The sequence below is a fragment of the Artibeus jamaicensis genome, unplaced genomic scaffold (genome assembly GCF_021234435.1).
Source record: "Artibeus jamaicensis isolate MK-2021 breed Jamaican fruit bat unplaced genomic scaffold, CSHL_Jam_final contig_723, whole genome shotgun sequence".
Classification (NCBI taxonomy): domain Eukaryota; kingdom Metazoa; phylum Chordata; class Mammalia; order Chiroptera; family Phyllostomidae; genus Artibeus; species Artibeus jamaicensis.
This window is the reverse complement of record NW_026521938.1, coordinates 1,461,908-1,532,948: the sequence shown is the minus strand read 5'-3', so window position 1 is coordinate 1,532,948 and position 71,041 is coordinate 1,461,908. Positions and strand designations below refer to the sequence as shown.

Below are 71,041 nucleotides of genomic sequence, written 5' to 3'. Positions count from 1 at the left end.
GCTGCTCATGGACGGAGAGTGTGGTACACATACCTCAGCCCAATAACCACAGCACCTTCCCTGGGAACTAGGGAAGCAGAGCCCATGGTCCTGCTGTGTAGATAGGCCTGCCTGTTCCTGGGGGAAAAGGGAAGGATAGAGACTACTAGCTCACAGCACAGGGGTGAGTTTAAAAACCTTACCCAAGGAGGTTATAAGTGCCAAGTTCTCCAGCATCACATCGTGGTACAGATGTCTCTGAGCCTCATTAAGGAGATCCCATTCCTCCAAGGAGAAGTACACGGCCACATCCTCAAAGGTCACCCTGCCCTGGCATGATGGGGACAGATGAAACCACAAAAAGTTCCTCTACTGAGAACCCACAATCCCTTCCCCCAAACATCAACCCTGTGCCCATCCTCCTCCCAATCTCCCCAACTCAGGACAAGCCAAGACCTGGTACCATTGGTGCTGCTGTCTCCTCACAGACTCACTGATGACAAGGTCCAGCCATCAGCAAGAGGAAGGAGGTGGATAAGCAGACATTCAAGTTTTGGACCTGCATAGAGGGGTCCACCCACTCATGCCAGGCTATTCCACTGGTGTGGCTAAGTTCACATAAGTCTTGATCCCAGGCCCCTGGAGTCATCAGGCATACTCCCTCTCCAAGAACATGTAATTCTTGAGACTGGATCCCACAGCCCCGTATCTATGATCACCGCCACTTCACTGGTCCACACCAAAGGCATCTTCCTGGCCTCCCTACATTACTTGTGTTTTAATCACCTCCTCTTCACCCCACTGGTGAGGGTGAGATTCCCATCTTAGAGTTACAGTGATGGCCAAACACCCAACACCTGACTGTACAAAGTTAATAGCACAGCCTGGGAGCGGAGGACACCACACAGCACACAGGGCCACCTGGGGGATGCATTTGGAAAAAGAGTGAATAGCAGTAGCTCAGGGCCCACTGAAGTCCCCATAAATCCTCGTGGAATTCACAGAGTGGTGGGTGAATAAACTCTAGCTCAGGCCTGAGGGTCATCTCCCCTTCATTGCTCCTAAGCTGCTGTATCCACTTCATGTCTATTCCTTCCACTGGAAACCTAGGCCACCTGCCAGACTGTCCCGTTCCTGACACATTCTCCTTCTGAGGCCACTTACCTCCCTCAAATGTATTTCAATACTATCACCCAGGTATCCAAGCAAGAAAGCCAGACTTGAGCCACTAATCTTCCCATTTCCTGGCACAGTTTTTAGCACCATAACCATAAAAAACACTTGTCCTAAAAGTGACCGAAACCATTCACCTTAGCCCACACAGCAGCCATTACATTTTTGATGTCTCCATCTTCAAACCTTCCCCAGATTTCCAGACCTGCGTGTTTAGCTGCTCACTTAATGCCTCCACATAGTACTCCCCCCCAAAATCTCAGAACATCCTGATACCTCCCATGACTATTACTTCTACCAGCTTCCTCATTTTTAAGTGGAGCTTCTGTTCTAAGAGCTGCTGAGAAAAACCCTAGTTTTATCTGAGTCCCATTTCACACCCTCACAGTCCATGTTAGAAAACAAAGTTGGCGCCAGGCACAGGTTGATTCCCAGTTTAGCACACATACCTATGTTAAAATTTCGATCCCTAGACACGGCTCATACGGGAGTTAACCTTTCAATGTTTCTCCCTCTAAAATCAATAAGCATGTCCTCAGGTGAGGACATGTAAAAGAGTTGTCTGTAAAAAGGCAACTCTTTTTTTAAAAGTACACATCACAGTGCAATCACATCTCCTAAGCCAAGACTCTGCTCCATTAACCCTCAGCTGAATTATGGCAACAGCCCTGACCCCACTCCCCTTCTTCCTTTTTCCTCCTTCAACCCCAGTCTATAATGATACAAGAACCAGAAAGAACCAAGTAAGACTTCGGTAATATCTCCTCTCCCTTCAGATGCAAACCCTGCATTACCGCCAGAACAGACTCCCAATCTCTCAGGTGGCCATTCCAGTCCTGACTCCTGTCCTCTTGACCTTTGTTACAAAAAAAGAGACCACCCTTGGAGTGGCCTTAGAACCCCGTGTTTAGGGTTCCTCCAGATTCTCCAAACCCCAAACCGAGGAAATGTCACTTTACTGCCGGAAACACATTACAGAGAGTATGTGGTTGGTGGTCAGGGCCAGTACGGGTGGGGACATGCTTCCACTTCCCTGTGGTTCCATGACCGCGTCTGCAGCCACGGGACAGGTGGATAGAGGTAGTAGGCCTTAGCAAAGTGAGTTCGTGGCGGGTTTCATGGGCTCAGGCAAGCCGGTACTGCTCCCATCCTAAAGACTGGGACTCGAGCCCGCTATTTAACCTCGGTGCCTCAGTGCTCAGTTCATCTTTTACCAGGTACTCCTCAGCCCATCACCCTCTCTCCCCATCGCGTGACAGTGTCACCGTCGATTGCCTCTCAGCCCCGGCTGCAGGACGTGACAGGAGTTCCGTGAGGGGACTGCAGGGCTCAGTGGAGTTGGGGGGAGGGCCTGGGGGACAAGCACTCACCTCAGCCAGGCGCCTCCTTGAGGGCGCCGCCATCAAACCCTGTGGGCGGGGCCGGGCGGGAGTGGCGGAGGCGGTCCGGGGCACTGGCACGGGGGTTCTTGTTTTGGCCTTACCACGAGACATATAGGCAGCGACACCAAGTCGCACAGCCGCAATTATGCAGCAGGACCACGACTGTCAAGCTTTCTGGACCCGGCACCTCAACCCTAACTCCTCGCCCTGGAGTCTTAGAGTGAACAAAACCCAGAGCACCTAACATGGCCGCCAAGACAGAACCAGACGTCCCGCCCCCAGAAGAAAAATGAGCCAGGAAAGCGCCTCTTTTCTGAGTTCTCACTGGATAGCGATGCTGCCACTCGGCCCTGAGCATTCTGGGTAATGTAGTCCCCAGTCACAAAATTCATGGGATGACAGGCATATTGCCTAAAATGTTATGTGCTCGCCTGGGAGGAACATTGGGAAACGGCACATCTAAGTAGGCTTCACCTCCCCTTTAAAGGGATCTTCATCATATTTCTGCGACATGCTCTCTGCAAATGATCACCCAAATTATGGAGACATATTGAGACTCTGAAGCTCAGCATACTCCTGGAGGCTAAAGATCTTTTTTTTTTAAATTATATTTTATTGATCATGCTATTATCATTGTCCTTGTTGTTCCCCCTCTGTCCCCCTTCACCAGGCAGCCCCCACTCCCTCAGGCCATCCCAACACCTTTTTCATGTGCATGGGTCATGCATATAAGTTCTTCAGCTTCTTCATAACCTATACTGCACTTTACATCCCCATGACTATTCTATAACTACTAATTTGTGCTTCTTAATCCCTTCACCTTTTCATCTACTCCACCAATCCCCTCTTCCATCTGGCAGCCATGAAACTCCATATCTATGATTCTGTTTTTTCTTCTTGTTTGCTTAGTTTGTTTGGGTGGTTCGAGTTTTGATAGATATGTATTTATTGCCATTTTATTGTTCATACTTTCAGCTTCTTTTTCTTAAATAAGTACCTTTAGCCCTGGCTGGTGTGGCTCAGTGGATTGAGTGCTGGCCTGTGAACCAAAGGGTCGCCGGTTCAATTCCCAGTCAGGGCACATACTTGGGTTGTGTGGGCCAACTCCCCAGTAAGGGGTGCACAAGAGACAACCACACATTGATGTTTCTCTTGCTCTTTCTCTCTCCCTTTTACTCTGTATAAAAATAAAAGAAAATCTTTATTAAAAAGTCCCTTTAAATTTTCAAATAAAAGTGACTTGGTGGTGATGAACACTTTTAGCATTTTCTTACCTGGGAAGGTCTTTATCTGCCCTTTGGTTCTAAATGATAGCTTTGCTGGATAGAGTAGTCTAGGTAGTAGGTTCTTGCTTTACATTACTTTGAATATTTATTGCCAATCTCTTCTAGCCTGTAAAGTTTCCTTTGAGAAATCAGCTGACAATTTTATGGGAACTCCTTTGTAGATAGCAACCTGCTTTTCTCTTGCTACTTTTAAAGATTCTCTCTTTGTCTTTACACTTTGGCATTTTCATCATGATATATCTTGGTGTGGGCCTCTCTGAATGTATCTTGTTTGGACTCTCTATGCTTACCGGACTTGTGTGTCTACTTCCTTCATAAAATTAAGGAAGTTTTCTTTATTTTTCCTTTAAAAAAATAATTTTATTTATTTTTAGAGAGAAGGTAAGGAAGGGAGAAAGATAGAAGAGAAACATCAGTGTTATGGTTGCCTCTTGTGTGCCCTCCACTAGAGAATCAGCCCGCAACCCAAGCATGCGCCCTGACTGGGATTTGAACTAGCGACCCTTTGGTTTTCAGGCCAGCACTCAATCCACTAAGCCACACTAGCTGGGGCTCTTTTATTATTTTTTTCAAACAGATTTCCGATTTCTTGCTCTTTCTCTTCTCCTTCTGGCATCCCTACAATGGGAATGTCGGTATGCTTGAAATTGTCCCAGAGGCTTATTATACTATCCTCATTTTTTGGATTCTTTTTTCTTGTTATTCTGATTTGTTGTTTTTTGCTTCCTTATGTTCCAAATCATTGATCTGATTCTCAGTTTCATGCACTCTACTGTTGTTTCCCTGTAAATTGTTTTTCATTTCAATTAGTGTACCCTTCATTTCTGACTGGAAGTTCAGAAGAATGTGCCAAAATAAGTCATTCATATGGAAAGGTGACCTTTAATCGCCTGGGTGAGCCCATAAGTTGGGTGGGGCAGAATCTCAGGGAATCACCAAAGCAGGATAAACAGTGTGAGCCAGGTTGATGGAGTCTCAGATATGGTGTCCAACACAGTCTGTGGCTCTGTGAGGGGAGGGCTCAGAAGAGGATCAGTGGCCTCTGCTAGCAGTTTTGTCTAGGAGAAGGCTGTCCTTCAGCTCTTGACCTGATGCCAGATACTTCAGGTCCTCCCTGGATGCCACTGGTGTCTTTCAAGCTGCTGCTCTGGTGCTGGAGCTTAGCGAGAGTGAGTTTGAGTATGTCTGCATACAGGCCCTTTAAGAGGAACTGCCTGGTAATCCAGAAGTTTCTTCCACCAACCCAATCTCCACTGGTTTTTACATCCAGAAGCCATGGGGATGTATCTTCCCCGCATGGAAACCCTGGGCTAAAGGTCCTGATACAGGGCTGGGACCCCTCACTTCCAAGATATCCCTCCCAACTTTTATCTGTCACGCAGGGGTGTGGGACCAGGCCATTCTGTGTCTCCACCCCTCCCACCGGTCTGTATAGATGTGGTTTTTTAATGCCAGGGTTGCCGGACCTCCATTCAAGTTGATTTCTGTGGGCTTGAGTGATGGTTGTTCCATACTTTAGTTGTAATTTGATGTGGTTGTGCAAGGAGGTGAACCATGTTTACCTAAGCTGCCATCTTGGAGTGAAAAACCAAGATCTTATTTATTTTTGAGGCTCCCAGAGTCTAAAAATCCAAATAAACATATGGCATGGAGTCATTCAGACAAAAAAAATATATGTCCACTGTCAGCAGAAGCTAATAAACATTACCTTATTTCAAGTTTGGTCAGGGACAAGAGAGAAAATACTTCTAACTGTGCCATGTCAGGGGAGATACAGGAAGGATGCGACGCCACCCTGAAGCAGGACACAGGAGAATGTGACAGCATTTCTTCTTGACCAACTTCAGTCAGGTTCCTCTAAGCTCTTTTTGACTAGGTCTTGGGACTTGTTGTGCTAAGTCGGTTTGGCAAGAACTTTTCACCCTCAATATCTGATCATTAATGATGTCTGATCAAATTTCTTCATCCCTCACCATCACATGGGTCATATCTGACCACACTTGAACTGCCTTCAGCAAGATCTTTTAGGTCAGTTTAGGAAGGATTTCCCTACTCTTTACATAATTTTTTTTTATGCACTAACCCCACCCTTGCTCCTTGGCTATAAATCTCAGCTTTCTCTTTAAAATTGGTTCTTGAGCACTGGCTGTGTAGTACAGTTGGTTAGAGCATCAGTTGTTCCCATACGCCAAGGTTGTGGGTTAGATCTCCCATCAGAGACATAAAAGAAGCAACCAATGAATGCATAAATACATGTAACAACAAGTTGACTCCTTTCTTGCTCATGTGCTCACTCTCTCCCTATAAAATTGATAAATTAAAAAATGTATTTTAATAAATAAAATTTGTAGTTGAATCCAATCTCTCTCCCTTACTGCAAAACCCATTGTCCCTACACATATCTCAATGATCTTGAGTAAAGCCTGCTTTACAGTTTTAACAAGGGTCTTCATAGACCCTTGTTGGTTCTCAGCAAAAACATTTCTCCTGCTTGTCCAATTCAGTAAGCAACACTTTTATCCATTTCATATCTTGAATCTTTTTTTTTTAAGATTTTATTTATTTATCTTTAGAGGGGAAGGGAAGGAGAGAGAGGGAGAGAAACATCATTGTATGGTTGCCTTTTGTGCGTCCCCTGCTGGGAATTGGCCTGCAGGGAACCAGCTTGCAACCCAGGTATGTGCCCTGACTGGGAATCGAACCACGATTGTCTGGCTTGCAGGCCTGTGCTCAATCCACTGAGCTACACCAGCCAGGTTGAATCTTTAAGTGACATAGCTGGTACAAAAAAAAAACAAACAAACAAACACTAAACACTAAGGCACAAAGGTTAAACAATCCGTAAGGTCACCTAACTCCAAGGACACAGACAAGGACAGGGAAGCATGAGCCCACTGAATCCCACATGAACACATTCCTCAATTACCAGTCACTTTATAATTTCCCCTGGTGCAGAAGTGCTTATGGAACCCACATAGGTCAGTTCCTCCCTTGCCCCGACTCCCACCAACATATTTCCTGGACTGTGGTGACTTTGGGCTCTTATCTTATTCCCCCCTATCTTGGGTCTGAGAACCTCAGAGAATACCCAAGCTGCATGGCCACATCCATGCAGGTTTATATACTGGTGTTCCTGTTTCTGGCAACCAATATAAACAGGTTAGAGGGTTCCTCCAGCAAGTGGTACCAAGATATGGAGGTGCTCAGAGATATAACTGAGCTAGGAGGGTTCAGGAAAACACAGGTCTTCTTTAGCTCAGGTGGGAACAAAGAGCGGAAAGGCAGGAGTCAGGACTGAAATGACTGAGAAGTTGTGGGTCTGTTCTGGAGGTAATTGGGGAGGTTTGGAACAGAAGAGGACGGTGGTCTTAAAAAAGATCTTACCAGATTCTGACTGGCTGCATGAGACAAAACGTATTATTTCAAACCCAAATTTACATATATTCCCATTGAAACTCCAAATGCACCTACTCTTAGCTAAAATGCGTTAACTATTTTCTGCCATTCAAATGCATGGAATCAGAAGCATTAGTGCATTTTATAACCTGAATGTTCAGTCTGAGCCATGACTTGAAAGATAAGGAGAATTTAGGCTGTCCTAGTTAACCCTTCCTCTGGTTCCCACGGAAAACACCTTTTCTGATTCTATCTTCAGTGATGGTGCCAATCTATAGAACAACATTGTTCATGCATTTAGTATTTCCTACTCAATAGTCTAAGCTATATATACCTTTAGGAATCTGACATATTTCTCCAATAGAGAACAACTTATCAAATTCTGCTTGGATGTGGGAGAGTGACTACAGTGTTCTCAGGCACATCACATGTGCAAAGGAACACCTGGAAACCATCATCTCATCTCATTTTTCAGGGAAGGGATTATCTTTTCTATGGTGATTGCTTGGACTCTTGTTCATGACTATTGATATACTGGAAAAAAAGTTGTGAAAAGCAATTTACAGAAAGCTCTTGATAACGATTATGGAGTTATTAAAAACCAGTAGTAGAAAAAGTTTTGAGGAAATATCAACAGGGGAGGAATGAGACTTAAGATGCCAGATAATTTTCTCAAGAGACACTGAAATTTGAGTCAAGCTGATCCCAATCCTGGTATTGTGATTTTTTAAAAATATATTTTATTGATGATGCTGTTACATTTGTCCCGAATTCCTCCCTTTGCCCTCCTCCACCCAGCAAACCCCACCCCCTCAAGCAATCCCCAAACCTTTGTTCATGTTCATGGGTCATGCATATGTTTTTTGACTATTCCATTTCCTATACTTGCACTAGCAGCAGCCAGACTAGATTCACAGCTTGGCTTTGCCTGGGAATCTCCAATCCTAGCACAAGTAGCAGACACCTCAGATCGCCTTATAGCTCACACAGGTGAACCCAGGCAGAACGCAGTTGGGGGCTGAATTAGGCACGCACAACCTGGGAAACCTCAGAGCCTGCACACCTAGTGAACAACGACAGACCGTGACGGAGCACCACCACCCTGCCCCTACACAGCTGATCCTCCAGGGAGGGTGGAGGCTGGTGGTAAGTGGTCATTGCCAATCCTTGTAGCTGACTGGACTGGGCACATCCCTCCCACTGATTGGCCAACAGTAACCAAGGCTCACCTACAAGAGGAGGGTGTACTCACCTCGGACAAAGGGCGCACCTCCAGTACCCAGATTGGGAAGCTGTCCCTATAGAGGAAGATGTGCCACTGGACCCTACAGGACACCTGCTATACTAGGCCACACTACCAAGACATGGAGTCGAAACAGCTCTACTTAATACGTAGAAACAAATGCAGGGAGGCTGCCAAAACAAGGAGGCAAAGGAACAGGCCTCCGGATGAGGCATGCCTCTCCATATGAAAGAACAGATGTAAACTCCAGAAAAAGAGCTAAATGAAATGGAGATAGGCAATCTATCAGATGTAGAGTTCAAAACATGGGATATAAGGATGCTCAAGGAACTTAGTGATGACCTCAACAGCATAAAGAAATCCAGTCAGAAATCAAGTATAGGACTTCTGGCCAAGATGGAGGCATAGGTAGACACACTGTGCCTCCTCGCACAACCAAAATAAGGACAACAAAAATTTAAACACAGAAAAACAACCAGTACTGACAGAAAATTGAACTGTACAGAAGTCCAACAACCAAGGAGTTAAAGGAGAAACATTCATCCAGACCAGTAGGAGGGGCGGAGTTGGGCAACCAGGCAGAAAGGGTGAAGGCAAAAAAGTGGTGGCTGGCAGACGCAGGGTGCAAGGCAGCAGCTGGCAGACCTAGCAAGACGGTGGATTGTGGAGGGGCACAGTGCAAGGCAGCTGGTTGACCAGGAGGTCCCCCATTCACATGCAGATAAACCAGGCGAAGCTGGGGAGCAAGACAGACCTTGCAACCCAGGGTTTCAGCGCAGAAACATAAAGCCTCAAAACACCAACTGAAAACAACTGTGGGGGGACTTCCAGTCAAGATGGAGGTGTAGGTGGAAACACTGTGCCTCCTCGCACAACCAAGTTTAAAGACAACAAAGTTTTAGTAATGAAAATGCAGCCAAAACACAAAAAATTGAACTGTATGGAAGTTTGACAACAAACCATTCAGCCAGACTGGTAAGAGGGGCAGAGTCAGTGGCTGGCAGAGGGGGTTGGGCAGGAAAAAGCGGCCGGACCATCCCAGGCGCACAGGCAGGGGTTGGCATATCCCAGATATGGGGTGGCAACAGGGGAACCTAGTAGAGGCTCAAGACGGCTGGCTGACTGCGGTCACACATTCATGCACAGATAAACCAGGTGAAGAAGTGAGCAGTGAGACAGACCGCTCAGGCTAGGGCCCCAGCGACGGGAATTAGAGCCTGAAAGCACCAACTGGAAAGACTTTCAGAGTCGAGATCCCAGAAGAAGCTCCCAAGCTCACAGAGAGATTGTTGGAGAGACCCACAGGGTCCTGGAGAGTGCACAGGTTCACACACCCAGAAGCCAGCACCAGGGGGGCCTGGTGTGCTTGCGGGAAGCAGCAGAGGGGACTGAAATCTGAGAGAGAGCAGAACAAATGCCATTGCCCCCTCTGACCCCACCCCCACATACAGCAACAGGGTAGCCCCACCCTGGTGAACAACAAAGGCTCCACCCCTCATACGTCACAGGTGTGAAAAGACCAAAACATTATGGCTCAAGAAGAACAGCTCAAAGCCCCAGAGCCAATAATTCTAAGCAACCAAGAGATAGCCAACCTATCAGATGCACAGTTCAAAAACACTGGTGATCAGGATGCTCGCAGAACTGGTTGATTTTAGTCACAAATTAGAGGAACATATGAAGGCTAAACTAATTGAAATGAAGGGAAATGCACAGGAAACCAATAGTGATGGAAAGGAAACTGGGACTCAAATCAAGGGAGTGGACCAGAAGGAAGGAAGAAACAACCAAACAGAAAACGATGGAGAAACAAGAAATCAAAAAAATGAGGAGAGGCTTAGGAACCTCCAGGACATCTTTAAACATTCCAACTTCCAAATTATAAGGGTACCAGAGGGGAAGAGGAACAGCAACATGTGGAAAACTTATTTGAACAAATAATAAAGGAGAACTTCCCTAATCTGGCAAAGCAAATAGACTTCCAGGAAATCCAGGAAGCTCAGAGAGTCCCAAAGAAGTTGGACCCAAGAAGGAACACACCAAGGCACATCATCATTACATTAGCCAAGATTAAAATGGAGAGAATCCTAGAAGCAGCAAGAGCTAAGGGGACAGTTACCTACAAAGGAGTCCCCATCAGACTGTCAGCTGATTTCTCAAAAGAGACCTTACAGGCAAGAAGGGGCTGGAAAGAGGTATTCCAAGTCATGAAAACCAAAGACCTACAACCAAGATTACTCTATCCAGCAAAACTTTCATTTAGAATGGAAGGGCAGATAAAGTGCTTCTCAGATAAGGTCAAGTTCAAGGAGTTCATCATCACCAAGCCCTTATTATATAAAATGTTAAAGGGACTTATCTAAGAAAAAGAAGATAAAAAATATGAACAGTGAAAGGACAGCAAACTCACAGTTATTAACAACCACACCTAAAAGAAAAGCAAACTAAAAGGACAGCTAGATCAGGAGCAGAAACATAGAAATGAAGATTTCATGGAGGGTTAGCAATAGGGGAGTGGGAAGAGGAGAAGGTACAGAAAATAAGTAGCATAGACAGTAGGTAGAAAAATAGATAGGGGGGTAGTATGGGTAAGATTAGCTTGGTGGGCTGGGGGGTCGTGGGGGGGGGGTGCAGGGTGGAGGGGAATGAAGGGGGGAATAGAACAACTATAATGGCATAATCAATAAAATTTTTTAAAAAAGGAAAAAACCCTCAGTGAAGAACATGCAAATATGCATGGTACTCAACATAATAAACAAATACAGTCACACAATATGGTGATCACAGTCAGAAATCATAAAAATATAAAAGTGAAAATCTGGAGTTGAGAAATATGATGAATAAAATAAAAACTGCAGAGAGTTCCAAAGTAGGCATGCTCAAGATGTGAAAGGGATACATCATCTCAGCGGCAGCTTATATGAAATTTGACTCCAGTTCTTGTTTTTAAGATTTATTTTATTTTATTTTTAAAGATGGAAAGGGAAAAAGAGAGGGAGAGAAACATCAACAGGTGGTTGCCTCTTGTACGCTGCCTACTGGGGACCTGCCCTGCAAACCAGGTATCTGCCTTAGACTGGGCATCGAACTGGTTCCACTTTCATTCACAGGGCAGCACTCAATCCAGTGAGCCACACCAGCCAAGGCTGACTACACTTCAAAGAAAACAGAAATAATAAATATATACAAAATATTTTATTTGGCTTGGCTAGGTGGATTAGATGGCTGGGTAGTTTTCCAGAGCAGCACCAAAAGCTTGCCAGCTCTATCCCTCCATGGGGACACAAAGGAGGCAACTGATTGATGCTTGTCTCTCACACTGATGTTTTTCTCTCTCTATCTTCCTCTCTCAGTCTCTCTATGCCTTCCTTTCTAACAGTCAATAAGGACATCTCAGATGAAAATTAAAAATAAAGAATTATATGAAGATGCTATCAACAGGATTATAAAAACTAATGTTGTATATGAATCCATGTCAAATCCATTAGGTTTCTCGTAACACTATTGACGTAAAATCCTTCTGCCTATGAGGACTGAGAACAGCAGGTATTGGAGCAGCTGGGATAGAAGAAGGCACTGCCAACACACCACCCTGCCAACCCCAAGACCTACCCAGAAACCTGGGAAAGCAAACTATGTACCTATACTCCACACGTTAGGACAGAGCAACCCCTAAGCAATGAAGGGTGCAGGACATACAAAGCCTAGACCAAGTTCATGGTGACTGTAAAAGTAATTATTTTTTAAAGAGAAAGTTAACTTATTAATGTTTCTGGCAATGAGGGACAAAAACGGAACCCTGGAGACAGAATCAAAGGTGAACCCAAGGCAAACTGCTGCTGTCCATGGCTTGCTGGGTGCCAGTCTGGTCAGGACCCTTAGAGGTTATAACAGAACCAAACTCAACCCTGAAGAAAGGTGGGTGCAGGCATGCCCCAGTTGAGCGCAAAGGGACAGTCAGTGTCTTACCCAGCGAGGATACATGAGCAAAGTTCTCCAGCATCACATCCAGGTACAGGCGTCTCTGAGCCTCATCAAGGAGGCGCCATTCTGTCCTGGACAGATACACAGCCACATCCTCAAAGGTCACAACAACCTGTCAGAATTAATAGAAATGAATCCAGAATAGTCTGTCTGAGACCAGCCCTGTCAATGCTATTCTAGACTAATCTTACCCACTCCTAAAACCACCCAGGATACCCCCTTCAGAGAGGAAAACAGCCCTGCTGCCTGCTGTCTCATCAGTCTCATTAATCACTCACACTGCCCTCAGCAACCACAGAAAAGATTGGTGGTACAGCAGGTAAGTAGGCATGTGTTCTCAGGCCAAACTTTCATGACTCCATCCTTCCTGTCCAGCAATTCTAGGGAGTCTCACAGATCACGCGTCTACAGCAGGGGCAAACTTGGGCTTATGTTTCACCCTTCAATCCCCACACCATGGACCCAAGCCCATGAGTTCACATTTCCTCCAGCTGGGCACAGTATGATGTCTTCTTCCTTCACTTCATACCCCAGGTTCAATTCCTCAGCTCTGCCACGTCCTGCTCCACACCACAGGCATCCATCCCTCTGGAAGTACCAGTGAACTTAGCATATGGCTTCCAGACAGTGCTCAGGTATTTCAGAATGACCTAGTTCAACCGAGGCAGGGCAGAAAGAATTTAGAGAAAAATCCTGACAGGTGGAAGGAAGATGTAGGAGGCCACAACACTTAACCACAGCCCTCCCTTGGGGCCCCAACAAGGAAAACAGTGAATGGCAGAAAGCCCCTTGGGCAACCACAGGACTACTCAACACAAGGAACCCTCCCAACCAGGAGTCCCACTCACAACTTATGCCAAGGAGCTTGAAGATGTAGCCCCCACCCTGCAAAACGAGTAAAAATCCCAACAACTATTTCGCTCCTGTCTCTTCACATGGCCTGACGTGTTCAGAAGCACACGTTTGGCTTCCTGAACTGAATCGCCCGCACTGGCGTTTTTCTTTTTTCTGCCTGCATAAAACTTGCTTTAGTCTCAACCTGATTTATTACACGAATTGCCCCTAGCCCACAGGGTGTTAGAGGTTCAATAAGAACACTGCCCTGACCTCTCATCCGGTCACCCTCCAGTCACACCATGTGTCACCCACGACCGTCTCACTGAACCAGTCACTGGGTCCTGGGCTCCAGCAAGTGAGGGACTCACCAAGCCCACCCTGCAGGGATCCCTGAGGTGATGGGAGAGCCCGGGGCCTCGCACTCACCTCCACCCTGTGCCTGCCGCCACCTAACTCTGTGGGCGGAGCCGGGTCAGACCAAAGACCAAATAGGTTGTCCCTGGTATGGGGTCGGCTACCTCAAGTGCCAGTCATCTGAGCAGCTTTGCTGGGTCTCACAGCTACTGTGGGGAATACAACTCTGGCGCCTGCTCTACTTGTTATTCAAAATTCACGTGCTTAACATCTAATAAGGAAGCTGAGAGAACAGGAAATGCCAGCCAATGGAAGGCACAAGTCCTGCCCTACAGTAGTACCCGACCGGAAATGCTTTGCAATGGGTTTATTGGCTCGTGGTCCTGCTATTCCACGCCTGCCTTGTAGGTAATGGAGATCTTACACTCCAGGGTGGCATCCTGTAATACGCCAGCGATTTTCAGGAGTGGATTTGCAAATTTACACACCAAGATGACCCTGAGAATAGGAAGTGCGCCGCATTGCCTTGCAGTGAAAATCATTTCTCAGGCGAGGGCCTGTGGTATGCCTGCAACTCCATTTTTGATTCGCGGCATGACACGTGGCTCCTTCAGGCTGGATGTGGTTGGGGAAGGTTGTTCAGGTCCCTAACGCTATTTACCCAGACGCATTGGACTGGCTTTGCTAAGTTAATGTATTAAAACATGCACTAATACTTAAGTGCATCTTTTCCTGCATGCAGCGAGTCTTCCTGTTGCCTGTGCAGTAGTGTGATTGCAGTCCACACTAATTTGATTTGATCCCTCTGATTTAAATTATAACTTTTTCCCTAACAATGGAGTACATGTTGAAGACCTCAAAGACATGCAGTTACTGGCATTCAACCCACAAATTGCATGTAAAGTATCAGACCCACCCAGAATATAGTAATTCAGCTAATCTTGCTGATTCATTTTTTCGTCAGGGCATGTTCTAGGGCATGAAATGTTCAGTAGCACTACATCGAAAATGAAAATGTACATACCATAATTTAAAAATTACTTAAGATTCACAAAATGCAAACGATTATCTGAGACTTTGTTGAATTGCATACAACCTTTTTGCCATCTCAGGGATTTATATACCTGTTGATGTGAACACATTATCTCTGAATCTCAGTAAAGCACATCTCATTAAAGGGGTGGGGATATGACCCATGGGAAGAATCTGAAATTTTACCAGATTAAAAACCTGGTTACTGTACTGAAGATATAACATAGAATGAGTCACAAGAATATAAGGCCAACCTTAGAAAGTAAAATGAGATGCAAGATATAGAAATAAATGGGAGTCCATTATTTGTAATTTAATTATCAATAAAGAAAAATTAATTGTAAAAAAAACTGGCAGAAATAAATTGTGGGAAAGTTATTGCCATTTTCCTTAGCGTAAAAATGGTTTTCTACTTATGGTAATGAAAGAGAACTTACGTGTTCCACAGTTAAGGGTGTATAGGTGAGATGAGGATAACTACAGCACTGTCAAAAGAATAAGATTACGAACAATTCATGAATAATATTTCATGAGACACCAAGACACACTTATAAAACCTGTCAAGAAAAGGTTCTAAAATACAACTAGCTATTCAGGCAAGTAAAGTAACTTAAATCTAAAGGATGGGGATGATGTTACAATTCAATGACAATTGTTGGAACTGAGTCTAAAAATGAACTGACTCACCTCTGCTTACTGGACCGACACTTTTTCTCATATAGGCTGATTACTAAAATTGGTACTTGTATCTCTTCAATAACTGTGGAAGTGTCTGACTTACAAATAAGTGATAGAATGCAATGCAAAGGCAGACACATGAAAATATAATGCCCAAAACACACAGGTCACATAAAGGGCTGCTCACTGCTGCTTGCTCACTCTGTTGAAAATGGAACATCAGTAACACTTAGAAGGGCTTGGAGATTGAGCACTAATCCTAGACATTCTATTGACAGCAGTTATTAGGCAACAAGGGGCAAGGGGTCCATTTTCAGAGGGTCCACCCAGGCCACCTGGTGCTTTTAAGAGGATGGTATCACTTAGGAAAATGTTGTGGAAGCAGACAGCAAATATCACCAAGAATGATCAGTACTCATCCTCTTCTCTGAAGAAGCCCCTGAGACATAACAATGCTAATTGGCTCATGGAGACACAGACCAAACCTCATTTGGCCAATTGGCTGCTGTCTGGAACAATCAGGAGTAAGATTCTCAGTTGTGGCCAAAGTGTCTTGGGCAGTAGAAGGAGGGCTTGTGTTCCAAAGGACTATGGTTACTACCCAGAGGTCTCTGGTGCTGACACAGGGAGACTGGAAAGGAAGATGTGGCTGCTGAACATGGTCATGGCCACAGGGAATACATGGTGAACAACACGGTCTCCTGTAGCCATCCCGACAGAGTACAGGGTCATGTGGGCACTGAGTTTCCTCTATGAAGAAGAGGTGAACATTCCAGCAGGTGGGTAATGATACTATAGGTCTCCACTGTCAGTTCTAAATATGTTCCAGGTATCACGTCCCACTGTCCTCACTAATGCAGAGTGAATATCTGTGACATGTAGGAAAAACACTGGAAAGTCAAACTGATGCACCATATTTATTAGTGAATAAATCTGAGCCTGCGATACAAATGAAAACTGAAGTTGCACAAAGGCCTGGCCCTAAATCACAGGGGTCTCCTTCATGTCCACCTGTATGCTAAGCTTAAAAAGGTGGTAGACAAAATACAGTTAAATCTCAATGCAGTTTCCCCTGGGGAAACCATGGAAATGACAGGTACTCTTCCCATGAAGCCTGTGAGCCAGATGTTAAAGCACTTTAACATATCAGAACGAAGTTGAAATTCATGATACAACGAAAACAGTATTAGTTGTTTTCCATTTCACTGGTCTTGCTGTGTCTCTGCCCTGCACTGATGCCCTAATATGCCACAATGAAAAACATCCCCATCTTTCCCAACACACTTTTAAAAAAGATTTTTAAATGCATTTATTTATATTGAATTTTTAAAAAGATTTTATTTACTTTTAGAAAGGAGAAGGGAAGGAGAAAGAGGGAGAGAAATATCAGCGAGGTTGTATCCCACATGGTCCCCTACTGGTGATCTGGCCCACCACCCGGGCATGTGTCCTGACTGGGATGTAACTGGCAATGCTTTGGTACACAGCTCACACTCAATCCACTGAGGTACGCCAGCCAGGGCTAACTGATTTATTTTTACACAGAGGGAATGAGACAAACTAAGAGAGAGAAACATCAATGTAAGCTTTCTCGTCCCAGGGCCCCTTCTGGGAAACTGGCAGTAAACTCAGTCATGTTTTCTCACTGCGAATCGAATCAGCAACCTTTTGGTTTGCAGGAGTGCTCTAAAAAAAACTCAGACACAGTGACTAGGGCACAAGGCTTTTTACTGTATTATTAAATATAGGAACTTACAAAAATGATGAAGTGTGTTAATTAATGAAGATTATTCTTTAAAGTGCATGATATGTATCATTGTACTTTGTACAGTAAACTCCCAAACAATTTGGAAATATTTCACAGTGTTGAAATAGTTATCACATAGCTCAAAAAAAGAAACAATTGCTCCATAACATAAAAATGACTTGTTATTCAAAAAGTGAAAGTGGGTGTCATTTGATTATCCACCTTTGCTGCTTTACACTATTTCTTAAAGGAGAGTAGCCCAAATTAATAAAGGAACAGGTAAATTATGTGCCCACAGATTTGACTGAAAACATATCAGTAGTACATACAAAAATGCTCATACTAAATCCTCAAAGAAACGGAACTAAAATGACAGAGAGATCACACACGATTAACATTTAGAAAGTGGTTAAATTCAGAAAAATTGAAGAAAGAAGACTTTGTTACAGTTAGGAACTGCACTTTGTAAACACTTTTGGTGAGAATGCATAAAAGAAAAATTAGTCAATGTCGTACTTTGTATGGCTTTTCAAAATTTTAACATTCTACTTCTGAGATATATCCAGAGTAGGAACATATGAAATTAAACTCCGTTTCTCCAGAAAGTTTCAGCGCCATTACATTGAAAAAGAAAACCCATTTTGAAGGCCCTGGTTGGTGAGGCTCAGTGGCTTCGGTTGGGGCCTGCAAACCAAAGTGTTGGTGGTTGGATTCCCAGTCAGTGCACATCCCTGGGTTGCCAGGGTGGGGACTGCAGGAGGGGGCATTCAATAGGAAATCACACACTGATGTTACTCTCCCTCACTTTCTCTTTCCCGACCCCCTCTTTAAAAATTATTAAAATTTCACCCTGGCTGGCGTAGCTCAGTGGATTGAGCACGGGCCTGCTAACCAAAAAATCGCAGTTCGATTCCCCATCAGGTCACACGCCTGGGTTGCAGGCCAGTTCCCAGCAGGGGATTCACCAGAAGCAACCATACATTGATTTAAAAAAATTAATAAAATTAAAAAAAATAAATTACGTTTTGCATAATCTAACCATTTATACAATGTAAAAATGGTATCAACTTATGGCTATAGATTTCCCATGTTCACCTTATACATTCAGACTCTAAAGCGTGAACAGTGAAAATGGTGGCCATGAGCACGAGGGAAAAATCTCCAACATTTGAAGTCTTCATAAAGCTTAGGTCCTGTGTAAACTGGTGATAGAAAGGGCAGAGGAGGGAACACGAATCTCCCACTCTGACTGCACTCCTAAGGCCTTTACGTAGACTGAAGTCTCTCTATATAATATAGGTTAGTGCCACAAGGAGAATGATTTCAAATGGCATGTATATAAAAAAAAAACTATCAATGTGACCTCAGAGAAGAAAAAAACATGTCTAGAACTAAAAGATTTCCCAAATAATCCTGTAAGAACTGAGTGATTGTGAATTTTCTGATGAGATCAGAGGCCATGACTGCTGGTAAGATATTACACAAAATCTCAGCAACCAAAAGGCATCACTGGAGTGTAAACTCTGTCATAACAACTGAAATTATGGACATAAAAAAAAAAAATTAACCAGTCCTGGCTGGGGTAGCTCAGTGGATTGAGTGCAGTCCTGTATTCTCAGTCAGGGCACATGCCTTAAAAAAAAAAAAAAAAACTTAAAAATTTAACCAAATTCACTTCATTTATAAGGACATTTCCCAGTGACAACTCTGATGACAATGTAGGTGACTGATTATAATAAAGGATTTCCCACATTCACTGCACTCAAAAGGCCTTTATCCAGTGTAAACAGCTCAATAATGACAAAAGGTGGAGCTACTAATGAAAGTATTTGCACATAAATTTACCGTCAAAAGGTTATTCTCCAAGGTGAACTCTCTGATGACAACACAGGGTAAAGCTCCTGGCAAAGGATTCCCCACATTTCTTGCACTCTTAAGGCCTTTCTCCAGTGTGAACTCTGTGATGTTTATAGAGGTCAGACCTAGTAGTACAACACTTCCCACATTCACTGCACTCATAAGGCCTTTCTCCAGTATGAACTCTCTGATGCTCCAAAACATAGGACCTGCTACGAAAAAATTTCCCACATTCACCACACTCATAAGGCCTTTCTCCAGTGTGAACTCTGTGATGTTTATAGAGGTCAGATCTAGTGGTACAACACTTCCCACATTCACTGCACTCATAAGGCCTCTCTCCAGTGTGAACTCTCTGATGTCGTCTGAGTTCAGAAGTGGTGATATAAGCTTTCCCACATTCGCTGCAAACATGAGGCCTTTCTCCAGAGTGAATTCTCTGATGATTCAGAAAACCAGAGCTCCACCTAAATGATTTTCCACAATCACTGCACGTATAAGGCTTTTCTCCAGTGTGAACTCTCTGATGAGTAAGAAGATCATATCTATGGATGAAACATCTCCCACACTCATTGCACTGATAAGGCCTTACTCCACTGTGAACTCTCTGATGGTGGTAAAGGGCAGAACCAGTGGTATAAGATTTCCCACATTCGCTGCACATATAAGGCTTTTCTCCAGTGTGAACTCTCTGATGAATACGGAGGGCAGAAATTCTGGTAAACGACTTCTCACATTCAAAACACACAAAACACAGTCTCCCAGTAAGGAACCTCTGATCATCAGAAAGTATATCCTTACAAGCCATGGCTTTCTTATTTTCTGTTTGAACAGACTGATATTTTGCACTGTGCAAAATTATTCCAAACTGAGAGACTTTGTTTGCCCTGTGCATGGTGTCAGTATCCTGTTGCTCAAGATGTCCTGAGGTCATGGTGAAGTCTTTTCCAACCTGCCTGGATGTACAAGGCTTCCATGACATAGGGGAATTGCAGCTCTTTCCAAATGAGACACTGCCCACACTGCTTAGGAGGTAATTCTGTGTTGTGTCCTGTTCCTGATGCTGGTTGCTCCATGCATTGAAATAAAATGGTTTTGCACACGCCCCACACCTCAGCAGTGTTGTGCTGTGTTGAGTTCCCTGCTGATAAACCAAGAGGAAAATGTCTCTTAAGACCGGCTCACATCTCTCACAGGGGTGGCCCTTCTGGGTAGACAAGGCTGCCTTAGGATACTTTTCTTGTGATGCTTGTTCAGAGAGTTCCTGTTCAGTGGGTGCCTCCACATCCTCTGCTTCACAGCAGCAACCTGAACAAAAGCAAACACGACTGAAGTACATACTGAAGTAGGGAGGGGGTGTTCTCATCACAAATTTCCGTCTGTCATATGTAAGGATGATTCCCTGTGACAACTTTCCAGGCAAGTGGGACAGACTTTGAGAGAGTAGTAGTGTATTATTATGCATTAAGAGAGAAAATAATGGTCCCTTCCTTAAAGGCAATACATTATGGTAAGAAGAGGAACAAGGAGAGACAGAGTTTAAAAGTTGTTCTTCTGCTGATGGCAGCCTGCAAAGTCTTTCCAGCTAGTGATGGCAGGTCGTGTAGAGGAATGTGAATATGCAGAAAACCACGATAATCAATCCCAGCAGAGCAGACACTGAACAAGGTTCCTATTAAAAATTTGCAGATTCATTGCCCAGTGATCATTGACCGAACTTGAAGAGCACACCAAAGAGAGCATTAGACTGCACTCTTCACACACAGGGTAGCCAGTGCTCTATAGGTGCCCTAAATACAGATGTGCCCTAGATGTCACAGAGGTGAAGATGAGCCCTGGCTACAAATAACAGTAGAAAAGATAACTATGAGAACTAACAAAGAGGCAAAGTGCCAACACTTGGAAAGGACACAAAGATTAAGGTGCGGACACTGGTAATGGTGAGAAAATGTAGTTAAACATAAAAGGTTTCTCATTACGTTTTAACAGAGCCATGGCACCAAACCCTCCCCAAGTGACTTTCACTATCACCAGAGCCTCCCTGAGCCCATCCCGTCAAGGCTGGACTCATGTTCCTGTTGTGCCACACAAAGGACCCTTTTCATTCCCTACCAGTTGAGCAGGGTGCAGGGGAATGAAGGGAGGGAAATGAGACAGCTGTAACACTGTCAAATAGATTGGACAATATAATCAAAAATATATTTTAAAAAATTAAAAAATAGAAATAAAAATTAAAAAAATAGAACTTCCGCCAGGATGGAGGCATAGGTAGAAACATCCTTCGTCCACACACAACCAAATCTAAAACAACAAAGTTTTAACAACAATAAATGCAACCAAACCACACAGAAAATCGACAATACTGAGTCTGAAAAACAACGAAATGCTCAGCTAAACTGGTAAGAGGGGCGAAGCCAGCAGCGGAGTGGGTTAGTCAAAAAGATCCCCGACTGGGGGTGGTGCGCAAGCAGCCGAAGGCGCAGATCCCAGGTGCGGGCCAGCTACAGGCGGACCCAGGGAAGAGGTGTGCCTGGCTGTGTGCGGTGGTCGAGCATTTGTGTGCAGGTAAACCAGTGAAGAGGAGAGCATTAGACTGCACGGCGCAGGGCGGAGGGCTTGCACATTTCCGCTCAGATAAACAGGTGGGGGCCAGTGGTGAAATGGACTGAGCAAGTGGAGAGGACCGCCATTGCTCCCTCTTTGGCCCCGCCCCCACATACAGCATCACAAACCAGGGACCTGGGTGGCCCCGCCCTGGTAAACAACTAAGGCTCCACTCCTCATACGTAACAGGTACAAACAGATAAAAACATGGCTCAACAAAACTCAGAGCCCCAGAACCAATAAATCTATCGATGAAGAAATAGCAAACATTCAGATGCACAGTTCAAAACACTGGTGATCAGGATCCTCACAGAATTGGTTGATTTTAGTCACAAATTAGAGGAACATATGAAGGCAAAACTAATTGAAATGAATGGTAATGCACAGGAAACCAATAGTAACAGAAAGGAGACTGGGACTCAAATCAAGGAAGTAAACCAGAAGGAAGGAAAAAATGACTAAACAGAAAAGAATGAAGAAACAAGAATTCAAAAAAATAAGGAGATGCTTAGGAACCTCCAGGACATCTTTAAACGTTCCAATATTCGAATTATAGGGGTACCAGAAGGGGAAGAGGAACAGTCACAAGTGGAAACCTTATTTGAACAAATAATAAAAGAGAACTTCCCTGTTCTGGCAAAGGAAATAGACTTCCAGGAAATCCAGGAAGCTCAGAGTCCCAAAGAAGTTGGACCCAAGAAGAAACACACCAAGGCACATCATCATTACATTAGCCAAGATTAAAATGAAGGAGAGAACCCTAAGAGCAGCAAGAGCTAAGGGGACAGTCACCTACAAAGGAGTTCCCATCAGACTGTCAGGTGATTTCTCAGAAGAGACCTTATAGGCAAGAAGGGGCTGGGAAAGAGGTATTCCAAGTCATGAAATCCAAAGACCTACAACCAAGATTGCTCTACCCAGCAAAGTGTTCATTTAGAATGGAAGGGCAGATAAAGTGCTTCTCAGATAAGATCAAGTTCAAGGAGTTCATCATCACCAAGTCCTTATTATATGAAATGTTAAAGGGACTTATCTAAGAAAAAGATAAAAAATATGAACAGTGAAAGGACAGCAAACTCACAGTTATCAACAACCACACCTAAAACAAAAGCAAATTAAGAGGACAGCTAGATCAGGAGTGAACCATAGAAATGAAGATCACGTGGAGGATTAGCAACAGGGGAGTGGGAGAAGGAGAAGGGGGGAGAAGGTTCAGAAAATAAGTAGCGTAGATGGTAGGTAGAAAATAGATAGGGGGAGGGTAAGAATAGTATGGGAAATATAGAATCTAAAGAACTTGAGACAAGTGTTCATGAACTAAAGAAGGGGAATGGTGTGGGAGGGGTGTGCAGGGTGAAGGGGAACGGAGGGGGGGGAATAGAACAAATGTAATGGCATAATCAATAAAAAAATCTTAAAAATAAATAAATAAAATCCTCAGTGAGGAACAAGCAAATGTACATGGAAGTCAACATAAAGAACAAACAAGTGTAGTCACAGTATATGGGGACCAGAGTCAGAAACCATAAAAATTAGAAGAGAAATTCAGGAACTGAGAAGAATATGTTGAATAAAGTGAAAACTGAGAAAAGAGTTTCAAAGCAGGCAAGACCAAGACCTAAATTGGATACATCATCTCAGGGGAAGATTATATAAAGTTTGAATACACTTTTAAAAAAAGTTTTACTTATTTTATTTTTACAGACAGAAAGGGAGGAGAGGGAGAGAAACATCAGTGTGTGGTTGCCTTTCCTGTGCCACCTACTGAAGCCCTGACCTGCAATCCAGGCATGTGGCCCAGAGTAGAACTCAAACTGATCACCCTTTGACTCACTGTCCTGCACTCAACAGAACTAATAAATATACACAAAATATTTTACTCAGATGGGCCAGGTGGATTAGTTGGTTGGATGGTTTTCCAGAGCAGCACCAAAACCTTGAAAGTTCGATCCTTACATGAGGACACAAAGGAGGCAACAGATTGATGCTTTTCTTTCAACTGCTGCGTGTGTCTCTTTCTCTATGTCCCTGTCTCTTTCTATATGACTTCCTCTCTAATAGTTACTAAACAAATTCTCAGATGAAGATTAAAAGTAAATATATATATGAAGATACTATCAACAGGAGTGTAAAAAACAACTTTCCACACTACTCAATGTGAAATCAGTTAGATTTCTGGCAACAACACTGACCTCAAATCCTTCCCCCCTATGGAGTTTCAGAATAGCAGGTATTGGGGCCCCTGGGAGAAAAGGGGGCCGTGCCAACACACCCCCCCTGCCAACCCCAAGATCTACCCAGAAACCTGGGAAAGCAAACTGTGCACCTACAGTCAACATGGGAGGACACAGCAACTCCTCAAGAATGAGGGGCATGGGACAGAGAAAGCCTAGTGCATGTGCATGGTGAGTGTAAACATCATTATCTTTTTGAAGAGAGAGTTCACTTATTAACATTTGTGGCAATGAGGGGTCAAAAAAGGACCACTGGAGACAGAATCTGGTCTGTCTGGTCAGGACAGACCTGCCAGTCTGGTCAGGACCCTTAGAGGTTATAACGGAACCAAACTCAACCCTGAAGAAAGGTGGGTGCAGGCAGGCCAAAGTTGAGCACAAAGGGGCAGTCAGTGTCTTACCCAGCGAGGATACATGAGCAAAGTTCTCCAGCATCACATCCAGGTACAGGCGTCTCTGAGCCTCATTAAGGAGGCGCCATTCTGTCCTGGACAGATACACAGCCACATCCTCAAAGGTCACAACAACCTGTCAGAATTAATACAAATGAAACCACAATCATCTGTCTGACACCAGCCTTGCCCAATGCTATTCCAACCTTTCCCACTCTGAAAACCATCCAGGATGCCCAGCCTACAGAGGAAAACAGCCCCGCTGCCTGCTGTCTCATCAGACTCATTAACCACTCACATTGCCCTCAGCAACAACAGCAGTGATTGGTCCTGCAGCAGATAAGCAGACATCTAGTCTCAAGCCAAACCTTCTGGGCTCCATCCCTCCTGGCCAACAATTCTACTCAGTCTCCCAGATCACGTCCCTACAGCAGAGCCAAACTTGGGCTTATGTTTCACCCATCAGTCCCCACACTAAGCACAGGAGATCATGAGTTCACACTTTCTCTAGCTGGGTACAGTGTGATGTCTTCCTCCTTCACAGCTTCACACCCCACTTTCAGTTCCTCAGCTTTGCCACCTCCTGCTGAGCACAACAGGCATCACTCTGAGAGCATCCAGTACTTAACATATGGCTTCCAACAGTGCTCAGGTATTTCAGAATGACCTAGTACAACTGAGGCAGGGCAGAAAGAATTTAGAGAAATATCCTGACAGGTGGAAGGAATATGTAGGAGGCCGCAACATCTCACATGAGCTACTCCCTCTGGGCACCAACAAAGAAAAACAGTTAATGGCAGAAAGCCTCTCGGGCAACCCCAGGACTTCAAACTACAAGGAACCTTTCCAAAAGGAGTCACATTCAGAATTTGTCGCCAAAAAGCCTGGACGAATTGCCCCCCTGCCTTGAAAAGAGTAAACCCCAAGTACTATTTTGCTCCCGTCTCTCCGGATGGCCCGCCTCCACTCAGGCACACCTTTGGGTTCCTGCACTGTGTCGCCCACAATGGACTCTTTCTTTTTGCTACATGAATGAAACTTGCTTTAGTCTTACCCTGATTTGTTATTCGAATCCACCCTAGCCCAGTCAAGGTCACGAAGGTTATCTAACATGCCAAACTTTTCTGAACGTAACAGGGCAAGAGCAGCCCCCGGGGTGTTAGAGGTTCAGAAAGAAAACTACTGTCGGCCCATTCAGCCCGTCACCCTCTCCCTGCTGCGGTCACACCATATCTCACCCACAACCATCTCAGCAGATTGGTTGGGATGCAGGACGTGAAGCACTCACAGAGACCGTCCTGCCGTGCTAGGTGCGGTGATGGGGAGGGACCGGGGTCGCGTACTCACCTCCTCCACTCCACGCCTCAGCCCGCCCTCCGCCATTGAGACTCTGTGGGCAGGGAAGGGCCAGAGCTGCGAGCAAAAGGTTTCCCCTGATAAGGGAGTCCCTGGGCTGCCTCAAGGGCCGGTCACCCGAGCAGCTTTGCTGGGTGTCACAGCTACTGTGAGGACTGCAACTTCGTCGCCTACTCTACTCGATATTCGATATTCGCGCCTCACATGCTTAACATCTAATAAGGAAGCTTAGAGAACAGGAAATGCCCGCCAATGAAAGGCACAAGTCCCGCCCCACAGTCCCGACCGGAAATGATTTGAAATGTTTTTATTGGCTCCTGGTCCTGCTCTTCTGCGCCTGCCTTCTAGGCAATGGAGATCTTACACTCCAGGGTTGCATCCTGAATTATGCAAACGATTTCCAGGAATGGATTTGCAAATTACTCAACAAGAAGACCCTGAGAATAATAAATGCGCGATATCGCCTTCCAGTGAAGATCATTTCTCAGGAGAAGGATTCTGATACACCTGCAAGGCCTTTTGATTCTTTGAGCCCATGACACGTGGCTCCTTCAGGATAGATGTGGTTGGGGAAGGTGGTTCAAGTCTCGAATGCTATCTACCCAGCCGCATTGCATTGGCTTTGCTAAATTAATGTATTGCATCTGTTCCTGATGCGCCCAGAAGTCTTAGCTTCGCCCATGCAGCAGTGTGACTGGAGTCCACATTGATTTGATCAGATGCCTCAATTTAAATTATACATATACACACACACACACACACATATATATAATTTTTTTTAACTAACAACACACTACATTTCGTAAGACCTCAAAGACATGCAGTTTCTGGATATCAGTCCACAAATGTCATTCAAATTTTCACACCCACCAAGAATATACCAATAAAGCTAGTCACACTGATTATTCCTTCCTCAATGAATATTGTAGTGTAGGAAACGTCCAGTAGTACTAGGCCAAAATTGAAAATGTTCGTACTGTAATTTAAAAATTCTTTAAGATCACAAAATGCAAATGATAATCTGAGACTTTGTTCTGTTGCACACGATCTTCTTCCAGTCTGAGGAACTTGTATTTCAGTTGATAAGAGTGCATCTCTCAAGCTCAATAAAGCACATCTCAATAAAGTGCGGTATGACCAATGGAAGACTGTGAAATTTTACTAGATTAACAACCTGGTCATCCCATCGAACACATAACATGTCACAAGAATACAAAACAAACCTTACAAAATAGAACAAGATGCACAACATAGACATAAAAGAGAGTCCATGTATTTATAATTTAAATATCAAGAAAAAATTAATTTAAAAAAACTGGCAGAAATAAATTCTGACAAAGTTATTGGTATTTTCATTACTGTGAAAATAGTTTTGTAGTTACCGTAATGAAAGAGAACTTGTGCATTACATTGTTAGGGGTGTATAGGTGAGATGAGGATAACCATGGCCATGCGAAAACAATACGATCAAGAACACATTCAGGAATTACATTTTGTGAGACACCAAGACACACTTGTAAAACCTGTCAAGAAAAGGTTCTAAAATATAACTAGCAATAGGATCTGGCAAGTAAATTAACTTCAAGCTGAAGGATGGGGATGATGTTACAATTCAATAAGAATTATTTGAACTCAGTCAGAAAGTTAACTGACTCTTCAATTCTGCTCAGGGGACCACAGCTACATCACGGTATTATTCTCTTTAACATGACCAACACTTACTTTTTCTCATATAGACTGAATATTAAAAAGTGTACTTGTATCTCTTCAATAACTGGGAAAATGTCTGATGTACAGCTAAGTAATAGGATACAATGCAAATGCAGACACATGAAAATAAGTCTGAAATCCCAGGTCACTTACAAGGCTGATCACTGCTGCTTGCTCACTATGTTGAAAATGGAACATCAGTAACACTTAGAAGGGCTTGGAGATTGAGCACTAATCCTAGACATTCTATTGACAGCAGTTATTAGGCAACAAGGGGCAAGGGGTCCATTTTCAGAGGGTCCACCCACGCCACTTGGTGTTTTTAAGAGGATGGTATCACTTAGGAAAATGTTGTGGAAGCAGACAGCAAATATCACCAAGAATGATCAGTACTCATCCTCTTCTCTGAAGCCCCTGAGACATAACAATGCTAATTGGCTCATGGAGACACAGACCAAACCTAATTTGGCCAATTGGCTGTTGTCTGGAACAATCAGGAGTAAGATTCTCAGTTGTGGCCAAAGTGTCTTGGGCAGTAGAAGGAGGGCTTGTGTTCCAAAGGACTATGGTTACTACCCAGAGGTCTCTGGTGCTGACACAGGGAGACTGGAAAGGAAGATGTGGCTGCTGAACATGGTCATGGCCACAGGGAATACATGGTGAACAACACGGTCTCCTGTAGCCATCCTGACAGAGAACAGGGTCATGTGGGCACTGAGTTTCCTCTATGAAGAAGAGGTGAACATTCCAGCAGGTGGGTAATGATACTATAGGTCTCCACTGTCAGTTCTAAATATGTTCCAGGTATCACGTCCCACTGTCCTCACTAATGCAGAGTGAATATCTGTGACATGTAGGAAAAACACTGGAAAGTCAAACTGATGCACCGTATTCATTATAGTGAATAAATTTGAGCCCGTGATGCAAAAGAAAATTGAACTTGCACAAAGGCCCAGCCCTGAGTAACGGGGGCCTCCTTAGTGTCCATCTATGTGCTAAGCTCTAAAGGCAGACAAAATACACCTAAGACTCAAGGTAGATTCCCCTGGAGAAACCAAGGAAATGACAGGTAGTGTTCCCATGAAGTCTGTGAGCCATATGTTAAGCACTTTAAGATATCAGAACAAAATGGAAAATTCAAGATAACTGCAAAAAGGAAAACAGCAGCAATAGCTGTGTGTTCTGTTTACTGGACTTAGCTGTCTCTCTACCCTGCACTGATGCCCTAATATGCCACAATGGAGAATGCCCCCATCTCTGCTACCAGACTCAAATTTGACTCGACTTTAAAGAAAATTTTTAAAAATATTTTATGTATTTATTTTTAGACACAGAGTAAGGGAGGGAGTAAGAGGAGGAGAGAAACATCAGTGTGAGGTTGCCTCTCACATGCCCCCTACTGGGGACCTGGGCTGCAACCCTGGCAATCCCCTGCCAAATGGGAATCAATCCATCAATCCATTGGTTGGCAGGCTGGCACTTAATCCACTGAGCCATACTAGGCAGGGCAAAAAGATTTTGTAATTTATTTATATTTAGACAGAGTGAATGAGACAGACAAAATAAGGGAGGGGCGGGCCCCTTCTGAGGACTAGGACACCAACTCAGGCATGTGCCTTATCTAGGAATCGAGTCAGCAACCCTTTGGTTCAAAGGGCTGCTCTCAATCCACTCAGACACACTATCCAGGGAAGAAGGCTTTTTATTATATGATTAAATGTAGAAACTTACATAAGTGATGAAGTGTGTTAATTAATGAAGATTATTCTTTAAAGGATATGATATGTACCTACTATACTTTGTACAGTAAAATCCCAAACAATTTCGAAATATTTCACACTATTAAAACAATGATCACATCCCTTGAAAAAAGAAACAGTTATTCCATAACACGAAAATGACTTGTTATTCAAGGAGTGAAAGTGGGTGTCACTGGAATATATACCTTTGCTGCTTTACTCTATTTCTTAAAGTAGCCCAAATTAATAAAGGAACAGGTAAATTATGACCAAAGATTTGACTAAATACATATCAGTAGTACATACACACCAGCAAAATGCTCATCCTGAATCCTATAGGAAATGCAAATAAAATGACAGAGACACCACAATAAACATTTGTAAAGAGGTTAAATTCAGAAAAATAGAAGAAATGAAGACTTTGTTACAGTGAGGAACTGCACTTTGCAAACACTTTTGGTAAAAATGCATAAAGGCACAATTAGTTGATGTACTTTGTGTAGTTTTTCAAAATTTAAACATTCTACTTCTGAGATATATCCAGAGTAGGAACATATAAAACTAAACTCCAATGTTTCCCCAGAAAGTTTCAATGCCATTACACTAAAAAAGAAAACACATTTGCAAGGCCCTGGTTAGTGAGACTCAGTGGATTCTATTGGGGTCTGCAAACCAAAGTGTTGGTGGTTGGATCCCAGTGAGGGCACACACCTGGGCTGCCAGGTGTGGGGACTAGCCAGCAGGGGAGCATGCAATAGGAAATCACACAATGATGTTGCTCTCCCTCACTTTCTCTCCCCCTTCCCCTCTCTTTAAAAATTCATAAAACTTTCAAAAAATGAAAATACATTTGATATAATCTAAACACATACACAATGAGAATTCTCCAATGTCAAAATGGAACAGACCCTTGGGTAAAAATTTCCACGTTCACATTCCACATTAATACTCTAAAGAGTGAACAGTGAGTAAGGTGGCCATGACTACCAGGGAAAATCTCCAATATGTGATGTCTCCCAAAAGCTTAGCCATGGTGTAAACGGTCTGGTGATAGAAAGGGCAGAGGAGGGAACACGAATCTCCCACTCTGACTGCACTCCTAAGGCCTTTACGTAGACTGAAGTCTCTCTATATAATATAGGTTAGTGCTGCAAGGAAAACAATTTCAAATGGCATGTATATAAAAAAACCTATCAACCGTGACCTCAGTGAAGAAAAAACACATGTCTAGAACTAAAAGATTTCCCAAATAATCCTATAAGAACTGAGTGATTGTGAATTTTCTGATGAGATCAGAGGCCATGACTGCTGGTAAGATATTACACATAATCTCAGCAACCAAAAGGCACCACTGGAGAGTAAACTCTGTCAAAACCACTGAAATTATGGATGCAAAAAAAGAATTACCCAAATTCACTTCATTATGAGGACATTTCCCAGTGAGAACTCTGATTACAATGCAGGTGACTGGTACAGATAAAGATGTTCCACATTCCAAAGTAACTGCACTCAAAAGGCCTTTATCCAGTGTAAACAGCTTAATGATGACAAAAGAAGGAGCTACTAATGAAAGTATTAGCACATAAATTACCGTCATAAAGTTATTCTCCAAGGTGAACTCTCTGATGACAACGCAGGGTAAAGCTCCTGGCAAAGGATTTCCCACATTTCTTGCACTCATAAGGCCTTTCTCCAGTGTGAACTCTGTGATGTTTATAGAGGCCAGACCTACTGGTACAACACTTCCCACACTCACTGCATTCATAAGGCCTTTCTCCAGTGTGAACTCTCTGATGCTCCAAAACATTGGACCTCCTACGAAAAAATTTCCCACATTCACTACACTCATAAGGCCTTTCTCCAGTGTGTACAATGTTATGTACACGGAGGGCAGAAGCACTGCGAAAGCACTTCCCACATTCACTGCACTCATAAGGCCTTTCTCCAGTGTGAACTGTCTGATGTTTTTTGAGGTTAGAACTAGTGATATAAGATTTTCCACATTCATTGCAAACATAAGGCCTTTCTCCAGAGTGAATTCTCTGATGATTCAGAAAACCAGACCTCCACCTAAATGATTTTCCACATTCACTGCACTCATAAGGCTTTTCTCCAGTGTGAACTCTTTGATGTCTAAGAACATAGCTATAGGGGAAACATTTCCCACACTCACTGCACTCATAAGGCCTTACTCCATCATGAACATTGTGATAGTCGTGGAGGGCAGAACCAGTGGTATAAGATTTCCCGCACGCACTGCACTCATAAGCCCTTTCTCCAGTGTGAACTCTCTGATGAAAACAGAGGGCAGAAATTCTGGAAAACGACTTCTCACATTCAAAACACACAAAACACTGTCTCCCAGTAAGGAACCTCTGATCATCAGAAACTGTGTCCTTACAATCCATGGCTTTCTTATTTTCTCTTTGGACGGAATGATATTTCGTACTGTGCAAAGTTATTCCAGACTGAGAGACTTTGTTTGCCCTGTGCATGGTGTCAGTATCCTGTTGCTCAAGATGTCCTGAGGTCATGGTGAAGTCTTTTCCAACCTGCCTGGATGTACAAGGCTTCCATGTCATATGGGAATTGCAGCTCTTTCCAAATGAGACACTGCCCACACTGCTTAGGAGGTAATTCTGTGTTGTGTCCTGTTCCTGATGCTGGTTGCTCCATGCACTGAAATAAAATGGTTTTGCACACGCCCCACACCTCAGCAGTGTTGTGCTGTGTTGAGTTCCCTGCTGATAAACCAAGAGGAAAATGTCTCTTAAGACCGGCTCACATCTCTCACAGGGGTGGCCCTTCTGGGTAGACAAGGCTGCCTTAGGATACTTTTCTTGTGATGCTTGTTCAGAGAGTTCCTGTTCAGTGGGTGCCTCCACATCCTCTGCTTCACAGCAGCAACCTGAACAAAAGCAAACACTACTGAAGTACATACTGAACTACGGAGGGGGTATTCTCATCACAAATTTCCGTCTGTCATATGTAAGGATGATTCCCTGTGACAACTTTCCAGGCAAGTGGGACAGACTTTGAGAGAGTAGTAGTGTATTATTATGCATTAAGAGAGAAAATAATGGTCCCCTCCTTAAAGGCAGTAAATTATGGTAAAAAAAGGAACAAGGAGAGATAGAGTTTAAAAGTTGTTCTTCTAGCAGGAGCCTAAAGCAATGTCATTCTATGGTCTGTTGGCCATTTCAGAGCTTAGGAAATGTAATGGTCAATTCATTAGAAAGAAACATCTGGGGGAAAAAAGTTGTTCTTCTGCTGATGGCAGCCTGCAAGGTCATTCCTGCTAGTGACGGCAGGCCGTGTAGAGGAATGTGAATATGCAGAAAACCACGATGATCAACCCCAGCAGAGCAGATACTGAGCAAGGTTCCTATGAAAATGTGCAGCTTCATCACCCAGTGATCATTGAGCAAACTTGAGGAGCGCACCAAAGACACTCTTCACACACAGGGTAGTTAGGGCTCTAGATGTTACAGAGGTGAAGATGAGCCCTGGCTACAAATAACAGTAGAAAAGATAACTATGAGAACTAACAAGGAGGCAAAGTGCCAACACTTGGAAAGGACACAAAGATTAAGGTGCAGACACTGGTAATGGTAAGAAAATGTAGTTAAACATAAGAGGTTTCTCATTATGTTTTAACAAAGCCATGGCACCAAACACTCCCCAAGTGACTTTCACTATCACCAAAGCCTCCCTGAGCCCATCCCATCAAGGCTGGACTCATGTTCCTGTTGTGCTACACAAAGGACCCTTTCATTCCCTACCAGTTGAGCAGTTACACGAAATGGTGAGGAGGCAACTCCTAAGAGCAAACACAAGACATGCATTACCAGCACTGTTGTAGGACAACTCAACACAAATAGACAAAAGGAAAAAGGTCTATGGGAGTAGCATCAGGTGGATGGCAGAATAAAAAACACAAATATTATGTGCCCTTTAAGAGTAGTTAGAAAATTATCTCACTAAAAGTACCCTAAGGAAAAATGGAAATAATTTTTCCATTTTTAAGGGGATCGATTTTTCCAAGAGCCATAAAGTGGAGCATAAAACAAGAAATGGCACAGAAAGAATTGCAAGACAGACTGGCTTCGAAAAGATACTTAGATTCCTAAGAGAAGGGTGAAAGCTTCCTCTCCAAGCCACTGAGCTTGTGCTACAGTGGACCCTAGTGGCCTGTTTTATGAATGACCATGACCACCACTGTCACTGAGAAATTCAGGAATCTCGGTAATATCTGCCAACCTCTCACAGATTTTATCCCAAAGGAACCTGTAGTTCATCAGAAAGAATATCAAGAGGAATCCCTTTGGCTACATCATATGTTAAGAAGGAATAACATCATCTACTCCCAGCAACCTTTGCCACCAAGAATCCAACAGGGACCACTCGATATTTGGAAAACTGCTCCCCTGGCCACAGGGGACCCCTACAGTCTTCACTACTCTATTTCAGTTCTGGGGCAGCCAGAAGAATTACAATTGAAACTTGTCATTACCCAAAGCACAGCATGGCACCTACTAAAACACTAGAATCCACGTGCAGATCAAACTTCATCTAGTTCTGGCTTGTGTGTTGCACGGGGTTGACTACTGGCCTGCTAACAGAAAATTCGCCTGCTAGATTCTAAGTGCCTGGAATTCTAAGTGACTAGATTTCTGGCCAGGACCCCAGCTGAGGGCATGCTGGAGGGAAGCAATGGACAATTCCCTAGCACACTGATGTTTTGCTCCCTCTCTTCATCCCTTCCCCTCTTGGTAGATAAGTAATAAATAAATCTTTAATATAAAAACTAATTTTTATGGTAACTGTCTTGTAAAATGCGGAGACCTCAACACTAAGACCAAAAGTAATGTAAAAAAAATTACAAAAGGAACATCACAGTTTTGTACTGGATTCCCATAAATGGAGATCTACACATTGCCCACACTAAAATGCAAATAGTCATTCTTAAAATCCTGTGTGCAGGGTAGAGGGGAATAAAAAGGGGTAAATGGGACAGCTGTAACACTGTGAAATAGATTTGACAATATAATCAAAAATACATTTAAAAATAAATAAATAAAAATAAAAATTTTAAATTTAAAAAATAAATAAAATCCTGACTTCTGGCCAAGATGGAGGTGTAGGTGGAAACACTGTACTTCCTCACACAACCAAGTTTAAAGACAACAAAGTTTTAGCAACAAAAATGCAGCCAAAACACAGAAAATTGACCTGTACAAAATTCCGACAACAACAAATCATTCAGCCAGACCCGTAAGAGGGGCAGAGTCAGTGGCTGGCTGAGCGGGGGTTGCGCAAGAAAAAGTGGCCAGAACAACCCAGGTGCACGGGTGGCAGTTGGCAGATCCCAGACATGGGGTGGCAATGGAGGGACCCAGTGGGGCCACAAGGCGGCTGGCTGACCATGGTCACACATTCACACTCAGAGAAACCAGGCAAAGGATCGAGCAGTTAAGACAAACCACCCACGCTAGGGCCCCAGTGAAAGCACCAATTGGAAAGACTTTTCAGGGTCGAGGTGCTGGGAGAAGCTCCTAGACTCACAGAGAGTTCATTGGAGAGACCCACAGGGTCCTGGAGGGTATATAAGTCCACTCACCTGGGAACCAGCACCAGAAGGGCCCAATTTGCTTGTGGGAAGTGGCAGAGGGGACAGAAATCTGAGAGAGAGCAGAACAAATGCCATTGCCCCTCTCTGACCCCCCCCCCCACAGTGTTACAACCCAGAGACGTGAGTTGCCCCACCCTGGTCAACACCTAAGGCTCTGCCCCTCATACAGTGCCAACAGACCAAAACATTATAGCTCAAGAACAGCTCAAAGCCCTAGAGCCAATAAATCTAAGCGACCAAGAGACAGCTAGCCTTTCAGATACACAGTTCAAAACACTGGTGATCAGGATGCTCACAGAACTGCTTGATTTGAATCACAAATTAGATGAACACATGAAGGCTAAAATAATTGAAATGAAGGGAAATGCACAGGAAACTAATAGTGATGGAAAGGAAACTGGGACTCAAACCAAGGGAGTGGAGCAGAAGGAAGAAAAAAATGACCAAACAGAAAAGAATGAAGAAACAAGAATTCAAAAAAAATGAGGAGAGGCTTAGGAACCTCCAGGATATCTTTAAACATTCCAACATCCGAATTATAGGGATACCAGAAGGGGAAGAGGAAGAGCCACGAATGGAAAACATATTTGAACAAATAATAAACGAGAACTTCCCCAATCTGGCAAAGCAAATAGACTTCCAGGAAGCTCGGAGAGTCCCAAAGAAGTTGGACCCAAGAAACACACCAAGGCACATCATAATTACATTAACCAAGATTAAATAGAAGGAGAGAATCCTAGAAGCAGCAAGAGCTAAGGGGACTGTCACCTACAAAGGAGTTCCCATCAGACTGTCAGCTGATTTCTCAAAAGACACCTTACAGGCAAGAAGGGGCTGGAAAGAGGTATTCCAAGTCATGAAATCCAAAGACTTACAACCAAGATTGCTCTATCCAGCAAAGCTTTCATTTAGAATGGAAGGACAGAGAAAGTGCTTCTCAGATAAGGTCAAGTTCAAGGACTTCGTCATCACCAAGTCCTTATTATACGAAATGTTAAAGGAACTTATCTAAGAAAAAGAAGATAAAAAATATGAACAATGAAAGGACAGCAAACTCACAGTTATCAAAAACCACACCTAAAACAAAAGCAATCTAAGAGAACAGCTAGATCAGGAGCAGAACCATAGAAATGGAGATCACATGGAGGGTTAGCAATAGGGGAGTGGGAGGAGGAGAAGGGAGGAGAAGGTACAGAGAATAAGTAGCATAGACGGTAGGTAGAAAATAGAGAGGGCAAGAATAGTATGGGAAATACAGAATCTAAAGAACTTGTGACACATGGGCATAAAGGAAAGGGGGAATGGTGGGGGAGGGGTGTGCAGGGTGGAGGGGAACAGAGGGGGAAATAGAACAAATGTAATGGCATAATCAATAACAAAAATGTTTAAAAAAATTAAAAAATAAAATCCTGAAAAGAACAAGCAAATGCACATGGAAGTCAACATAAAGAACAAACAAGTGCAGTCACAGTATATGGGGATCAGAGTCAGAAACCATAAAAATTAGAAGAGAAATTCAGGAATTGAGAAGAGTATGATGAATAAAGTGAAAACTGAGAAAAGAGTTTCAAAGCAGGCAAGACCAAGACCTAAATTGGATACATCATCTCAGGGGAAGATTATATAAAGTTTGAATACACTTTTAAAAAAAAGTTTTACTTTTTTTATTTTTACGGACAGAAAGGGAGAAGGAGAGGGAGAGAGACATCAGTGTGTGGTTGCCTTTCCTGTGCCACCTGCTGAAGCCCTGACCTGAAACCCAGGCATGTGGCCCAGAATGGAACTCAAACTGATCACCCTTTGACTCACTGTCCTGCACTCAACAGAACTAATAAATATACACAAACTATTTTATTCAGATGGGCCAGGTGGATTAGTTGGTTGGATGGTTTTCCAGAGCAGCACCAAAAGCTTGAAAGTTCGATCCTTACATGAGGACACAAAGGAGGCAACAGATTGATGCTTTTCTTTCAACTGCTACGTGTGTCTGTCTCTATCTCCCTGTCTGCTTCTATATGCCTTCCTCTCCAATAGTTACTAAACATTTTCAGATGAAGATTAAAAGTAAATATATATATGAAGATACTATCAACAGGAGTGTAAAAAACAACTGTCCACACTACTCAATGTGAAATCAGTTGGATTTCTGGCAACAACACTGACCTCAAATCCTTCCCCCCTATGGAGTTTCAGAACAGCAGGTATTGGGGCCCCTGGGAGAAAAGGGGGCCGTGCCAACACACCCCCTGCCAACCCCAAGATCTACCCAGAAACCTGGGAATGCAAACTGTGCACCTACAGTCAACGTGTGAGGACACAGCAACTCCTCAAGAATGAGGGGCATGGGACAGAGAAAGCCTAGTGCATGTGCATGGTGAGTGTAAACATCATTATCTTTTTGAAGAGAGAGTTCACTTATTAACATTTGTGGCAATGAGGGGTCAAAAAAGGACCACTGGAGACAGAATCTGGTCTGTCTGGTCAGGACAGACCTGCCAGTCTGGTCAGGACCCTTAGAGGTTATAACGGAACCAAACTTAACCCTGAAGAAAGGTGGGTGCAGGCAGGCCAAAGTTGAGCACAAAGGGGCATCTTACCCAGCGAGGATACATGAGCAAAGTTCTCCAGCATCACATCCAGGTACAGGCGTCTCTGAGCCTCATCAAGGAGGTGCCATTCTGTCCTGGACAGATACACAGCCACATCCTCAAAGGTCACAACAACCTGTCAGAATTAATACAAATGAAACCACAATCATCTGTCTGACACCAGCCTTGCCCAATGCTATTCCAACCTTTCCCACTCTGAAAACCATCCAGGATGCCCAGCCTACAGAGGAAAACAGCCCCGCTGCCTGCTGTCTCATCGGACTCATTAACCACTCACATTGCCCTCAGCAACAACAGCAGTGATTGGTCCTGCAGCAGATAAGCAGACATCTAGTCTCAAGCCAAACCTTCTGGGCTCCATCCCTCCTGGCCAACAATTCTACTCAGTCTCCCAGATCACGTCCCTACAGCAGAGCCAAACTTGGGCTTATGTTTCACCCATCAGTCCCCACACTAAGCACAGGAGATCATGAGACCACACTTTCTCTAGCTGGGTACAGTGTGATGTCTTCCTCCTTCACAGCTTCACACCCCAGTTTCACTTCCTAAGCTCTGCAACCTCCTGCTCCACACTCTGAAAGCACCCTTGAACTTAAACTATGGCTTCCAGACAGTGCTCAGGTATTTCAGAATGACCTAGTACAACTGATGCAGGGCAGAAAGAACTTAGAGAAAAATCCTGACAGGTGTAACCAGGATGTAGGAAGCCACAACACTTAACCACAGGCCCTTTCTTGGGGCACCAACAAAGTAAAACAGTGGCAAGAAGCACCTTGGGCAACCACAGGACTGCAAACTACAAGGACCTCTCCCGACCAGTGTCCCACTCAGAATTTGGCACCCAAAACCTTGGACAAATAGCCCCCACCCTTGAAAACAGGTAAAACTCCAAGAACTGTTTTGCTCCTGTCCCCCCAGATGGCCCACCTCCACCTCCACTACGTTTTCCTTCCTGCACTATGTCGCCCATACTGGCCTCTTTCTTTTCCCCACGTGAATAAAACTTGCTTTACTCTCTCACTGATTTGTTATTCAAACTGACCCTAACCAGTGAAAGTTGGACGAAGGCTGCTGGACACTCTAAACTTTTCTGAAGGTGCCAGGCAGGAACAGCCCTCGGTGTGTTATAGTTCAGTAAGAAAACCGCCCCTTAGTCGGTCACGCTCTCTTGCTCCGGTAACACCCTGTGTCACCCACAGCTGTCTCACCAGACCTGTCGCTGGGGCCTGGGCTGCAGGATGTGGCGGACTCACGGCGCCTGGCCTGCAGGGCTCGGTGCGGTGATAGGAGGGACTGGGGTCGCACACTCACCTGCAACCGGCGCCTCAGCACGCCCGCCGCCATCGGACTCTGTGGGCCGAGCTGGGCCAGAGCAGCGGGCAACAGGGTTGTTCCCAGAACGGGGGTCCGGGGGCTGCCCCAAGGGCAGGTCACCCGAGCAGCTTAGTGGGTCTCACAGATGCTGTGGGAAACACAAGTCTGGCACCTGCCCTACTCCATACTGGCAACGCACAGCTTGACAATCTAATTATGAATCTGAGAGAACAGGAAATGCCAGCCCACGTAAGGCACAAGTCCCGCCCTACAGTGGTACCCAACAGGAAATGCATTTCAGAGTTTTAATTGGCTCTCCTTACTGCTATTCTGCTCCTTCCTTCCTCTGGGTAATGCAGACCTTACCCTGTATTATGCTAGGGTTTCCAGCAGTGGGTTTGCAAATTTACACACCAAGACCCTGAGAATAATAAGTGCGCCGTTTCGACTTCCAGTGAAGATAATTTCTCAGGCGAGGGCTCTGGAATGCCTGCCTGCAAGGCTGTTGATTCAGGGCATATAGTATGTTGTGCCTTCAGGCTGGAGGGGGTTGGGGGAGGTTGTTCAAGTCCCTACCACTATCAACCGAGCCGCAGTTGGACGGCTTTCCGAAGTTACTGCAGTAAAATATGCACTAATACTTAAGTGCATCTGTTCCTGATGCAGCAGAAGTTTTAGCTTTGCCCATGCAGCATTGTGACTGGAGTCCACACCGGTTTGATCAGACGCCTCTGATTTAAATTACACATTCCTTTTCACTAACAATGGAGTACATGTTGAAGACCTCAAAGGCATGAAGTTACTGGAGTTTGTCCCACAAACTGCATGTAAATCCAGACCCATCTAGAATATAGTAATAAAGTTAGTTTCATTGATTTGGTTTTTCCTCAGCGCACATCGTAGGGTCTGGAATGTCCAGTAGCACTAGGTCAAAAGTGAAAATGTTCATATCGAAATTTAAATATTACTTAAGATTACAAAATGCAAACATTACCTGAGACTTCGTTGAATTGCATGCAATCTTTTTTGCAATCCAAGGTTTACTGTTGCTGAGAACACATTATCTCTGAAGCTCAATAAAGCACATCTCAAGAAAAGGGTGGGGATATGACCCAGGGGGAGAATCTGTGAAATATTACTAGGTTAACAACCTGGTTACCCCATCGAACATATATGACACAAGAATATAGCACCAACCTTAGAAAACAAAATAAGATGCATGATATAAACATAAATTGGAGTCCATTCATTTGTAGTTTAATTATCAATCATGGAAAATTAATTGTAGAAAAACTAGCAGAAGTAAAGTGTGACATTTATTGGTATTTTCATTAGCATGAATAGGGTTTTACCACAATGGTTGTAGTTACCACAATGAAAGAGAACTTCTGAGTTACATATTTAAGAATGTATAGGTGAGATTAGGATAACTATGCCATTGTTAAACCAATCAGATTAGGAACACATTCATGAGTTATATTTCATGAGACACCAAGAAACACTTGTAAAACCTGTTAATAAAAGGTTATAAAATACAACTAGCAATATAATGAGGCATGTAAATAAACTTCAAGCTAAAGGACGGGGATGATGTGAGTTACAAATGAACTGATACCTCTTTTCTGCTTAGGGGACCACAGCTATGCCATGGTATTATTCTCTTTAACATGACTAACACTTACCTTTTTCTCATATACACTGAATACTAAAAGGTGTTCTTGTATCTGTAGAATAACTGGAAAAATGTTTGACTTACAACTATGAGATGGCATACAATGAAAATGCAGAGACTTGGAAAATAATGCCCTAAAGTCCCAAGTCACTTACAAGGCTGCTCATTGCTGCTTGTTCACCATGTTGAAAATGGAACATCAGTAACACTTAGAAGGGCTTGGAGATTAAGCACTAATCCTAGACATTCTATTGACAGCAGTTATTCGGGAACAAGGGGCAAGGAGTCCATTTTCAGAGGGTCCACCCATGCCACCTGGTGCTTTTAAGAGGATGGTATCACTTAGGAAAATGTTGTGGAAGCAGCTAGCAAATATCACCAAGAATGATCAGTACTCATCCTCTTCTCTGAAGAAGCCCCTGAGACATAACAATGCTAATTGGGTCATGGAGACATAGACCAAACCTCATTTGGCCAATTGGTGCTGTCTCATACAATCAGGAGTAAAATTCTCAGCTGTGGCCAAAGTGTCTTGGGCACTGGAAGGAGGGCTTGTGTTCCAAAGGAACACAAGTTAGTAACTATGATTACTATGGTTGGTAACTAAAGGAACACAAATAGTAACTATGGTTACTACCCAGGGATCTCTGGTGCTGACACAGGGACACTGGAAAGGAAGATGTGGCTGCTAAAGATGGTCAGGGCCACATGGAATAAAGATCATGAGCAACATTGTCTCCTGCAACCAGTCCTAACAGAGTACAGGGTCAAGTGGACACTGACTTTCCTCTATGAAGGAGGTGAACATTCCAGCAGGTGGGTAATGATGCTATAGGTCTCCACTGTCAGTTCTAAATATATTCCAGGTATCACATCCCACCTCCTCGGTACTGAGTGAATGTCTACAACATGTAGCAAATACGATGGAAGGTCAAAATGATGTACCCCGTTCACCACAGTGGATAAAATCAAGCCTGTGATGTAAAAGAAAACTGAAGATGCAAAAAGGCCCGGCCCTGAATCATGGGGTTCTCCTTAGTGTGCAGCTGTATGCTAAGTTCAAAAAGGCAGTAGATAAAACACAGCTGAGTCTTGCTGTAGATTCCCCTGAGAAACCATGGAAATGACAGGAAACACTGAAGACAGTGAGGCAGACAATAAGTACTGTAAAACATCAGAACAAAGTTGAAAATTCATGATAACTGCAACAATGAAAAGAGTAGCAATAGCTGTGCTTCCATTTCACTGGTCTTAGCTGTCTCTCTGCCCTGCACTGAGGCCTTAATATGCCACAGTGGAGAAATCCCCATCCCTAAAGCCAGACATAAGTTTGAATATGGCCTTTTTGTCAAAGATATTTTAATTTATTTATTTTTAGACAGAGGGAATGGGAAAGACAAAGGCAGACAAACATCAATGTATGCTTCCTTGTCACGGGGCCCATTCTGCAGACCTGGCAGAAAACTCAGGCACGTGCCCTCACTGGGAATTGAACCAGTGACCTTTTGGTTCAGAGGTCTGCTCTCAATCCACTCAGATACACTATCTAGGGCACAAGGCTTTTGATTATATTATTAAATGTTGGAACTTACCAAAGTGACTAGTGTGTCAATTAATACACATTATTATCTAAAGTATATGATATGTATCTACTATGCTTCGTACAGCAAAAACCCGAACAATTTGATATCATACATAATCTCAGGAATCAAAAGGCATCCCTGGAGTGTAAACTCTGTCATAACAACAGAAATTATGAATTTAAAAAAAATTTTCCGAAATTCACTTCATTTATAAGGACATTTCCCAGTGAGAACTCTCCGATGACAATGCAGGTGACTGGTACTGATAAAGGATATTCGACAGTCGCTGCACTCAAAAGGCCTTTCTCCAGTGTAAACAGCTGAGTGAAAACAAAAGGCAGAGCTACTAATGAAAGCATTTGCACATGAACTGCAGCCATAAGGTTATTCTCCAATGTGAACTCTCTGATGACAATGAAGAAGAAAGCTCCTGCCAAAGGGTTTCCCACATTTCTTGCACTCAGAAGGCCTTTCTCCAATGTGGATTCTCCAATGAACACGGAGAGCAGAAGTACTGGGAAAAGACTTTCCACACTGACTGCATGCGTAAGGTCTTTCTCCAGTGTGAACTTTTTGATGATTCAGAAAACCAGAGTTCCAAGTAAACAATCTTCCACAGTTTTTGTGTGTATAAAGTTTTTCTCCAGTGTGAATTCTCTAAAAACTAAGATGAACATGGCTATAGGTGAAAGATTTCTTGCATTCAGTGCACTCATAAAGCCTCACTTCACTGCGTGCTATCTGATGTTTACGGAGTGCATTACTTCTGGTGTAAGATTTCCCACATTCACTGCACTCATAAGGCCTTTCTCCAGTGTGAGCTCTCTGATGAACACGGAGGGCAGAAATTCTGGAAGAAGGCATCTCACATTCAAAACACTTAAAACACCGGCTTCTAGTAGGGAAACTCTGGTCCTCAACAAGTGTGTCCTCAGAGTCCATGGCTTTCTTACATTCTCTTCAGCTATAATGATATTTTATACTATGAAGGGTTATTCCAGTCTGAGACACGTTTGCCCTGTGCACGGTGTCAGTATCCTGTTGCTCAAGATGTCCCGAGGTCATGGTGAAGTCTTTTCCAACCTGCCTGGATGTACAAGGCTTCCATGACATAGGAGAATTGCAGCTCTTTCCAAATGAGACACTGTCCACACTGCTTAGGAGGTAATTCTGTGTTGTGTCCCGTTCCTGGTGCTGGTTGCTCCATGCACTGAAATAAAATGGTTTTGCACACGCCCCACACCTCAGCAGTGTTGTGCTGTGTTGCGTTCCCTGCTGAGCAACCAAGAGGAAAATGTCTCCTAAGACCGGCTCACACCTCTCACAGGATTGCGCCTTCTGGGAAGACAAAGCTGCCTTGGGATACTTTTCTTGTGATACTTGTTCAGAAAGTTTCTGCTCAGTGGGTGCCTCCGTATCCTCTGCTCCACAGCAGCAACCTGAAAAAAACAAAGCCTGCTGAAGTACATACTGAACTAAGGAGGGGGTATTCTCATCACAAATTTGCATTGTCATATGCAAGGATGATTCCCTGTGACAATTTTCAAGGCAAGTGGGATAGACTCTAAGAAAGGGTGGTTGTGCATTACTAGGCAAGTAACACAGAAAATCATGGTCCCCTCATTAACTGGTACATTATGGTAGGACATGGAACAAGGAAAGTTAGGGTTTAAAAGTTGTTCTTCTGCTGATAGTGGCCTTTAAAAGGTTTCCTGCTGGCGATGTCAGGCTGTGTAGAGAAAAATGAATGTACCGAAAACCACGATAATCAACCACAGCAAAATGGATACTGGCAAGGTTCCTATAGATAAATTTGCACCTTTGAGGCACAATGATCACTGAATAAAGTTGGAGAGCACACCCACAACACTCCTCACACAGAGGGCTGTCGTGCAGAGGATACAGAGGCAGAAATTAGCCCTGGCTAGAATCAGACTAGAAAAGATAACTATGAGAACTAAAAATAGGGAAAGTCCCAACACTTAGAAAGGACACGTAGATTAACATGTGTCTACTGGTAATGGCAACAAAATGCAGTTAAAGAAAACAGGATTCTGATTATATTTTAACAAAGCCATGGCATCAAACCCTCCCCAAATACCTCTAATGGCGTCAGTGCCTCTAAGCCCATCCCGTCATGGCTGGACTCGTATCCCTCAAGTGCTACAGAAAGGAATCCTCCAATTCCCTCCCAACTGAGCAGTTACATGGCATAGTGCTGATGCAACTCATAAGAGAAAACAGCAGACATGCATTACCAGCACTATCATAGAACAACTCAGCACAGACAGAAAGAAAAAGATCTATGGGAGTACCGTCAGCAGGATGACAGAATAAAAAAGACAATTATTCTCCGCCTTCAAGAGTAATTATATAATTATGTATGATAAAGGCAGCCCTATGGAAAAGGAGAAGTAATTAGGAGATCAATTTTTCCAAAGAGCTATAAAGAGGAGCATCAAACAACAAATGGCACAAAAAGAACTGCAAGAGAGAAAGGCTTAGCAAAGATGCTTAGATTCCTAAGAGAAGGGTGAAAGCTTCCTCTCCAAGCCACTGAGCTTGTGCTACAGTCGATCCTAGTGGCCTGTTTTCTGAATGACCATGGCCACCACTGTCACTGAGAAATTCAGGAATCTCCGTAGTATCTGCCAAACTCCCACAGATTTTATCTCAAAGGTACCTGTAGTTCATCAGAAAAGATATCAAGAGCAAGACCTTTGGCCACAACATCTCTTATGAAGAAATAACATCATCAATTCCCAGCAATCTTTGCCACCAAGAATCCAACAGGGACCACTAGATAGTTGGAAAACTGCTGCCCTGACCACAGGGGACCCCTACAGACTTCACACTCTAACTTCAGCTCCTGGGGCAGCAAGGAGAATGGGAAGTCACTTCTCTTCACCCAAAACACAACACATCACCTACTAAGAACACTCAAATCCACATGCAGATGAAATCCACCTACATCCTACCTTGTGGGTTTCACTGGGTTGACTACTGGCCTATCAGAGCGTTCACCTCAAGGATTCCAGGTCCCTGCACGTACCTGCATTTCAGGCCAGGACCCCAGATGGGGACGTGCTAGAGGCAAACCATCCATGCTGCTCCGGCACATTAATGTTTCTCTCCCTCTCTTTCTTCCAACCTTCCCCTCTTGGTAAATAATAAATAAATATTTAATATAAAAACAAATTCTCATGGTAACGGTCTCATAAAATGCTTATACCTCAACGCTAACACCAAAAGAAAGGTGTAAAAAAAAATCACACATGGAACCTCACAATTTTGTCCTGAATTCCCAATAAATGGAGAACTACACACTGTCCAGGCAAAAATACAAATAATCATTCTTAAAAACCTCAGTGAGGAACATGCAAATATGCATGGTACTCAACATAATAAACCAATACACTCACACAATAGGGCGATCACAGTCAGAAATCATAAAAATATAAAAATGAAAATCTGGAGTTGAGAATATCACAAATAAAGTGAAAACTGCAGAGTTGCAAAGTAGGCATGATCAAACAGGGAAATAGATACATCATCTAAGAGGCAGCTTATATGAAATTTGATGACCCTTTTTGTTTTTAAGATTTTATTGATTTTATTTTTAAAGCTGGGAAAGGAAAAACAGAGGGAGACAAACATCAAGCTGTGGTTGCCTATAGTACGCCCCCTACTGGGGACCTGCCCCGCATTCCAGGCATCTGTCCTAGACCGGGAATCAAACCAGTGACACTTTTGTTCACAGGGTGATAATTAATCCACCGAGGCACACCAGCCAGAGCTGACTACTATTTAGAGAAAACAGGACTAATAAATATACATACAATATTTTATTCAGCTTGGCCAGGTGGATTAGATGATTGGGTAGTTTTCCAGAGCAGCACCAAAGCCTGCAAGTTTGATCTCTACATGGGGACACAAAGGAGGCAATGGATTGATATTTTTCTCTCACACTGCTCTGTGTGTCTCTCTCTCTATCGCCTTCTCTCCGTCTCTCTACACCTTCCTCTGTAATAGTTACTAAACAAATTCTCAGATGAAGATTAAAAGTAAATATATATATGAAGATACTATCAACAGGAGTTTAAAAAACAACTTTCCACACTACTCAGTGTGAAATCAGTTAGATTTCTGGCAACAACACTGACTCCCCACACTTTACAATTGGTCCTCTGTCCTGCCCTCCTGCATCAGCAGCTGAGTGGGATGTGGAAGGGCCCAAACCTTGCTATTTTACTGTTAATTAATTTTTATAATAAAAGAAAGTCCCTTATCTTATATTATTTTTTAAAATCACAGCATGGCTTCTACAACATCTCAAAAGAAAAAAAACAAAAAAAAATATTACAGATGAAGGAAGATTGTTCAATGAAAAGTGGACAGATGACTCCTATTTTATCGAAGCAAATAGGAAGGCACTCTGCTTCATTTATAGGAAATTTGTGCAAGTTTTCAAGGTCTAAAATTTGAAAAGGCATTATATGCAAAAACATGCTACCAAATTCAATGTGTATGAAGGATTGTTTCATAAGGAAAAAATAGCAGAAGTGAATAAAGTCTGTCTTCTCAATGAAAATGTTTCAAAATATTACAACTCAGGTAGGTACCATTGCAAAAGCTAGTTATGTAGTAGCATATTTAATAGCAAAAAATCAAAACCATTTACTGATGGTGAATTTATTAAGCAATGTATAGACAGCATGGCAGATATAATTTGCCCTGATATAAAGGGGCATATTTCTAAAATCAGATTGCCTCACCAGACTATAGCCAGGTGAACTGAAGAAACTGGAAAATCTATCAAAAAAGTTTAGAGAGTAAAGCTGCTAATTTTAAATGTTATGCTTTGGCAATGGATGATTGCACTGATACTACAGATATGGCTCAACTTGCCATTTTTATTAGACATACTGATAATAAATATAATGTCACTTCCTTTAGTGCTATTGTAAAACACAACTGAATTAAGAGATTTATATGAAGCAGCAAAAAATATGTTAAAAGTGCCCTGGCTGGTGTAGCTCACTGGATTGAGCGTGGGCCTGCAAACCAAACAACTGTGGTTTGATTCCCAGTCAGGGCACATGCCTGAGTTGCAGCCCAGTTCCCAGCAGGGGATGCATGAGAGGCAATCATACATTGATATTTTTCTTCCTCTTTCCTTCCCATCCCCTCTAAAGATAAATAAATAAAATATTTTTTTAAATGTTAAAGTGATTTTCTTTGGCCATTGTCAACACATCTGGTATGGTTACTGATGGTGCCCCGGCAGTGGTAGGTAAAAGAGAGGGACTGTAAAAGTAATAGAAGACGGTGCAATTGCTGCTCAAAACTCATGTTTGATGAAGTATCATTGCATAGCACATCAGTAAAATTTATGCACAAAAGCTTTAAAAATGGATAACATCATGCAAATCATCATCAAGACTATAAATTTTATAAGAGCCAAGGGATTGAATCATCGCCATTTCCAAGAATTCCTTAAAAGTACTGATGCTGACTATGGAGATGTCATTTACTTTTTGGAAGTAAGAGGCTAAGTCAAGGTCAGATTTTGAAGAGCTTTTATGATTTGTGACATGTTGTCAAGTAGTTTATGGTATCAAAATACAAATTCGTGCCAGAATTTGATGATGAAAACTGGCTTACGAATTTAGGATTTTTAGTGGATTTAACCACTCATTTAAACATGCATCTTCAAGGTAAAAACCAACTTATTAACACAATATTCCAAACCATCACAGTGCTCCAAATGAAACTGAAGTTAAGGCAAGCTCAAATTAAGGCAATTTTGTGCATTTTGACACGTTGGCTAAACACAGTGCTGTGAACAGCGAAAAATATGCAGTCTTAATTTTTCAATTTGATACAAGAATTTGAAAACATTTAAAGATTTCTGAGAAAATAATTATATTTTTCTATAGCTGCAACTCCATTTTATGGAGTACATAAATACGTTACATGCCAATACGTATTTATGGAGACATAAATACGTTACATGCCAATTTTCAAATGGAATGCAGAGCTGCACTCTGACATTCAACTTAAAGAAAAATTTGATTGTGTCTCTTCACTGGAATTTTATAGGTCCTATCTTCCCAGAGACACATACCCCTTGCTTCACAATGATGCCTTATTCATCATTGCTATTCGGCAGCATCTACATTTGCAAGCAACTATTTTCAAGAACGAAACATATTAAGAGTAAAATCAGAACAAAAATATATGATGAGCACCTTGAGAACTCACTAAGAATTGTAACTACTTCTTTTTTAAAATTATTTATTTATCTTTAGAAGGGAAGGGAAGGAGAGAGGGAAAGAAATATCAATGTATGGTTGCTTCTCACGTGTCCCCTGCTGGGAACTGGCCTGCAACCCAGGCATGTGCCCTGACTGGGAATCGAACCACGATCCTTTGGTTCGCAGGCCCGTGCTCCATCCACTGAGCTATACCAGCCAGGGCATAACTACTTCTATTCAAGCAGATATTGACGCAGTAGTTTCTGAAATACAACATCAAACATCCCACTAGTTTTATACTGCCCTCTTTTCTTTTATAATAAAAAATATTAAAAATACATCGATGATGTTTTATTACTTAGATATGTACACTTTCTGTATTTAGTGATCACAAACTTGCAACTTGCTCAATGATTTTAAAAGATTATCAAAAGGGCTGCTGAGTAATTAGGGTCATTATGTGAGGACTTTTTTGCTTATCTATGGCAGCAAGTACCAAGAAAATTATGTACCAACCTTTTTTTGCTCCTCAGTTTTCATTAGTGTTTGTGTATTTGATGTGTGGTGCGAGACACTTCTTCTTCTTTCATTGTGTCCCAGAGATGCCAAAAGTTTGCACAACCATGCTCTAAATAATAAATATAATTATTAGCCTTGGCTGGTGCGGCTCACTGGATTGATCATGCCTGCAGACCAAAAATTTGCCAGTTCAGTTCCCGCTCAGGGCACATGCCCAGGTTGTGGCACAGGTTCCCCGTAGGGGGCATGTGAGAAGCAAGTGACTGATGTATGTCTAGCACATTGATGTCTCTTACCCTCTCTTTCTCCTCCCTTCCTCTCTCTCCAAAAAGTAAATAAATAAAATCTTACAAAACATAAAAATTCTTAATATAAATTATAGTTCTTTTTTTTTTAGATTTTATTTATTTATCTTTAGATGGGAAGGGAAGGAGGAAGGGAGGGAATATCAATGTATAGTTACCTTTCGTGGGTCCCCCACTGGGAACTGGCCTGCAACCCAGGCATGTGCCCTGACTGGGAATCAAACTGCAATCCTCTGGTTCTGCCCGCGCTCAATCCACTGAGCTACACCAGCCAGGGCAAAATATAGTTCTTTAAAAAGAATTCATCCATAAACTAAAAAAAAGTAACTGTTCCATGACATACTCAAATATCAACACTAAGACAATAAGAAATATGAAAAAAAATCACAAAAACTTCCTGGATGGTGTAGCTCAGTGGATTGACCACCAAACCAAAGGATTGCTGGTTCAATTCCCAGTTGGGGCACATGACTGGGTTGTGGGCCAGGTCCCTGGTTGAGGGCATCTGAGAGGCAACCAGCTGATGTATCTCTCACACATTGTTTCTCTTCCTATTTCTTCCTCCCTTCCTGTCTCTCTAAATTAAAAAAAAAAAAAATCACAAAAGGAATATCACAATCTTAATGTGAATTCCCACAAATTGGAGGTATACAAATGCCAGAGAAGAATGCAAATAATCATGTTTAAAAATTTTACTGAAGTGCCCTGGCTGGTGTAGCTCAGCGGGTTGAGCACGATGCCTGTGAACTAAAGGATCAAGGTTCGATTCCCAGTTGGGGCACATGCCTGGGTTGCAGGCCAGTTCCCAGTGGGGGAGATGCACAAGAGGCAACCATATATTGATATTTCTCTCCCTCTCTCTTTCCCTTCCCCTCTAAAGATAAATAAATAAAATCTTAAAAAAAGATTGACTTCCATATATGAAAAAGAAATGTGAATAAGTGTGTTACCAATTCTCAGAGGTACCTGTACAGATTCAATGCAAACATGACTTCAGCAAGATGCATTATAACAAAATTGTCAAAAGTCAAGCCTAAAGAGATTTTTGAAAGACCAGTGAAAACAGCAACTCTTCATATACAGGACAAGGCTCCCATAACGCTCTCAGGAGAATTCTCTGAAGAAACCTTGCAGGCTAGGAGAATGTCAAATCATATATTCAAAACACGAAATGAAAACATCTGCTGCATACTTTAACCAGAAAACCTCAGAAATAACAAGAAAAAACTTTCCCAGAGAGGCAAAAGCTGAAGAAGTTCATTTCCACTTACATTGACTTACTAGAAATGCCCCCAAGAATTCTTTGAGCTGAAATAAAAGCATACTACATAGAAACACAAAAATGTACCGACACGTAAAACTCTCTGGTAAGGTCAGAGATGTGATCAAGTTCATGATACTAAAATAGTTCATTGGTGGAATGTACTTTATTTAACTCTATTGAATAGGATAAAAGTAAAGTATATTAAGAATAACAATGGTGACAATTGTGAATAGATATACAAAATGTAAAGATATAAACTGTGACATCAAAACATAATGGAGTAGTGTGTTGGAGAGTCAAAGAAATTTCACATGCAACTGAAGCTGTTTTCAGGTTACAATAATATGTTAAGAGTATCAGCTGCTTTAGGAAAGGTCTAATGGAAACCACATGCATGGTCCTATGTAACGGATACACAAAAGAGAAAGGAATCAAAGCATACCACTGTAGTAAAGGATCAAATCACACACACAGAAAAAAATCAGCAAGAGTGGAAGACAAAACAGGAACTACAAAAGAGATAGAAAACAATGACAAAAGATATTGTTTTTTTTAAAGACTAATGGCCTTGAAGGCCATTTGTAGATCCTAAAAAATTGTTCAATCAAAAGACAAGGATGGGGGGGTGGGCTGGGATGAGAGTAAAAGACAGAATACTATTGAGACCCTGGCTGGCGTAGCTCAGTGGATTGAGTGCAGGCCTGTGAAGTAGATGATCGGGGTTTGATTCCCAGTCAGGGCACATGCCTGGGTTGCAGGCCAGTTCCCAGCAGGGGCCAGTTCCCAGCAGGGGTTGCACCAAAAAAGCAACCATACATTGATGTTTCTCTCCATCTCTCTTTACCTTCCCCTCTAAAAGTAAATGAACAAAATCTTAAAAAAAAAAAAACTATAGTTGAAAAATAATTTTTAAAAAAAAGACAAGGAGTGGCAGAAGGGATAAAAAACGCAGGCTGCTGGAGCATTTGAGATCTTGCTTTTTGGCCACTGTCATCAGTTTGACTCAAATAAATACTATAATAATTCTCATGATGGGTAAAAAAGCTGAAGGGATTAAGATGTACAAATTGGAAGTTACAGAAGAGTCATGGTGATGTAAAGTTCAGTACAGGGAATACAGTGAATAATATTGTAATACTTATGAATGGTGTCAGATGGGTGCAAAATTTATCAGGATGAACACTTAGTAAGTTATATAATGTCTAATCACTGGGGTGTACAAATGAAACTAACATAATAATGTATGTCAACTTTAAAAATTTTTAATTTAGACCTAGCCTCCGTGGGTTGAATGCCAGCCAATGAACCCACTGGATAAAAGTAAAGTATATTATGAATAACAATGGTGACAATAATTTGTGAATAAATATACAAAATGTAAAGATATAAACTGTGACATCAAAACCTAATGAAGTAGTGTGGAGAGTCAAAGGGTCACTGGTTCAATTCCCAGTCAGGGCGCATGCCTGGGTTGCAGGTCAGGTCCCCAGTTAGAGGCATGTGAGAGGCAACTGATGGATGTTTCTCTCCCTCTTTTTTTTTCTCCCATTCCTCTCTCTCTAGGAATGAATAAATATTTTTTAAATTTTCTAAATTTATAAAATTAAATAAGTTGAGGAGCAGCCGGGCTTCCCTTAATTTAAAAGAAAAAAACCTTACAAGACACAATATATGCAGCCTATGAGAGACTCATTAGAACTTTATGGACATAAAGAGGTTGAAAATAAAGAGATGTAAAAAAAATATTCCATATAAATAAAACCAAAGACAACAGGAGTAACTAATATTCTATTACACAAAACAGACAACCTCAAACATTGTCACAAGAGAAAAGTCATCCTAAAATGGTAAAGGAGTCAATCCAACAAGAGGATAACATCTTTAATTACTATGCACCCAACTGCAGACAGAGCACCTAAGTACATTAAGCAAACAGTACAAGATCTGAAGTCAGAAAACACAATGCAACAGTACTAGACAACTAAAATATTCTCCTTTCAACAATGGGTAGATCATCTCAGTCAAAAGTAATATGGAATTACTTAAGTGTGACTACACTTAAAGATATTTATTTATTTATTTATTTATTTATTTAGAGAGGGGAAGGGAGGGAGAAAGAGAGAGAGAAACATCAGTGTGTGGTTGCCTCTCGTGTGGTCCCCATTGGGGACCTGGCCAGCAACCCAGGCATGTGCCCTGACTTGGAATTGAACCTGAGACCCTTTAGTTCGCAGCCCACGCTCAATCCACTGAGCTATGCCAGCCAGGGCAGTTTGACTACACTTTAGAGAAAACAGAACTAATAAATATACACACAGTATTTTATTCAGCCTTGGCCAGTTGGCTTACCTGGATGGGTAGTTGTCTGGTGCAGCACTACAAGGCTGAGGATTCGATCTCCAGTCAGGGATGACCATGAAGCAACCAATCCATCCTCTTCTCGCATTGATGTTTCTCTCTCTCTCTCTCTCAGAACATCCTCAAAGGTCAGCCCATCCTGTCAGAAATAATACAAATGAATCCAGAACAGTCTGTCTGAGACCCTCAACCCTACTCCATACAAAGCTTACCCATACCCAACTGTTTCCTGAATCCCCAGTTCAGAGAAGACACCAGCCCTTGGTGCTAGTGCTGCCTCCTGTCTAATCACAGGTTATCACCATGATCACCCTCAGAAACAGCAGCAAAGATGGGATGTGCCCCAGATAAGTAGCATCTAGGCTCAGGTCCAGGCCTGCGGGGCTCCATCCGTCCTGCCCAGCAATTTCACTGAGTCTCCCAGATCCTGCCTCCAAGACACAGCCAAACACCGGCTTATGCTTCACACTTAAAGACCCGCACCAAATACCCAGGACCACAAGCTCACACTTCCTCTAGCTGTGCACACACTGTGTGACCTCCTCTTCCTTCTCGGCTTGACATCTCAGGTTCACACCCTCAGCTCTGCCACCTCCGGGTCCACACCTGGCATCTCTCTGAAATCACCCATGAACTTAACATATGGCTTTCAGAGAGTGCACTGATATTAGAATGATCTAGAACAATGGAGGCAGGACAGAAAGAAGTCAGAGGAAAATCCTGACAAATGGAAGGAGGAGGTAGGAGGACATGTCCTCTCACTTGAGCCTCTCCCTCTGGCCACAAACAAAGGAGAACAGTGGATGGCAGGAAGCCCCTGTGGCAATCATGGAAATGGAAACTACACGGACCACTCCCAACCACAAGAGGGACTCAGAGTTTGGCACCACACAGCTCGGAAACAAAGCCCCCACCCTTGAAAATGCATAAAATCACAAGAACTATCTCAGCACTTGCTCCTCTCTCTCCAGTTAGCTGGTATCCACTGAAAGGCGCATGTTTTTCCCCCTTCACAGTGGCTCCCACACCGGCCTCTCTTTTTCTACCTGAATAAAACTTGCTTTCGTCTCACACCGATTTGCCCTTGAAACCTTTCCTGGGCCAAAGTCCTGAATATTGTCTGACACACATATTCTTAAGAATGTGCCAGAGCCCCCTAGTGTGTTTGAGGTTCAGGAATAAAACCGCAGTTGGCCCCTCAGCCCACGCCCCTCTCCCCACCACCCCACTTTCCCATCACACCAACTCAGCCAGGAGCACCTTACTGTCCAGGACACCAGGGGCTGGGCTACAGGGTGTGATAGGCACCCCACACCCAGGCTGTAGGGTTCAGTGGGGTGAGGGAGAAAAGCTGGAGGATGCACACTCACCTCAGCAGGGCAACTCAGAAAGGCTGCAGCCAAACACTTTGTGGGCGATGTAACGGGGCTGCTGCAAGTGTGCCCTGGGTCCCTTGTACTGGGGACTCTGTCCCGGCCCTGGATCCAGTCGCCCAAGTATCCTCGCTGGAGTTCCCTCCTGCTGCCATGACCACCACTCTGGCATCTTCTCCATTCAATTTTGTGACCAGAAGAATATGACCAGATAATAACAAAACTAAGAGAAGAAGTGCCTACCAGGAGTTGCTTACCAAGAGACGGACCTGGGCTGTGAACCAGGTCCCCAGTAGGGAGCACACAAAAGGCAACCACACATTGATGTTTCTTCCCATTCTTTATCTCTCTCCCTTCCCCTCTATCTACAAATAAATAAAATAAAATCTTTAAAAAAAAAAAAGACTATCAGCTGATTTCTTAAAAGAAACCTTATAGGCAAGTAGGGGCCAGAAAGAGGTATTCGAAGTCATGAAAGGTAAGGACCTACATCCAAGATTAATCTATCCAGCAAAGCTATCATTCAGAAGGGCAAATAAAGTGCTTCCCAGATAAGGTCAAGTCAAAGGAATTCATCATCACCAAGCTTCTAATCTAAGAAAAAGATCAAAACTATGAACAGTAAAAGGACAGCAAACTCAAAACTATCAACAAGTGAATCTAAAAAACCCCAAAACGAAGCAAACAACTAGAATAGAAACAGAATCACAGAAATAGATCACATGGAAAGACATCAGTGGGGAGGGGAAGGGGGAGAATTGGGGATAAAGTACAGGGAATAAGAAGCATAATTGGTGGGTATAAAGTAGACGGGGGAGTTAAGAATAGTATGGGAAATAGAGAAGCCGAAGAACCTATATGTATGAGGCATGGACATGCACTAAGCTGGGCCCCGGGGGGTAATGCTGGAGGGAAGGCAGGTACAGGGTGAAGGATTATAAAGGGAAAGAGAAAAATTGGACAAATGTAATAGCATAATCAAAAAATATACTTGAAAAATACCTAATCAGAAGAGAAAAATCTAACATTTAAAAGCCTATTGCATGGCCCAAGGTCTAGGGAGTGTTAATCGCTGATCTCTTCTTTTTGCCTTCCAGGTGGGTTTTGAGGCCCAACTAATACTCATTCATCCTCTTCCTGCCTGTTCACCTTCAAGCCCTGCTGCGGCCCAGTAAACCCCAGATGACAGACCATGAAAATGGGTTGACACTAAAAAGCAAGCCTTTTTATTATATTACTAAATGTTTGAACTTACAAAAGCAATGAATTGAGTTAATAATGCAGATTATTGTTCTTTAACGTATACGGTATGTACCGATTACATTTTGTACAGCAAAAAAATCCAAATAATTTGGAATTACTTTACAATATTGAAACAATTATTCCCCCCTCAAAAAAACTCAATTATTCCACAAAGTGAAAATTACTTGTTATTCAAGGAGTGAAAATGAGTAATATTATAACATATGTCTTTGCTGTTTCACTATCCTATTTGTTAAAGGAGAGTAGCCCAAATTAATAAAAAAATAGGTAAATTATGTCAACACACAATTTACTAAAAACATATCAGTAGTATATACACACCTGCAAAAATGCTCAGCATAAATGTTTAGAGAAATGCAACTAAAACAACAGAGAGAACATGAACATATAAAAGCTAAAATTCCTAAAAATTAAACAGATAAAGATTTTGTTAGAGTCATGATACAACCCTTAAACACTATGACTTAAATATGCATAAAGGCACAATTACTTTAGATAGTACTTTGTTAGGTTCTTCAAAATTTAAACATTAAAATTCTGAGACACGTCCACACTGTGAACATACAAAATTAAACATGGACATTTCCTCAGAAAGTTTTCTACTGTGTCATTACACAGAAAAAAAAATAATACACTTCCTAAAATCTAACCATTTACACCATGAGAACTCTCCAATGTCAAAAGGGTGTAGACTTATGGCTAAATATTTCCCAAGTCCATGTCATACTTGAAGCCTTTAACCAACGTGAATTGTGTGATTAAGGTGGCCATGACAATGAGGTAAAAGATTTCCCACATTTGATGTCCCCATAAGGCCTAACCTTGTGTAAACTCTCTGATAAGAAAAGAAAAATGATAATTAAAGAATTTCCCACATTCTCTGTATTCTTAAGGCCTTTACCTAGGGTTAAATCTCTGAATATAATGGAGCTTAGTGTTACAAGAAAAAATTTCCTCACATTGCATGTATATATAAAGCCTATCAGCTTTCTGACCTCCGACAAAATACAAAGGAAATGTCTAGAAATATAAGATTTCCCAAATTTTCTTAACTTATAAGAACTGAGTCATTGTGAATTTTCTGATGACAACAAAGGCCATGGATACTGGTAAAAGATTCTCCACATTCAAAGGACTCAAATGGCATTTCTATGATGCAGACTCTCTCATAATAACAGAATTTACTGATGCAACAAAGACCTCCCACATTTACTGGAACTTAAGGCCATTCCTCAGTGTCAACTCCCTGATGACATGGAGGTATACGCTAAAGGATTTCTCACAATCACTGCAATCATAAGGCCTTCCTCCAGTGTGAAGTTTCATAGAATATAAAAAGGTTAATGATTAAAAAGAAATCCCATATCACTACAGCTATAAGGCCATTCTCCTGGGTGAACTCACTGATGACAATGAAGGTTAATGCTACAGATAAGAGATTACCCACATTCACTGCACACATAGGGCCTTTCTTTTGTGTGAAGTCTCTGATGCTAATGGAGACAAGTGCCACATGTCAAAGATGTCCCCCATTCACTAAACTTAAAAACACTTTATCCAGTGTGAATTCCTCTGTGATGACAAAAGGCAGAGCTACTCATATGTTTTTCCACATTAACCACACTCATACAGGTTTCTCTGCCGAATGAACCCGATAGTGCTGAAAAAGGGCAGAGCTTTGTCTAAAACATTTCTTACATTCACTGCATTCATAAGGCTTTTCTCCAGTGTGAACTCTCTGATGACAGCGAAGGGCAAAGTTACTAGAAAAAGATTTCCCACATTCACCACACGCATAAGGCCTTTCTCCAGAGTGAACTCTCTGATGATAACGCAGAAGAGAGCTACTGGGAAATGATTTTGAACAATCGCTGCACTCATAAGGCCTTTCTCCAGTGTGAACTCTCTGATGATTAAAAAGGGCAGAGCTCCAAGTAAAAGATTTTCCACACTCACTGCACTCATAAGGCCTTTCTCCAGTGTGAACTCTCTGATGATTACGAAGAACAGAGCTAATTGTAAAAGATTTCCCACATTCTCCACACTCATAAGGCCTTTCTCCAGTGTGAAGTCTGTGATGGTTACGAAGGGCAGAGCTCCTGGTATAAGATTTTCCACATTCACTGCACTCATAAGGCCTTTCTCCAGTGTGAACTCTGTGATGCTTATGAAGGTTAGAGCTCCTAGTAAATGATTTCCCACATTCACTGCACTCATAAGGCCTTTCTCCAGTGTGAACTCTCTGATGTCTATGGAGGTCAGAACTACTAGTATAAGATTTACCACATTCACTACACTCATAAGGCCTTTCTCCACTGTGAACTCTCTGATGATTACGAAGAGCAGAGCTTATGGGAAAAGATTTACCACATTCACCACATTCATAAGGCCTTTCTCCAATGTGATCTCTCTGATGTCTACGGAGGGCAGAGCTCCAGGTATAAGATTTCCCGCATTCACTACACTCATAAGGCCTTTCTGGAATGTGAACTCTCTGATGGTTATGGAGGTCAGAGATATTGGTAAAAGATTTCCCACATTCACAACACACAAAGCACTGTGCTCCTGTAATGACATTCTTATCTTCAACAAGTGTGTCATGAAAGCCAAAAGCTTCCTTGCATTCTCCTGGGTTATAATAGTATTTTGTACTTGTCATTCCAGACTTTTGACAAGTCATTCCAGACTGAGAGATTTTGTTTGCCCTGTACATGGTGTCAGTATCCTGTTGCTCAAGATGTCCTGAGGTCATGGTGAAGTCTTTTCCAACCTGACTAGAGGTACAAGGATTCCATGTCATATGGGAATTGCAGCTCTTTCCAAGTGAGACAATGTCCACACTGCTTATGAAACCATTCTCTGTAGTGTCCTGTTCCTGTTGCTGGTGACTCTGTGCACTGAAATAAAACGGTTTTGCACATGCCCCACACTGCAGCAGTGTTGAGCTGGGTTGTGTTCCCTGCTGGTCAACCAGAAGGAAAATGTCTCTCAAGACCGGCGCACATCTCTCACAGGGGTGGCTCTTCTGGGAAGACGAAGCTGCCTTGGGATTCTTCGACTGTGAGACTCTGACAGAAATATTCTGCTCACTGGGTGCCTGCACATCCTCTGCTCCACAGCAGCAACCTGAACAGAAACAAATGCTGGTAAAGTAAATACTGAACTCTAAGGAAGGGGTTTTCTCATCACAGACTGTATCTGTCATATCTAGTTACGATTCCATGTGAAAAATTTCTAAGACAAGCAAGATGGACACTGAGCAAGGGGTTATTGTGCATTACTAGGCCAGTAAGGTCAATAAATAATGAGGAACTTCAGTAAACGAAAGACACTACGATAGGACGGGCCACCAGGAACAGAGGCAGGGTTTAAAGGTCATTCCACTGCAGACAGCTGCCTGCAAAAGCCTTCCTGCTGGCAATGTCAGGCTGTGTGGAGGATGTGAATGTGCCCATAACGATGAAAATCAGCCACAGCAGAGCAGATGCCGTGCAAGGTTTATATAGAGGCACGTGCACACATCATGGTGCTACAGTCATTGAGCAAAGTTGGAGAGCACACCAAAAAGACTCCTCAGAGAAATAGTTGTGGTATAGAGGTTAGAGATGCTGAAATTATCCACAGCTGGAAGTCGGAGTAGAAATGACAACTATTAAAAGTAACGAACTGGCAGTGTGCCAACACTGGAAATGGACAAGTTAATTAAAGTGTGGCCACTGGCAATGGTGACAAAATACAGTTAAACAGAATAGGTTCCTCATTATGTTTTAATAAAACCTTGGAATCAAATTCTCCTTGACTGCCATTCACCAACACCAGAGCTCCTCTGACCCCATCCTGTCATGGCTGGAATCCAGCCCCACTTGGGCTACACGAAGAACTCTTCCACTTCCCTCCAAGTAGAGCAATTACATCAAATAGTGATGATGTAACTTGTAAGAGAAAACAGAAGTGATGCATAACCAGCACTGTCGTAGCACAAGTCAAACACTCCGAAGGAAAAAGATCTACATGAGTGATGACAGCAAGATGGAAGAAGAAAAAATAGAAATATTTAACCCCCTTCAACAACGATTAGACAGTTATCCATGATAAAAAGCAGCCACTGAGGAAAAGGGCAAATGCTTAAGGCACCACTTTTTTCCAACAAACCATAAAGCGAAGCATAAAACAAAGAACTGCACAGAGGACTGCAGGAGAGACTGGGTTAACAAAGATGTTTAGATTCAGAAGAATGGTGAGAGCTTCCTCTCCAAGCCACTGTGCATATGCTACCTTGGACCTTAGTAGCCATTTTGTGAAGACCAATGCAACCTTTGCCAGGGAGAACTTCAGGATTCTCTGTAATATCTGCAAACTCTTCACAGATTTAATCTCAAAGGAACCTGTAGAGTTTGTCAGCATGGATAATCAAGAGGAATCCCCTTGCTCACAACATCACTTATGAAAGAATAACATCAGTATTTCCCCAGCAATCTTTGCCACCAAAAACTGCAGTGGAGATCGCTAAACACTTACACATCCGCTACCCTGGCCACAGGCAATGCCTACAGTTCTTACTACTCTGACCTCAGCTGATGGGCCAGCAAGGTAATGGGAAATGAAATGTGTCTTCACCTAAAACACAACATATAACCTACTAAGTACCTTTGTATCCACAGGCAGATAAAAGTATGCCTCACCCTGGCTAATCTCATCAGTGGGTTCAGCACCAGCCTGTGAACAGAAATGTTGCCCACTGAAATCCAGCTCCTGGCACAAGCCTGGATTGCAGGCAAGACCCCAAATTGGGGTGTGTGAGATGCAACCAACTGATGTTTCTCAAGCACACTGATGTTTTTCTCCCTTCCTAAACCTCTCTCAAAATAAATAAATAAATAAAGTTTTTAAAATAAAAATTGCTGCTCTAACAGACTTGGTCCATAAGGTCTTAAAAGGTAAGTGTTTCACCCAATCCTCAGACATCACACTAAGCAAAAAGAAATAAGGGGAAAAAAATCACAATTTTAAACTTAACTACCAAATAATGGAGGCATACACACTGCCAGACAAACATGCAAATAATAAGTTTTAAAAACCTCACTGAGGTACAAGAAAATACACGTGCAATTCAACATAATGAATAAACAAATATGGGAACAAAAATCATAAAAAGGAATGAAACACCTGGCTGGGTATCCCAGTGGATTGAGCACAGGCCTGCAAAGCAAAGGGTCACGGGTTGATTCCCAATCAGGGCACATGCCTGGGTTGCGGGCCAGGTCCCCAGTTAGGGGTGCATGAGAGGCAACCACACATTGATGTTTCTCTCCCTCTCTTTCTCCCTCCCTTTGCCCTCTCTAAAAATAAATAAATAAAATCTTTAAAAAAAAAGAGAGAGATAAAGTGACTACAGGGATTAAAAAAACACAAGACAAACAGAAATTGCATTTGAGATTCTGCTTTTTGGGCGTTGAGATCAGTTTGGCTCAAATAAATGCTTATAAAAATTATCATGATGGGTGAAAAGGGTGAAGAGATTAAGAACAAATAGGCAGTTACCAAATAGTCATGGGGATGTAAAGTACAGCCTTGGGAATATATTTAACAATATTCTAATAACTATGTATGGGTTCAGATGGGTGCAGGATTTATTAAGATGGTCACTTAATAAGTTACATAATGTTTAGTCATTGGGGTACACACATGAAACTAACATAATAATGTATGTCAACTTAAAATTTTTTACATTTATAAAAAATAAATAACTGAAAAATAATTTGAGGCCTGGCTGGGCTTCTTTTGTATTAAAAAAAAAACCAAAAAACACAGGACACAATACATGCTGCCTCCAACAGACTCACTGAATGTTTATGGACAAAATTAGGTGAAAGTAAGGAGATGTAAAAAATAGTCTGTACAAATAATACCAAATTGAGCAGGGGTACAGGAAATTCTATCAGACAAAAAAGACAAGTTCAAAGACTGCCACAAGACAAAAGTTCAACCTAAAATGATAAATGAGAGAATTAATTAAGAAAGTAACTATTTTAATTACTATGCACCCAACCACAGAGCACTTAAGTACATCAGGACAATATGAGATTTGAAGGCAGAAAATGCAATGTAGCAGTACTGGTCAATAAAATATTCTGCTTTCAACAATGGGTAGATCATCCTGTTCAAAAGCAATAAGGAATTATTAAACTTTGCTACCCCTTTGAGAAAACAGAACTAATAAATATTTACAAAATACTTTATCCAGCCTTGGCAGAGTGGTTCTGTTAGCAGGAGAACTGTCTGGTATAGTAAATTTGTGGATTTAATCTCAAGTCAGGGTGAGAATGGGAGGTGACTGATGGATGCTCTGATGCTTTCCTGTCACACTGATGTTTCTCTTTCTCAGTCCCTTACTCTCTCTCTCTCTTTAATAGTCAATAAGCATCCTCAGATAAATATAAGTAAATATAAATATATAATCAACAAAAAGATAAAAAATATTTTTCCTCACCTATCAGTGTGAAATCTGTTAGGCTTCTGGCAACGCTGATGACCTCAAATACTTTTCTATGAGGGCTCAGAACAGCAGGTATTGGGGTAACAAAAAGAGAAGGGGGCAGTGCAGACAAGCCAGTCCTGCCAAGTCCAGGTTCTACGCAGAAAACTGGGGAGGCTAACAGTGTACGCAGTCCACATATGAGGACAGAGCAACCTCTGAGTAATGAAGAGCACGGGAAATAAAAAGCCTAGTCCAGGTCACTGGTGAACATTAGGTCCCCTTCCCCACCTTTTGTTTGAAAGCAAGGGTTAGTTTATTAAAATGTGAGGCAATGACAGAAAAAGAAGGACCTCTGGAGACAGGATCAGGGGTAAGCTCAAGACAAGCCACTGTTGTCCATTGCTTCCTGGGTGCAAGTCGGTTCAGGACCCTTAGAGCATAGAATAGAAGAGGCAACTAGAAGCCTGAAGAAAGGGGGGTGCAGACATGCCAAAACAGAGTACGCTACAACTGAGTGTCTTACCCAGAGAAGATATAAGAGCAAAGTTCTCCAGCATCACATCAAGGTACAGGAGTCTCTGAGCCTCATCAAGGAGGCGCCATTCTGTCCTGGAGAAATACACCGTGACATCCTCAAACGTCACGACATCCTGTCAAAATTAACACAAATGAATCAGAAACAGTCTGTCTGAGAAACCCCCTAATTCTACTCCGTATAAAGTTTACCCACACCCACACCCTTCCAGGACCCTCAGTTCAGAGAAGACACCAGCCCTTGGCCTCAGTGCTGCCTCCTGTCTCATCACAGTCTCATTCAACACTCTTACTGCCTCAGCAACAGCAGCAAAAATGGGATGTGCAGCAGATAAGTAGCACCTTTGCTCCGGTCCAGACTTGAAGGTTTCCATCCCTCCTGCTCAGCAACTGCACTGAGTCTCCCAGCTTATGCCAAGACACAATCAACCACGGGCTTACGCATCACCCTTAAATCCCCACACCAGGTACCCAGGACCACCAACTCACACTTCCTCTAGCTGTGCACACCCTGTGTGACCTCTACCTCCTTTACATCTTCACACCCAGGTTCACTCCCTCAGCTCTGCCACCTCCCGCTCCACACCACAGCCATCCCTCTGAAATCACCCATGAACTTGGCATATGGCTTCCACAGGACGCTCTGATGTGTCAGAGTGGTCCACTAACGCAGGCAGAACGGAAAGAAGGCAAAAATCCTGACAGGGGCAGGAGGACTGGGAACCCGGGTCTCTCACCGGAGGCCCTACCTCTGGGCACCAACAAAGGGAAACAGTGAAAGGCAGGAAGCCCCTGCGTCAATCACGGATGGGAACTACGGGGACCCCTCCCGACCGAGGAGGCACACTCAGAACTTGACACGACAGAGCTTGGAGACGGAAGTCCCCACCCTTGGAAGCAGGTAAAATCCCCCAAATTATCTCAGCACTCGCTCTCCTCCCTCTGGCTGGCCCGAGTCCACTCAGAGGCACTGATTTTGCTTCCCTCCCAGTGGCACCCATGCTGGCTTCTTTCTTTTTTTTCTACCCGAATAAAACTTGCTTTAGTCTCACACCGATTTGCCCTTCAAACCTTCCTGGGCCAGTCAAGCACCTGAAGGTTGTTTGACAAGGGAAATTTTAGGAATGTCGAGGGCAGATCACCCCCGGCGTGTTGGAGGTTGAGTGAGACAACCGCCGTCGGCCCCTCAACCCGTCACCGCCTCCACCGCGTCACGCGATGTGTCACCCACCAGCGCCTCACGTCCCGGAGGCCGGGGCCTGGATGCAGAACTCTACGGGCGCCCCGCACCCGGGCTGCAGAGCTCGGCGGGCTGAGCACGGAAGGCCAGGGGGACGCGTACTCACCTCAGCCGGGCGCCTCTGCTCGGCCGCCGCCACCGGACTCCGTGGGCGGAGCAGGGCGGGAGCGGCGGGCCACCGGGGTGTCGCTGTTGTTGGGGCGCCTGTCACAGTCCTGGCGCCAGACACGCGAGCAGCGTCACTGTCCCTCACACCTACTGTGGTGACCCCTACACTGGCACCTTCTACGATCGACATTCTGGTCAGAAGATACTGAACACGTAATAATGAAACTGAGGGCACAGAAATGCCAGGCACTGAAAGCCACGGAAGTCCCGCCCCACAGTGGAGCGCAAAGGAAATGCTTCTCTGAGTTTTTATTGGCTCATCATCCTGCTATTAGAAGCGTGCCTTTTGGGTAATGTAGTTCTTACTCTCCAAACCGGGATCCTGTATTTCCACAGTTGTCTCTAGGAGTGTTTTGCGGACTTACACCATAGGAATATAGAGAATACTAAGTGTATTCACTGTGGCGCCCCAGTGAACATCATTTCTGGAGTGAGGAAGTTTCCAGTAGACGCGCAAAACCTTTGATTCAGGGCTTGTGACGTGTGATTTCTTCAGGCTGAACGTGGTTGAGGGGAGGTTGCTCAAGTCCTTGAAGCTATGTATTCTGCCTTAGTTGAACCTGCTTTTCAAAGTTAATATAAAAAATATCCACTGATTCTTAAGTGCATTTGTGCCTCATACAGCCAAAAGTCTTATCTCTGCCTGTGCAAAAGTGTGACTAGATTCCGCACTGATTTGATTGGATGCCTCTGACTTAAATTATCACTTGTTTTTTTTTGCAAACCATGGAGTACAAGATGAAGACATCAAAGATACGCAATTACAGGAATTCAGCACAGAAATGGCATGTATAGGTTCACACGATCCAACTGCGCATACTAATAATGCTAGTTACTCATTTGTTTGTTCCCCAGTGCATACTGCAGTCTATTAAACATGCAACAGCACTAGTACAAAAATAAAAATATACATATCATACTGTAAAAATACTTTATTGATTGCAAAAGGCAAACCATTATCTGAGCCTTCATTAAGTAGCATGCAATCTTTGTTCAAGGAGAGGGTCTTGCACTTCTGTTGACGAGAACACATCTCTCAAGCATAATAAAGCATATCTCAATAAATGGGGGTATGCACACATGGAGAAATCTGTAAATTTTACTATATAACAATCCAATTACCCAATTTTACATATGACAAGTATGTCATAAGAAAATAGGCTAAACTTTTGAAAATAAAAAAGCATAATATAAACATAAATGGGTGTCTATTTACTTGTAATCTAAATGTCAATAAATTCTTGAAAAAACTGGCAGAAATAAATTGTGAGTTATTGTAATTTTTGTTAATGTGAAAATGGTATTGTAATTACCATAACAAAAGAGAACTTGTGTGTTACAGACATAAGTATTGATTCACAGGTGACATGGTATCGCACTGTCAGTGCAATAGGTTTAGGAACATATTCAGGAATATTTTTTGACAAACCAAGACACACTTGAAAAGCCTGTCAATAAACGTTGTAAAATACAAACAGTGATACAATCAAGCACTTAAAGAAACTGCAAGCTAAAGTGTGGGGATGATGTTAGAATTCATTGAGGAGATTTTGAATTGAGCCTTCAAATGAACTGACACCTCATCTCTGCTTAGGGGACCATAGCTGTTCCCATGGTTATTATTCTCTTTAACAGGATGGACACTTAATTTGTGTTACATAGATTGAATACTAAAAAGTATACTTGTATCTCTATAATAATAATAAAATTGTATTTGACCTTGATTTATGACTAAGTGACAGGTTACTGTGAAAATGCAATGACATCAAAATAATGCTCTAAAGTCCAAGGTCACTCACAAATGCTGCTCAGTACTGCTCCCTCTGTTAAAAATGGAAAACCAATAACAGAAAGGCTTTAGAGATTCAAACCTAATCCAAGACATTCTACTGACCCCAGTGAGGGAAATGGCAGAAAAGGGTCTATTTTCAGGGAATACATGCCTGCCCCCTGGTGACTTTAAGTGAATTGTTAAGAAAATGTCATGGAAGCAGATCGCAAATATCACAAAGGATGCTCAGCACCCACCCTCTTCTCTAAAAAATCCCACAAGTTATATACTCTGCTAACTGGGCTGTGGAGGCATAGATTCAACCTGATTTGGCCAATTGGCCTATTTTGAGCAATCAGGAGAACGAATATCAGTTGTGACCAGAGTGTACTGGGCAGCTGATGAGGGTTTGTGTTCAGAAGGATCATGTTCCTACCCAACGATCCCTGGTGCAGACATTGAGACACTGGAAAGGAGGATGAAGTTGCTGGAAATGATCGTGGCTGCATGGAATACATGGTGAGCACCATTGTCTCTTCCACCCAGTCCTGGACAAAGAAAAGGATCAAGCAGGCACTGAGTTTCCTGTATGAAGAGGTGAACACTCCACCAGGGAGATAACAATACGATAGGTCTCCAGCATTACTTCTCAATATGTCCCAGGTATCACCTCCCGCTGTCCTCAAAAGGCAGTAGACAAAATGCAGCCAAGGGTCAACATCGTTTTCCCTGGAGACATCGCTGGAAATCAGAGAGGATCCCCATGAATGCTGTGAGGCAGATGTTAACCCCACTAAGACATCAGAAAAATGCAGAAAAATCGTAATTTCAACAATGAAAACAGCAGCAACACCTGAGTTTCCCATTTCAGCAGTCTTTACTGTCTCCCTGCCCTGCACTGAGGCCTTAATACACCACAAGAGAGAACATCAAGAGTTCTACCATCAGGATTCTGAGATTGAATCCAGCATTCTGGATCTGACATTTGTCTGCTCTGACCTTGGAAAAACCCCTTTCTTCCTGATCCTTCAATTCCCCAAGAAATACAGTAAGTTATTTATTAACTCACAGGATGCAGCTGAATTAAGAAAATAATCAAAAAGCAAATCCTGTCATACAAGTACCTGGAAGTGTGCACAGAATTTTATTACCTCCGTTGATTCTCAAAAGGCCCGTGGTTTGTGCCTCCATTCATTTCATGTAGTGAAGTGAGACTGGGGGAGTTTTAGGATCACCCAGAGATGCCACGCTGGGGAATCCATATGGGAAGCCCTGAAGCCACATTGTCCTAGAAGGAGTCTGTGTGGACTGCAGCTGATATGGGGGATCAGAAAAGCTTCATTTATTTTTCAGAAGCACCCAGGGCAGGTGTGAGGTGTCTGGCCTGTGCATGGCACCCACGGGAGATAACTGGTGGTATAGCTACTGCCTTTGAAATGAGCACCAAGGCCGGGATAAAAGTGGCTGTTCACCCATATTTTACACAGGAGGAAACTGAGGCCCATTAAGTGCACTATGTTCCTTTAATCATAAAAATGTTCCATAATCTTAAGATTAATCCCAAGTTGCATGGCCGAAGGTACAAGAAGTCTAAATACTGACTTCCACTCTTTGGCCTCCAGGAGGGCTTTGAGGACCAACAAATATCCATTCATCCTCTTACCACCCGGTGCACCTTCAAATGCTGCTGCAGGCACCCAACCCAGACATTAGACCATAAAAATGGGTGAACTCTAACAAGTAAGGCTTTTTATTATATTACTAAATGTATGAACTCACAAAGTTGATGAAGTATGTTAATAATGCAGGTTATTCTTTAAAGTATATAATATGTACCTATTAAACTGGGTACGATAAAAGAGAATCCCAGTGATTAGGTCATATTTTCCACTATCAAACAATTATTCCATAAACCAAAAATTATTTCTCACCCAAGGAGTCAAAGTGTATCTTTGCTGTTTCACTGTCCTATTTGTTAAAGAGCCCAAAGTCCTGAAAGAATAGGTAAGTGGGTAAGCACACATTTAACATTTCACTAAAAACACATCAGTAGTACATATACTCCTACAAAATGCTCGTCATGATTCCTTATGGAAATGCAACTAAAACGAGACTGTATACAACATATAAAATCAGGAAGAGCTAAAATTAATAAAAAATGAACATATCAATATTTTGTTCAATTTTATATGTTCAATTCTATATGTTCAGCTATGGTGGGGAAATGCAACCCTCATGCACTGAGTAAAAAGGTGTAAAAAGCCCTAACCAGTGTGGCTCAGTTGGTTGGAGCATTATCCAAAGTTGAAAGGTTGCCGTTTTGCCTCCTGGTGAGGGCACATAAGTTGGTTGGAACTGCAATCCTCAGTCCAGGTACTGCAGCATCCACCAATGCGAGCAACAAATGGAAACTTTCAGGAGTTTAAGATGGAACTTTATTGGCCAAAGTTTTACCTGCACAGGGGTGAACTCTCAAGGTGTCTGGAGACACGGTGCCAAAATGGCTGCAAATGAGAGTCGTGCCTGGCGCTTACAGCCTAGGGTTTTTATTGGGGTGAGCAAGCAAGCAAGCAAGCAAGCAAGCCAATACAGAAGCAGACGTAGCTGTTAGCAATTGGCTATCTGGAGAGAACACACATAGCTATGCTCTCTGCTTGCAACAATGGATACTTCTCTGCAAAGACAAGGTCATGCACAGGCGGTTTATCTTGTTCAGCACTCCTTGTACTTTCTGTACTTTTCTATCTTCCTTGCTGAGACAGTCTGGAGCCGGCCTGGGGTTCCTCTTGGCTACTTTTATCTAATTCTGGGCCCGGGCCTAACAGTACATGTGATTCCTGATCCAGGCAGGCAACAAATCAGTGTTTCTCTCCCTTCCTGTCTGCAAAAGTAGTGAAATAAGATATCCTTGGGTAAGGACAAAAAAAATAAATAAAGGTCCAAAGTGTGCATAAAGTCACAATCAGTTTAATAACACCTCGAAACATTCTACATAACATAAACATTGAACTTATGAACAGTTCTGCATTGAGAATATTGGTAAAAAAAATAAAGTCACCTTTTCCTCAGCAAGGTTCCTTCAGTGTCATTATACTGAAAAAAATAAAACATTTCCTAAATTCGATCCATTTACAGTGAGAACTCTCCTATGTCAAAAGGTATAGATTTATTGGTAAAGGTTTCCTATATTCACTTCACACTCAAAGCCTTTAACCAGCGTAAAGTGTGTTTAAGATGGTGATGACTGTGAGATAAGAGATTTCCCACCTTTTATGTCCATATAAGGCCTATCTGCAGTGTGAACTCCCTAATAACAGGAGTAAGGATAGAAGAAGCATTTCCCATGTCCACTGTATTCAAAAGGCCTTATACCAGAGTAAAACTTCTGAATATAATGGAGCTTAGTACTAAAGAAAAAAATTTCTTATATTGCCTGCACATATAAATCCTTTTTCCTATGTCAGCTCTCAGAAGATACAAAAGAAAGGACTAGAAAATAAGAGATTTCTTGAATTTCCTTAACTTATAAGAACTTAAACATTGTGAACTCTTTGAGGACAATGACAGCCACGGCTCCTGGTAAAGGATTATCCACACTGACTGCAGGCATTAGGCCATTCTCCTGGCTGAACTATTTGATGATAATAAAGATTTCTGATAAAAAAAATTTTCATATTCCTTGCAGCCACAGGCCAATTAACTAAGTAAACTCTCTGATGACAACGAAATAATGTTACAGATGTTTTCTAATATTCACTGCACTCACAAGGCTTTTGTGTGAACTCTGTGATGCTAATAAAAGGTGATACCCACAGGTAAATGATTTCCCACATTCACCACACTCATAAGGCCTTTCTCCAGTGTGAACTCTCTGATGATAACGGAGGGCAGAGCTACTGGTAAAAGATTTCTTACATTCACCACACTCATAAGGCCTTTCCCCAGTATGAATTCTCTGATGATAATAGAGGGCAGAACTACTGAAATAAGATTTCCCACATTCACTGCATTCATAAGGCCTTTCTCCAGTGTGAACTCTGTAATGTTTTCTGAGGTCAGAACTACTGCTAAAAGATTTCCCACAATCACCACACTGAAAAGGCCTTTCACCAGTGTGAACTCTGTGATGTTTACGGAGGGCAGAATTACTAGTAAAAGATTTGCCACATACACCACATTCATAAGGCCTTTCTCCACTATGAACTTTCCGATGATTATACAGGGCAGAGCTACTGATATACGATTTACCACATTCACTGCATTCATAAGGCCTTTCTCCAGTGTGAACTCTATGATGTTTACGGAGGGCAGAGCTATTCGTGAAAGATTTCCCACATTCACTGCACTCATAAGGCCTTTCCCCTTTGTGAACTCTCTGATGATAACACAGGGCAGAACTACTAGTAAAAGATTTCCCACATTCACCACACTCATAAGGTCTTTCTCCAGTGTGAACTCTCTGATGTTTACGGAGGTCAGAGCTCCAGGTAAAAGATTTCCCACATACGTGGCACTCATAAGGCCTTTCTCCAGTGTGAACTCTCTGATGATAAAGGAGGTCAGAACTACTGGTAAAACATTTCCCACATGCACCACATTCATATGGCCTTTCTCCAGTGTGAACTCTCTGGTGTTTATGGAGGGCAGAGCTACTGGTAAAAGATTTCCCACATTCAGCGCACTCATAAGGCCTTTCTCCAGTGTGAACTCTGTGATGTTTCCGAAGGGCAGAGCCACTAGTGAAAGATTTCCTACATTCGCTGCACTCATATGGCTTTTCCCCAGTGTGAACTTTCTGATGATAACGAAGACCAGAGATTCCTAGAAAACATTTTTCACATTCACGGCACGCATAACATCGTCTTCCAGTTTGGACAGCCTCGTCTAGAAGTGGTGAGTGTTTGCAGACAATGGCTTTCTTACATTCTTTTCTTGTGTGATAAATATTTCTCCTTTGAAAATCCTCCCCGAATGTTGACATTTCATTTGCTCTTTCCCTGGTGTTAATAGTTGGTTGTTGGATATTTCCTGAGTTTGTAGAAGCGTTCTGCTCAAGCTCCCAGAAAATAAAAGTTTTTTCGGACACGTTGAAATTGCGGCCCTTCACAAGCGAGGCCCTGTCCACACCTCGTACTAAAGACTTCTGTCTCAAGTGCTCCTCCTGGTGCTGGTGATGCTTGGCAATGAAACAAAATTCTTTTGCGCATGCCCCACACCTCAGCAGTTTCTCTCTCTGTTCAGTTCCCTGCTGGTCAGCCAAGAGAAAAATTTTCCTCAAGACACACCCACAACTGTCACAGGGGTGGCTCTTCTTGGAAGACAAAGCTGCCTTGGGATCCTCTGCCTGCAACACTCTTACGGAAACGCTCTGGTCAGTGGGAGCCTCCACATCCGCTGCTCCACAGCAGCAACCTGAACAAAAACAAACACTGGTGAACTTGAAGTTAACTTAAAAGAAAAAGAATATTCCCAACACAATGTCCCTTTTGCAAAGCTAGACATGATTCTGTGGACTGATTTTCAAGACAAAGAGTTAGATTCTGTGGTAATGTCTGTTATTATTAGTTGGCCCCAGAGGTCAGTATGTAGTGGAGACCTCGCCAAAAATGATACAACCACAGAATGAACAACAAAGAAGACAGGCAGGGCCTACTAGCTGTTTCTCCACAAATGGCTTCCTTGAAGGGTCTTTTCTTCTGGTAATGGGAGGCTGTGCAG

General features: G+C 42.8%; 6 protein-coding genes and 1 pseudogene across 7 annotated transcripts in view; 1 reads left to right on the top strand and 6 right to left on the bottom strand.

The window, feature by feature from the left end:
• LOC119053193 (zinc finger protein 211-like) overlaps positions 1-2,780 on the bottom strand; it is a 21,988-nt gene extending 19,208 nt beyond the window's left edge. Inside the window, 2 exon segments of the mRNA XM_053672065.1 lie at positions 183-309; positions 2,523-2,780. Of these exon segments, the coding sequence (XP_053528040.1) occupies positions 183-309; positions 2,523-2,645 (250 nt within the window). The 5' untranslated portion in view covers positions 2,646-2,780.
• A 12,758-nt stretch (positions 2,781-15,538) lies between these two features.
• LOC119053162 (zinc finger protein 211-like) lies at positions 15,539-38,764 on the bottom strand. Of its 2 annotated transcripts, XR_008392786.1 has the most exons (4): positions 38,536-38,764; positions 37,213-37,339; positions 30,188-31,891; positions 15,539-18,454 (listed from the first exon to the last, which is right to left on the bottom strand). XR_008392786.1 is itself a non-coding variant. In XM_053672055.1 (3 exons), the coding sequence occupies exons 1-3, from the start codon at positions 38,566-38,568 to the stop codon at positions 30,585-30,587; spliced, it is 1,467 nt and encodes a 488-aa protein (XP_053528030.1). In that variant the 5' UTR covers positions 38,569-38,764; the 3' UTR covers positions 27,704-30,584. The 2 variants fall into 2 exon arrangements, 1 of the variants encoding a protein (XP_053528030.1); XM_053672055.1 differs by lacking the exon at positions 15,539-18,454 and having other exon boundaries at positions 27,704-31,891.
• Positions 18,448-25,872, bottom strand: LOC128625766 (zinc finger protein 256-like). Its single transcript, XM_053672056.1, has 3 exons — positions 25,526-25,872; positions 24,188-24,314; positions 18,448-20,256 (listed from the first exon to the last, which is right to left on the bottom strand). The coding sequence occupies exons 1-3, from the start codon at positions 25,559-25,561 to the stop codon at positions 19,025-19,027; spliced, it is 1,395 nt and encodes a 464-aa protein (XP_053528031.1). The 5' UTR covers positions 25,562-25,872; the 3' UTR covers positions 18,448-19,024.
• LOC119053201 (uncharacterized) lies at positions 32,101-32,230 on the top strand (annotated as a pseudogene).
• A 1,260-nt stretch (positions 38,765-40,024) lies between the features above and the next one.
• On the bottom strand, positions 40,025-52,603 carry LOC119053170 (zinc finger protein 256-like). The gene is made up of 2 exons (XM_037150660.2): positions 52,488-52,603; positions 40,025-43,232 (listed from the first exon to the last, which is right to left on the bottom strand). Exons 1-2 carry the CDS (start codon positions 52,582-52,584, stop codon positions 42,754-42,756), a joined length of 576 nt encoding a protein of 191 aa, XP_037006555.2. The 5' UTR covers positions 52,585-52,603; the 3' UTR covers positions 40,025-42,753.
• Positions 52,604-54,928: 2,325 nt separating this feature from the next.
• On the bottom strand, positions 54,929-63,751 carry LOC119053153 (zinc finger protein 211-like). The gene is made up of 3 exons (XM_037150637.2): positions 63,491-63,751; positions 62,134-62,260; positions 54,929-58,258 (listed from the first exon to the last, which is right to left on the bottom strand). The coding sequence occupies exons 1-3, from the start codon at positions 63,680-63,682 to the stop codon at positions 56,757-56,759; spliced, it is 1,821 nt and encodes a 606-aa protein (XP_037006532.2). The 5' UTR covers positions 63,683-63,751; the 3' UTR covers positions 54,929-56,756.
• A 3,998-nt stretch (positions 63,752-67,749) lies between these two features.
• Positions 67,750-71,041, bottom strand: part of LOC119053152 (zinc finger protein 345-like) — an 8,266-nt gene continuing 4,974 nt past the window's right edge. Inside the window, exon 3 of the mRNA XM_037150636.2 lies at positions 67,750-70,735. Coding sequence (XP_037006531.2) covers positions 69,057-70,735 — 1,679 coding nt within the window. The 3' untranslated portion in view covers positions 67,750-69,056. The remainder of the gene's footprint in view (positions 70,736-71,041) is intronic.

Coding starts and splice junctions, on each gene's coding strand:
- LOC128625766 (XM_053672056.1), bottom strand. CDS start 25,561: ATGGCGGAGGGCGGGCTGAGGCGTGGAGTGGAGGAG. Junction 24,315..25,525: donor TGAGGCGTGGAGTGGAGGAG/GTGAGTACGCGA, acceptor TAATTCTGACAG/GTTGTTGTGACCTTTGAGGA. Junction 20,257..24,187: donor TGCTCATGTATCCTCGCTGG/GTAAGACACTGA, acceptor GCTTTTGTTCAG/GTTGCTGCTGTGAAGCAGAG.
- LOC119053162 (XM_053672055.1), bottom strand. CDS start 38,568: ATGGCGGCGGGCGTGCTGAGGCGCCGGTTGCAG. Junction 37,340..38,535: donor TGCTGAGGCGCCGGTTGCAG/GTGAGTGTGCGA, acceptor TAATTCTGACAG/GTTGTTGTGACCTTTGAGGA. Junction 31,892..37,212: donor TGCTCATGTATCCTCGCTGG/GTAAGATGCCCC, acceptor GCTTTTGTTCAG/GTTGCTGCTGTGAAGCAGAG.
- LOC119053170 (XM_037150660.2), bottom strand. CDS start 52,584: ATGCGAGAAGAGGATGGATTGGTTGCTTCATGGTCATCCCTGACTGGA. Junction 43,233..52,487: donor CCAGACAACTACCCATCCAG/GTAAGCCAACTG, acceptor TGTTTTTTTCAG/GTTGCTGCTGTGGAGCAGAG.
- LOC119053153 (XM_037150637.2), bottom strand. CDS start 63,682: ATGTCGATCGTAGAAGGTGCCAGTGTAGGGGTCACCACAGTAGGTGTG. Junction 62,261..63,490: donor AGCAGAGGCGCCCGGCTGAG/GTGAGTACGCGT, acceptor TAATTTTGACAG/GATGTCGTGACGTTTGAGGA. Junction 58,259..62,133: donor TGCTCTTATATCTTCTCTGG/GTAAGACACTCA, acceptor GTTTCTGTTCAG/GTTGCTGCTGTGGAGCAGAG.